The sequence below is a fragment of the Calliphora vicina genome, chromosome 5 (assembly GCF_958450345.1).
Source record: "Calliphora vicina chromosome 5, idCalVici1.1, whole genome shotgun sequence".
Taxonomy (NCBI): Eukaryota; Metazoa; Arthropoda; class Insecta; order Diptera; family Calliphoridae; genus Calliphora; species Calliphora vicina.
In genome coordinates this window covers 101,103,438-101,175,526 of record NC_088784.1, presented here as the reverse complement: position 1 = coordinate 101,175,526, position 72,089 = coordinate 101,103,438, and the positions used below count along the sequence as shown (strand labels likewise).

Genomic DNA, 72,089 nt, shown 5'->3' with positions numbered 1-72,089 from the left:
GATGAATGAATCGTGTATGTAGGTTATTTGGGGGCTTCGGAAAGTTGATTTCAACAGACAGACGGACATGGCTTAATCGACTCCGCTATCTATAAGGATCCAGAATTATATTGTGGAAATATACCCTTCTCACGAAGGTGAAGAGTAAAATTGTGCAACAGAACAAGTCTTGCTGTTAAAAAACTATCGCCTAATTTAATCGAAACCACATTAATCATCACAGGCAAATGTAAAGGGGAAGATGTGCTGATACCACGAATTCCTATTTCTGTTTGTAGACACTCCGTAATATATGTATATTTCTGTGTTTATCGTGCCTGCTGTCACAAATGATTGGTTACATATCTCAAAACTGCAAATGGCTTGTCACACAAGAAAGTTCTTGGGGAAGTTTGTTTGCTTTTTTTGTCCCGCATTGTCCTTGAACATCTTTTGTATATTATTAGTAATTTAGTTGTCTAACTAACAAACCATTCGGTCCAAAAGTACGCCCTTTTTAAAAAAAAAGCGGACCAATGTATGACCAAATTTTTAAATTTAAATTTTTAAATGCCTATAACTCGGATATTATAAGAGATAAATACTTAGCAGTCGCAAGCATGTTTTTTCAAGACCTAGTCGAGCTGTCGAAGGTACCCTACTTTGGAACTCCATAGCGCCGCCCCTGAATCATTTGTAGGGCACATTTACTCCTTGGCTATGCCAGATTTATTTGTCATTCTACATTATTCATTTGCGACCCTACAAAGTATGTATTCTAGATCGTTATAGATAGCGAAGTCGATATGGCCATGCCCGTATGTTGAAATCAACTTTCTGTAGCCCCAAATAACTTACAAATATGATTGATACATCAATATATTCCTATTGCTATTTAAAATTTTCTATAGAAAATTGTACTCATTAAATGAGAAATTTTCTATAGAAAATTGTACTCATTAAATGAGAAATTTTCTATAGAAAATTGTACTCATTAAATGAGAAATTTTCTATAGAAAATTGTACTCATTAAATGAGAAATTTTCTATAGAAAATTGTACTCATTACATGAGAAATTTTCTATAGAAAATTGTACTCATTAAATGAGAAATTTTCTATAGAAAATTGTACTCATTAAATGAGAAATTTTCTATAGAAAATTGTACTCATTAAATGAGAAATTTTCTATAGAAAATTGTACTCATTAAATGAGAAATTTTCTATAGAAAATTGTACTCATTAAATGAGAAATTTTCTATAGAAAATTGTACTCATTAAATGAGAAATTTTCTATAGAAAATTGTACTCATTAAATGAGAAATTTTCTATAGAAAATTGTACTCATTAAATGAGAAATTTTCTATAGAAAATTGTACTCATTAAATGAGAAATTTTCTATAGAAAATTGTACTCATTAAATGAGAAATTTTCTATAGAAAATTGTACTCATTAAATGAGAAATTTTCTATAGAAAATTGTACTCATTAAATGAGAAATTTTCTATAGAAAATTGTACTCATTAAATGAGAAATTTTCTATAGAAAATTGTACTCATTAAATGAGAAATTTTCTATAGAAAATTGTACTCATTAAATGAGAAATTTTCTATAGAAAATTGTACTCATTAAATGAGAAATTTTCTATAGAAAATTGTACTCATTAAATGAGAAATTTTCTATAGAAAATTGTACTCATTAAATGAGAAATTTTCTATAGAAAATTGTACTCATTAAATGAGAAATTTTCTATAGAAAATTGTACTCATTAAATGAGAAATTTTCTATAGAAAATTGTACTCATTAAATGAGAAATTTTCTATAGAAAATTGTACTCATTAAATGAGAAATTTTCTATAGAAAATTGTACTCATTACATGAGAAATTTTCTATAGAAAATTGTACTCATTACATGAGAAATATTCTATAGAAAAATGTACTCATTACATGAGAAATTTTCTATAGAAAATTGTACACATTTCATGAGAAATTTTCTATAGAAAATTGTACACATTTCATGAGAAATTTTCTATAGAAAATTGTACACATTTCATGAGAAATTTTCTATAGAAAATTGTACACATTTCATGAGAAATTTTCTATAGAAAATTGTACACATTTCATGAGAAATTTTCTATAGAAAATTGTACACATTTCATGAGAAATTTTCTATAGAAAATTGTACACATTTCATGAGAAATTTTCTATAGAAAATTGTACACATTTCATGAGAAATTTTCTATAGAAAATTGTACTCATTACATGAGAAATTTTCTATAGAAAATTGAACTCAGTTCATGAGAAATTTTCTATAGAAAATTGAACTCAGTTCATGAGAAATTTTCTATAGAATATTGTACTCAGTTCATGAGAAATTTTCTATAGAAAATTGTACTCATTTAAATGAGAAATTTTCTATAGAAAATTGTACTCATTTAAATGAGAAATTTTCTATGCCTCCATCTGTCTTCTGTTATACACCCTTGTTTAATTCTATCCCTCATATTTATTTGAATTTATATTGTATGTTGTATATCCGTTTATTTTGTGTAATTGGCACTGTTGTCGTTGAGAGTATCACGTGAAGGTGTTAAATTTATGAATTTATTTATTCATTAATTTTTGTTTACTTTAACCACATGAAATCAACCAAACAAACTTATGTTTTAATGTTGTTTTCAAATCTCGATACACATACCATATTTATGGTGACTTAAATGTATTTTTTGGGTTCTATCAAGTAGTTTTCAATTACACAATAGATTATTTTTTTATACGAATTTATAAATCATATATTGTTGTTTTTCGGGGGCCTTTCAATCTTGAATGTAGGTGTAGTGGATAGTTTTGTAAACTCGCTGTCGTTCAAATTGCTGTTATTCTTTTGAATTTTATTGTAGTAACATTTTTTTGTCAAGTGCTTTCAGTTTTTTTTTAAGTTTTGTTTAAGTTTTTTGAGTAGTTACAGCCTAAATTTTGTATACAGTTACATATACTTTGTTGTTGTGTGGTTTGTTTGATGGTGGTGGGTGGCATCTAAATTATTTGTTTCATTCATTTTGTGTGGCATCATATGCCTCCTTACTTCAAGAGGTTCTTACAAGGATTTAGTAGTCAAATGAACATTACAATCGTCCTTGTGGGCAAGTGGTTTTTAAAAATGAGGCGAATGCTTTTTTTTGTGCATTATTTTGAGTATTTCACTAAACAATGATATTTAGGCTTTTTTTTATCTTGTAGTACTTTAAAAATTGAAACTTATGAATGTCACAATTATAGATATATTTTTTCGTATTTTCTTGATGAGAAATTTTCTATAGAAAATTGTTGTCTTGTTGTTCTCTATTAAAGAGAAATTTTCTATAGAAAATTGTTCTCTATTAAAGAGAAATATTCTATAGAAAATTGTTCTCTATTAAAGAGAAATATTCTATAGAAAATTGTTCTCTAGTAAAGAGAAATTTTCTATAGAAAATTGTTCTCTAGTAAAGAGAAATTTTCTATAGAAAATTGTTCTCTAGTAAAGAGAAATTTTCTATAGAAAATTGTTCTCTAGTAAAGAGAAATTTTCTATAGAAAATTGTTCTCTAGTAAAGAGAAATTTTCTATAGAAAATTGTTCTCTAGTAAAGAGAAATTTTCTATAGAAAATTGTTCTCTAGTAAAGAGAAATTTTCTATAGAAAATTGTTCTCTAGTAAAGAGAAATTTTCTATAGAAAATTGTTCTCTAGTAAAGAGAAATTTTCTATAGAAAATTTTTCTCTAGTAAAGAGAAATTTTCTATAGAAAATTGTTCTCTAGTAAAGAGAAATTTTCTATAGAAAATTGTTCTCTAGTAAAGAGAAATTTTCTATAGAAAATTGTTCTCTAGTAAAGAGAAATTTTCTATAGAAAATTGTTCTCTAGTAAAGAGAAATTTTCTATAGAAAATTGTTCTCTAGTAAAGAGAAATTTTCTATAGAAAATTGTTCTCTAGTAAAGAGAAATTTTCTATAGAAAATTGTTCTCTAGTAAAGAGAAATTTTCTATAGAAAATTGTTCTCTAGTAAAGAGAAATTTTCTATAGAAAATTGTTCTCTAGTAAAGAGAAATTTTCTATAGAAAATTGTTCTCTAGTAAAGAGAAATTTTCTATAGAAAATTGTTCTCTAGTAAAGAGAAATTTTCTATAGAAAATTGTTCTCTAGTAAAGAGAAATTTTCTATAGAAAATTGTTCTCTAGTAAAGAGAAATTTTCTATAGAAAATTGTTCTCTAGTAAAGAGAAATTTTCTATAGAAAATTGTTCTCTAGTAAAGAGAAATTTTCTATAGAAAATTGTTCTCTAGTAAAGAGAAATTTTCTATAGAAAATTGTTCTCTAGTAAAGAGAAATTTTCTATAGAAAATTGTTCTCTAGTAAAGAGAAATTTTCTATAGAAAATTGTTCTCTAGTAAAGAGAAATTTTCTATAGAAAATTGTTCTCTAGTAAAGAGAAATTTTCTATAGAAAATTGTTCTCTAGTAAAGAGAAATTTTCTATAGAAAATTGTTCTCTATTAAAGAGAAATTTTCTATAGAAAATTGTTCTCTATTAAAGAGAAATTTTCTACTTTGGAACTCCATAGCGCCGCCCCTGAATCATTTGTAGGGCACATTTACTCCTTGGCTATGCCAGATTTATTTGTCATTCTACATTATTCATTTGCGACCCTACAAAGTATGTATTCTAGATCGTTATAGATAGCGAAGTCGATATGGCCATGCCCGTATGTTGAAATCAACTTTCTGTAGCCCCAAATAACTTACAAATATGATTGATACATCAATATATTCCTATTGCTATTTAAAATTTTCTATAGAAAATTGTACTCATTAAATGAGAAATTTTCTATAGAAAATTGTACTCATTACATGAGAAATTTTCTATAGAAAATTGTACTCATTAAATGAGAAATTTTCTATAGAAAATTGTACTCATTAAATGAGAAATTTTCTATAGAAAATTGTACTCATTACATGAGAAATTTTCTCATTAAATGAGAAATTTTCTATAGAAAATTGTACTCATTAAATGAGAAATTTTCTATAGAAAATTGTACTCATTAAATGAGAAATTTTCTATAGAAAATTGTACTCATTAAATGAGAAATTTTCTATAGAAAATTGTACTCATTAAATGAGAAATTTTCTATAGAAAATTGTACTCATTAAATGAGAAATTTTCTATAGAAAATTGTACTCATTAAATGAGAAATTTTCTATAGAAAATTGTACTCATTAAATGAGAAATTTTCTATAGAAAATTGTACTCATTAAATGAGAAATTTTCTATAGAAAATTGTACTCATTAAATGAGAAATTTTCTATAGAAAATTGTACTCATTAAATGAGAAATTTTCTATAGAAAATTGTACTCATTAAATGAGAAATTTTCTATAGAAAATTGTACTCATTAAATGAGAAATTTTCTATAGAAAATTGTACTCATTAAATGAGAAATTTTCTATAGAAAATTGTACTCATTAAATGAGAAATTTTCTATAGAAAATTGTACTCATTAAATGAGAAATTTTCTATAGAAAATTGTACTCATTAAATGAGAAATTTTCTATAGAAAATTGTACTCATTACATGAGAAATTTTCTATAGAAAATTGTACTCATTACATGAGAAATATTCTATAGAAAAATGTACTCATTACATGAGAAATTTTCTATAGAAAATTGTACACATTTCATGAGAAATTTTCTATAGAAAATTGTACACATTTCATGAGAAATTTTCTATAGAAAATTGTACACATTTCATGAGAAATTTTCTATAGAAAATTGTACACATTTCATGAGAAATTTTCTATAGAAAATTGTACACATTTCATGAGAAATTTTCTATAGAAAATTGTACACATTTCATGAGAAATTTTCTATAGAAAATTGTACACATTTCATGAGAAATTTTCTATAGAAAATTGTACTCATTACATGAGAAATTTTCTATAGAAAATTGAACTCAGTTCATGAGAAATTTTCTATAGAAAATTGAACTCAGTTCATGAGAAATTTTCTATAGAATATTGTACTCAGTTCATGAGAAATTTTCTATAGAATATTGTACTCAGTTCATGAGAAATTTTCTATAGAAAATTGTACTCATTTAAATGAGAAATTTTCTATAGAAAATTGTACTCATTTAAATGAGAAATTTTCTATGCCTCCATCTGTCTTCTGTTATACACCCTTGTTTAATTCTATCCCTCATATTTATTTGAATTTATATTGTATGTTGTATATCCGTTTATTTTGTGTAATTGGCACTGTTGTCGTTGAGAGTATCACGTGAAGGTGTTAAATTTATGAATTTATTTATTCATTAATTTTTGTTTACTTTAACCACATGAAATCAACCAAACAAACTTATGTTTTAATGTTGTTTTCAAATCTCGATACACATACCATATTTATGGTGACTTAAATGTATTTTTTGGGTTCTATCAAGTAGTTTTCAATTACACAATAGATTATTTTTTTATACGAATTTATAAATCATATATTGTTGTTTTTCGGGGGCCTTTCAATCTTGAATGTAGGTGTAGTGGATAGTTTTGTAAACTCGCTGTCGTTCAAATTGCTGTTATTCTTTTGAATTTTATTGTAGTAACATTTTTTTGTCAAGTGCTTTCAGTTTTTTTTTAAGTTTTGTTTAAGTTTTTTGAGTAGTTACAGCCTAAATTTTGTATACAGTTACATATACTTTGTTGTTGTGTGGTTTGTTTGATGGTGGTGGGTGGCATCTAAATTATTTGTTTCATTCATTTTGTGTGGCATCATATGCCTCCTTACTTCAAGAGGTTCTTACAAGGATTTAGTAGTCAAATGAACATTACAATCGTCCTTGTGGGCAAGTGGTTTTTAAAAATGAGGCGAATGCTTTTTTTTGTGCATTATTTTGAGTATTTCACTAAACAATGATATTTAGGCTTTTTTTTATCTTGTAGTACTTTAAAAATTGAAACTTATGAATGTCACAATTATAGATATATTTTTTCGTATTTTCTTGATGAGAAATTTTCTATAGAAAATTGTTGTCTTGTTGTTCTCTATTAAAGAGAAATTTTCTATAGAAAATTGTTCTCTATTAAAGAGAAATATTCTATAGAAAATTGTTCTCTATTAAAGAGAAATATTCTATAGAAAATTGTTCTCTAGTAAAGAGAAATTTTCTATAGAAAATTGTTCTCTAGTAAAGAGAAATTTTCTATAGAAAATTGTTCTCTAGTAAAGAGAAATTTTCTATAGAAAATTGTTCTCTAGTAAAGAGAAATTTTCTATAGAAAATTGTTCTCTAGTAAAGAGAAATTTTCTATAGAAAATTGTTCTCTAGTAAAGAGAAATTTTCTATAGAAAATTGTTCTCTAGTAAAGAGAAATTTTCTATAGAAAATTGTTCTCTAGTAAAGAGAAATTTTCTATAGAAAATTGTTCTCTAGTAAAGAGAAATTTTCTATAGAAAATTGTTCTCTAGTAAAGAGAAATTTTCTATAGAAAATTGTTCTCTAGTAAAGAGAAATTTTCTATAGAAAATTGTTCTCTAGTAAAGAGAAATTTTCTATAGAAAATTGTTCTCTAGTAAAGAGAAATTTTCTATAGAAAATTGTTCTCTAGTAAAGAGAAATTTTCTATAGAAAATTGTTCTCTAGTAAAGAGAAATTTTCTATAGAAAATTGTTCTCTAGTAAAGAGAAATTTTCTATAGAAAATTGTTCTCTAGTAAAGAGAAATTTTCTATAGAAAATTGTTCTCTAGTAAAGAGAAATTTTCTATAGAAAATTGTTCTCTAGTAAAGAGAAATTTTCTATAGAAAATTGTTCTCTAGTAAAGAGAAATTTTCTATAGAAAATTGTTCTCTAGTAAAGAGAAATTTTCTATAGAAAATTGTTCTCTAGTAAAGAGAAATTTTCTATAGAAAATTGTTCTCTAGTAAAGAGAAATTTTCTATAGAAAATTGTTCTCTAGTAAAGAGAAATTTTCTATAGAAAATTGTTCTCTAGTAAAGAGAAATTTTCTATAGAAAATTGTTCTCTAGTAAAGAGAAATTTTCTATAGAAAATTGTTCTCTATTAAAGAGAAATTTTCTATAGAAAATTGTTCTCTATTAAAGAGAAATTTTCTATAGAAAATTGTTCTCTATTAAAGAGAAATTTTCTATAGAAAATTGTTCTCTATTAAAGAGAAATTTTCTATAGAAAATTGTTCTCTATTAAAGAGAAATTTTCTATAGAAAATTGTTCTCTATTAAAGAGAAATTTTCTATAGAAAATTGTTCTCTATTAAAGAGAAATTTTCTATAGAAAATTGTTCTCTATTAAAGAGAAATTTTCTATAGAAAATTGTTCTCTATTAAAGAGAAATTTTCTATAGAAAATTGTTCTCTATTAAAGAGAAATTTTCTATAGAAAATTGTTCTCTATTAAAGAGAAATTTTCTATAGAAAATTGTTCTCTATTAAAGAGAAATTTTCTATAGAAAATTGTTCTCTATTAAAGAGAAATTTTCTATAGAAAATTGTTCTCTATTAAAGGGAAATTTTCTATAGAAAATTGTTCTCTATTAAAGAAAAATTTTCTATAGAAAATTGTTCTCTATTAAAGGGAAATTTTCTATAGAAAATTGTTCTCTATTAAAGGGAAATTTTCTATAGAAAATTGTTCTCTATTAAAGAGAAATTTTCTATAGAAAATTGTTCTCTATTAAAGAGAAATTTTCTATAGAAAATTGTTCTCTATTAAAGAGAAATTTTCTATAGAAAATTGTTCTCTATTAAAGAGAAATTTTCTATAGAAAATTGTTCTCTATTAAAGAGAAATTTTCTATAGAAAATTGTTCTCTATTAAAGAGAAATTTTCTATAGAAAATTGTTCTCTATTAAAGAGAAATTTTCTATAGAAAATTTTTCTCTTTTAAAGAGAAATTTTCTATAGAAAATTGTTCTCTTTTAAAGAGAAATTTTCTATAGAAAATTATTGTTCTCTTTTAAAGAGAAATTTTCTATAGAAAATTATTGTTCTCTTTTAAAGAGAAATTTTCTATAGAAAATTATTGTTCTCTTTTAAAGAGAAATTTTCTATAGAAAATTATTGTTCTCTTTTAAAGAGAAATTTTCTATAGAAAATTATTGTTCTCTTTTAAAGAGAAATTTTCTATAGAAAATTATTGTTCTCTTTTAAAGAGAAATTTTCTATAGAAAATTATTGTTGTCTTTTAAAGAGAAATTTTCTGTAGAAAATTATTGTTGTCTTTTAAAGAGAAATTTTCTGTAGAAAATTATTGTTGTCTTTTAAAGAGAAATTTTCTGTAGAAAATTATTGTTGTCTTTTAAAGAGAAATTTTCTGTAGAAAATTATTGTTGTCTTTTAAAGAGAAATTTTCTGTAGAAAATTGTTCTCTATTTAAGAGACATTTTCTGTAGAAAATTATTGTTCTCTTTTAAAGAGAAATTTTATATAGAAAATTATTGTTCTCTTTTAATTTTTTTTTTTAATTTTCTATAGAAAATGTTTCCCTATAGAAAATTTGTTGCTGAAAACTGTACAACCTATTATTATAATCATTTATGTAATTTTGTAGGTAGCATTATTGCAACATAGTGTTTTCTGTCAAATATCATCCATCAGTTTTTGAAATGAAACTGAAAACAAACCGCAAACATTATGATGCAATCTTTTATATACACATACAAATATATGTTTTAGGTGTTTCTTTTTTTATTGTTTTAATTCAGTAGAACATTTTTGATTTAATTTAACAATTATGAACAAATAAGAACCTTGAAATTCTACTATAATGACAACTAACCATCATCATCATCATCACCATCACATCACAAGCAAAAATACATGTTCAACATAAAAATAGACAAACTAATAATAACGAATGATATGAACAGCAATTATCACATTACAAAACGTTTAAGATCTCTATGATGATACTGGCTTGTCATATTAAAAAGTAAAAAGTTCAGCGACAAACAATAACGAATTACGTATGAAATCTAATAAAAAGTACTATGAACCAGTCAGTATAAAACTGCATGAATGAATGAATCTACACGGTTACTATGTTAAATTACCCAGCGAAATTTCTTTGTTTTAAAAGTTGAACTTGGGTCAAGCTTTTACGAGTAGTTTAATGAACTAAGAAGAATCATAACTTTTTTGCAAACATATAATAATAATTCATATTTAAAAAAAATACGCAAATACTAGCGAAATAATAAAAAATAGAACAAAGGTACCTATTCGAAACGGTTAAAAGGCAACGGTTACGGTATTTTAATGATAACGATAATTTCGTTCTGACTTAAATGATTAATAAAGTTTACAAAAATTAAAAAAAAGCTGTCATAGCTAATTTTTTATTTCAATAATTGAGTTTATTGAAATCAAAAATTTTAATTTAAAAAATCGCGGTAACGGTATTTAGAGGTAACGATATTTACGATTATATAGCTAACGGTAATTACAGTTATTTCGGTAATGGTAGCCAACCTTTATAAATAAAAAATATTACAAAAAACACTTCATTCTCATAATCAGGTCATGTGTCCATTTTAGTGCTAGAATCAGTAGTGCGAAATCGTTACGCTTTTTCAAACACTGCTAAAAAAACCTTTGGCTGGGTAAGAATAAACAATAGACAACGTCTGTCCATAACTATTTAATATGTACCGTGAGTACTCTACTCGTATTTTAAACCAGTCATTATTTCCTAAAGTCAACAAGTCATCATGCCCCGACAATACAAGACCAAAATACCAATAAAAAACAAACAAAAATACTACAGCTCATGAGTAGAAGACTCTTTTGTAACCATTTTTTATGATTTTTGCATTAAATTTTACAATTGAATTTGAATAGTACAAGTAGTAAATGGACAAATTGGTCGATTTTGTGTAAAGTGAAATTTTTTTTGCGCGACAATAAAAGTTTTACTACATTTTACTTTTATATTAGTTTTTTTTTTAGATTATTTTTGTTTAGAAAAATTACACAAAAGGTAAATTAAGTAAATAAATGAAAAATAATAAAAAAGCAATAATAACAACCATAAAAACGTGCCACATATAAATTAAAGTTTTGTGTGTCTGAATGCAAAAAAATGGCCAAAGTAGTAGCCCCAATATATTCATTCATATGTTAACTTGCTTTAATGAATACGAATACGAATTCGGTTGAAAATAAAATGTAATATATTAATGGCTAAACTTTAAAATTCTATTCCAACTAGAGAAGGATACGCCATCGATAAAAACCTAAACCTCCACTCCTGGTGAAGGGTCACAAGGAGTGCCAAGTTTGTCGTTCCGTTTATAATTTCCACATTTTTCATTTGCGACCCCATAAAGTATATACATGCTGGATCGTTATAGATAGCGGAGTCGATATATAGCCATATCCGTCAGTAGGTTGAAATCAACTTTCCGAAGCCCCCAATTAACTAACAAACATCAAAAAGTCGGGTATAGTCCAGAAATGTTTGAATCTAGCTTTTATTTTGAAACATTCTAATCAAGCCATTATTGGATACAGTGTTCCAAAGTGAAGCGTATCCCAGAGAGAGCGTTCTGCATAGATTGAAACAAATAGTAGGCGGACGGGAAAAAATCTGTACTATAAAGCGGGTGTGGCAAAACTTCCCAACCACATCATTCTAAATACTTTTTAACAGATATTACAAAATGGGGCCGAGCGTTGTCATGATGCATCATGATGGATTATTACAGTTTCATGTCTGGCCGAATATTCAGGGGGTCTTTCGGCCAATGCAAATCAAACGAATCAGTTGCGTTCGGTACTGGTTCTCTGTGATGGTCTGGTCAGATTTCATCAGCTCATAATAGTGTTACGAATTTGCATTAGCGATACGAATTTAACGGTATATATCGACTGCCTGAAACATTTATCATGTTTATAAACATGTCCATCAGTAGAAGCTTCTATATGTCAACAATGTTGATAGCACGCAGTTATTGTAATTGTTTGTAAGTTTGACAACACTAAATGTTTAAGCTGCTAACATTGAAAGCTCTAGAATTCAAATATTCTACACCATTTCCAATTATATTTCAGAACTTTCTAATTGTATTTCAGAAATTTCCATTTGTATTTCAGAATTATTAATTTATATTTAAAATGTTTCTAATTGTATTTCAGAATTTTCTATTTGTATTTCAGAAATATCCATTGGTATTGCTATTAGAATTTTCTGAAATACAAATGGATATTTCTGAAATACAATTGGAAAATTCTGAAATACAATTGGAAACTTTTTAAGTATAAAATAAAAATTCTGAAATACAAATGGAAATTTCTGAAATATAAATGGAAAATTCTGAAATATAATTAGAAATTTCTGAAATATAATTGGAAATTTCTGAAATACAATTAGAAATTTCTGAAATATAAATGGAAAATTCTGAAATATAATTAGAAAATTCTGAAATATAATTAGAAATTTCTGAAATATAATTGGAAATTTCTGAAATATAAATGGAAATTTCTGAAATTGAATTGGAATTTTCTGAAATATAATTAGAAATTTCTGAAATTCAATTGGAAATTTCTGAAATACAATTAGAAACTTCTGAAATACAATTGGAAATGGTGTAGTTTTGTCCGTTAAGATCATTGTAGAAATAGAGCTTTCAAGAACCATCTAAATGATAAAGCAATGTATATAAATTGGATGTGAGAATAGCAACGAGTCAGTCTAATTTGACGCATAGTAAAGAAAAGACAATTTAAGTGTGATGTATACAATTTGTAAACTACTAAATTGCTTTTATTTGCAATCAAAAGTATCCAGTTTATTTAAAGGAAATGAACCACCGTTTTTAAAAGGTAAAAACGAAACAATAAATAGGACCCTTTTGCATCGACCAAATTGAGAGAATTACCTTAGCGCTATGGAAATTTAACTTTGGTGTCGATTCGGTTGATTGGCCGGGCTTGAAATGTTTGACACCCTGTCACAGGGATAAATGTTATCCCTGTTAGAAATTGATTTATATCAGAGTTTTTATGAATCTTAAGTACAATTTTTGCACCTCCCTTTAATGGCAAAAATTCAGTTTTTTTATAAATCTCTAAAACTCTTTTCTAACGTATTTTTGTATACCCTTCATCATGAGTGGCATGGTATATATAGTATGTTTGTCAATCCGTTTGTAATTTCTACATTTTTCTTTTGCGACTCCACAAAGTATACATATACATATATTTTGGATCGTTATGGCGATATAGCCATGTCATTCAGTATGTTGAACTCAACTTCTGTAGTCCCCAAATAACTTACATACACGATTCGTACATCAATTTTCTCCCGGCTCAGTTGCTATTTAAAATAGAGACAATCGGCCTACAAATGGCTGAGATATAAAAAAAACCAGGACAACCTCAATTTTTGATCTACATATATCTGGATTACTAAGTCATTAATATAGACAATAAGGATATCTAACGATAGATATTTCAAAGACCTTTGCAACTTGGTGTACAAGGTCAAAGTAAGTCGAAATTTTGTTTCAACCAAAAAAAAATTGTTATACAATTATTTTCACTAATAAATTAAAAAAAAAATTAAAAATAAATTTAAAAAAAAAATTTGTTTGCTAAAAAATTTAAAAAAAAATTTTGAAATAAAATTAGCTTTGAATATAGCTCTCTTACTTGTTTATTTTAATATCTTTAAATACGTTTTAAATATAAATGTAACATTTTGTTTGGAACATCTGAAAAAATATTTAATTTTTCACTTTGAATAACCATTTATTTCAGAGCCTATTCAGAGCTCGGGTAAATATATAATAAAATTTTACACAAATTTTGAGTTTGAGCTTTTCCCCAAAATACATTTTCATAAAAAATATCTCTAAATTTGTTTGTTTTCCATTTAAATATTCTCGCAAATTAAACTCTACAGCATTATGTCACTCACATTAAATAGAACATATAAATGTCATTTTCCACCCATCGTTAAAGGGAAATCACAAAATTGGCTCTCAGCATATTTATTTTGGCATATGACCAAATATTAACAACAATAAAAACCACACAAAGCCCGTTTTTATATAATACTGGGCTTAAATAACAAAAAAATAAACAATTGTTAAAATAGTAATAATAAAAATTGTAGTTACAGCGACACTTTAAAACGACAACAATAAACTATAAAAAAAATAAACAAAAAAAAAATAAAAACAAATAGCAATGCTACGGTATGCAAAATTTATGCAGCAATATAATGTTTATGAATATTTATGTAGATAGTATCTACCAGATACATACATATCTATATGTATATTTATATGTATGTATGTATATTGTACTTATGTATATGAATGTATGATAAAAGTCCAAGTGTTTGTTTTTTTTGTTTATTCCGCACATTGTTGTCAAGCTTTTGTTGACTTTTGTTGTTGTAATTTACAAAGTTACTAGGTAGAATTAAAGCGAAAGTTAGTTGTACTTAAATGTACATAAATGCAGATTGCAAAACAGTGTTGGATAAAATAGTTGAATTATATCAGAAGAACAATTAAATTTAAACATACAAATGTTAACTGACAATATCCAATTATCATCATAATATTAATAGGCAAGTCGATTTCTTTAGACCCCTTTTACGCTCACATTATACATTCAATTTGGGCAAGAAATATACCGTTTTAAAGGGATTTATTCGCAGAAGTGCAGAATATATATTTTATTGAAATCGGTTCAGTTTTTTAAGAGTTATAAGCATTTAAAGATGTTACTAACACATATGCAAAAACGTGTACATGTGAACCTTAAGCTAAAATGTAAACAAAGCAATGTGTGTTTGTCCAATTTGTTGTTGTAAATAAATAAGAGAAACAATTAAACAGTATTGATTTCGCTCTGTTTTAAGTGAGAGTTGTTATAGAAAACAAAGAAGAAGACTTTAGTAATTCAAAGTCACTTAAAAAAACTATATTTTGAAGGTGTTTTTTTTTGTTGTTTTCTAACTCTATACATATGCGAGTATTTACCCCAATATGCATAAACAATTTTTAAATTTATCACAGGTTTATAAAACAAAATTTCCATTAAAAATTTGTTTTATAAACTTTTGACAAATTTAAAAACTGTTTATGCATATTGGGGTAAATACTTCATACGAATCAATTTCTTATCACGGCATGAAGTTTAATATAAAATGGTACGGGTCGGGACAAATGGTGAGTCACCTCCCATACAAATTAAATAGTTATTTCTAAATATTTTGTGAACTATAATTGCAAGATTCTTCAAACTTAGTCTAAATGGCTCATTTATAATTTTGCATAGTTTCGCTGAAATTGTTCGGGATTAGAATAGTGGGCGTGGCACACCCTATACAAAGTAAATAATGAATTTGGAATATCTGTAGAACTATAATTGTAAAATGTTTAAACTTTTTACGAATTAATTTCTTATTACTGTGCGGAGTTTAGCTGAATATAGACGGAATTAGATTAGAGGGCGTAGCACCTCCCATACAGAGTAAATATTGATTTCGAATATCTGGGGAACCAAAATGGGAGGAGTCGGAAAAGTAGGTGAGTCACCTTCCATACAAAGTAATAATTGCAAGGTTATTCATACTTTGTCCGCATAGCTCAATTACCATTTTACAGAGATTGTCTGAAAATGGTCGGGATTGCAGTAGTGGTTGTGGCACAATGTAAATAATTAATTTTGAATATCTCGAGAACAATAATTCTAAAAATATTTAAACTCTGTATCAATCAATTTATTACCATTCTACGAAGGTTAGCTAAAAACGAATTTATTCCTGATCCCTGTCCCTGACCTGTTAAGCTGAAAAGCTGGGTGAAGGGGCAATAGGCTGGATAATTGGAAGAGATGTTCAAACTCTCTGAGCCGAAACAAAATCGTTTAGATTTTGTACTCAGAATAATTTAAAAAACAATTGGGGGATTCAAGCGGTCTCCTATTAGGTCGTATTGTCATAATGTCGTAAAATATTTTTTTTGTTTAAATAAATTTTTGTTGGGTTTCAAACAAAAAAGTTATAAACTAATAATACTTTTAGAACTATGTTTATTGATTTGTCATAAAATAACACTTTTTTTTTGTTTGCAGCACAACAAGAATTTATTTAAACTAAAAAAATATTTTACGACATTATGACAATACGACCTAATAGGAGACCGTTTGAATCCCCCAAATATGAAACGAAAGGAAGGAATAAAACAAATGAATTAGGAATTTTCTAATTATTTATTAAATTATTTGGAAGGTTTGGATTCTTACCATAAGGAACAATAGATTAGGATAGCGAAGTGAACAGTTTAGAGTTAGATTTGTATCTCTAGCGAAAAGAAGTATTTACAACTCTTTACGATTGATTTAGAACTTAATGACAAGTGGAAGTATACTGCAACACATAGCATTCTGCATTAATATATATTGGGGAAAATAGGAATTGCAGGGGAAATGAGGAAATGGCTAAGTGTTGTTTTGGCGTAAACATCACATTTTACCAAATATAAATGTACATATATTTCTCCGGTGGATTCTATATTAAAATATAGGTTTTCTATTAAAATATAGTAAACAAGAATATATCGCTGGCTTAATTTTTTTTTGCGTAAACATTTTTGAATTCTGTAAACGCAATTTTTTTTGTATTTTTCTTTGTTTTCTATCTGCGTAAAAGCAAAATGATAAAATAAGTATCTGCCTAGATAAAAGCTTTTTTTGGACTTAGAGCTTTTTCTATTGCTTAGTTTATACTTTTTGATGGACTTAGGTCTTTTTCTTAGAACTTGTCTTTCATTTCTTATTTACTACAATGAAAGTATTGTACTTTTTATACCCTTTATTTATACTGTGTAAATGTTTCAAAATAAAAGCTAAAAATTTTAAAAAAATCCTGCATTTATACATAAGTCATACACCCAATATAATTTCTGAAGGCCTGTCTAATCACCAGATCTCAATCCCATTGAAAACCTATGGGAAATTGTAGATCGCAAAATATTTACTTAAAATGATATGACGAAGAAAGCTTTATCAGAAGCAAGTAAAAGGGGATGATAATAAATTTCGAAAGAGGCGATTAATTATTTAATTGGTTCAATGCATAGAAGCTGTAAAGCAGTAATAAAAAACCAAATACTGAGTCACTAAATGAGCCAGACAATTTATTTAAAAATTAAACCTAACCCCCTGTCTATACTTGACAAATATTTATCATAACAATTAATGACGTTTCTCAAGACAAAGTTGTCTGTGCAAAAGCACTAACAATTTTGTCATAACGAAGCAATAATATTAAAAAATGGAGACTATACCTGATAATTTTTTATCTTGACAACCATTTTGAAGTTTATAATGATACAAATTTATCAGGTATAGACAGGGGATAAGTTTCCATTGTTTTGTCAATTGCATAATAATGAGTAGTTTTTAGTTTTTTTCTATTTTCAGAATTTATTTCTATTATTATTTTTAATATAAGTAATATTAAAGAAATACTAAATATACAAATTACCTAGACATTTTTATGAATTTTAGGCTATTATTTGAATGTTTGGAAATGTTTCTATTGTATTGTCAACCACTGTATGTAGTTTCAGGAAGTTTTCTTATATTGCGCCCGTTTCTGTAAATGTAAATATGTATAAATACATACTAGAAAATGTATCTAAGAACGTACATTCATACATATGTATAAGTACTTCTCTCAACTGTAAAATAATGCATGCAAATAGACCAGGCCATTACGAATGGAGTGTAAAAAATGGGGAAAATAGTATGAATTAAAGAAAATAAATGAAAGAATAATAATAAAAAAATATATACAGACAGACACACATTACACCTTTTTCTAAATTGTATTAAATATTTTAGTTCTAGTAGATTCTACTCCATTTAATGTTCTTTAACAATGACTACCGTAGTAAATTCTACTCAAACGAATATTTAAGTTTACTGCATATTATTTACTGCTGCTACTAGTTAACATACTGAATAACACGAGTAGTAAGTAGGAAAGTCTTGTATCTAGCAGTCAGTAAGTATGTTTGCATTTGAATAAATAAGTATTCATCAGATTAAAAACGTGACTTTTGGGTTAACAAATGCCAACAACAGAGTTTAAACTAAGTACAAATGATTGTTGTTATTGTTGCTGTAGTTGTAAATGGAATTAAATTAAATAGAACTATTTATTGTTGTTTGTGTTTTGTGTCATGCTCATTCATACAAATAAAACTGGGTTAAAATTAGCACAATTTGTTTATACTTAAATAGAGAGATAGATGGATATATACAGACATACATATATTTCGATTATTACTGGCTTTAATAGAAATTTCATCTAATTTATGTATAATATTTTGTTAAAGAAATAAATCAATTTTCTAAATTTGTTTATACTCCATCATATCTCAGTCCACTTCAAAAAACACATACATATTTTATATTGATTTTATGTGTTTTGGGAGTTTTATTTTTTTTTAATAATAATTTGGGTGATAAAAGTTAGTGAATTACTTACCCCCCCCTTAACTAAATAAATTTAGCCTGCTATTAGCACGAACCAGAAGTATAATAAAGAAAATATTCTCTAAAAAATTTCACTGTAGCATTGCTGTCACTATTTTAGTTAAATTTAAACATATATTTTGAATGGTTAACTTTTAACTAAAGATTTTCTGAATTAAGATCTGTAATACCGAATCTTATACACCACCACTATAATACTGACACCGATTTTTGTACAAAATCAATTATTTTCATCAGATTTACCAAATTTAGTATGGATACCACGTTGCAAAGATCTTTGAAATATATTTTACTGAATATCCATATTATCTATATTAATGACTTAGTAATCCAGATATAGATACAAAATTAGTCAAAAATCGAGGTTGTCCTGGTTTTTTTGTTATATCTCAGCCATTTGTGGGCCGATTGTCTCGATTTTAAATAGCAACCTAGACTATTCCCGATTTTTTCCCGATATATTGATGTATGAATCCTGCATATAAGTTATTTGGGGGCTACGGAAAGTTGATTTCAACATACAGTCGGACATTGCTATATCGACTCCGCTATCTATAACGATGCAGAATATATATACTTTGTAGGATCGCAAATGAAAAATGTAGAAATGGACGGATTCATAACATTGCTATTTTATAATAGAAATATATATTTAAAGAAAATAGCAAAAAAGTTTTTAAAAATGTCAACTTTTTTTTGGATGTTGTCTTGAATCATTTTTCCCATTTTCTATATCAAACATTTCTGATCAACAATAGACGGTCTTAGAATTATTAAGGACCCAGAATATATTGTATATACTTTTGTGGGCCTACAATAAATATTTCAATGTGTTACAAACGGAATCAAAAAATATTGTATGTATACCACCCAACTTTTTGGTGGTAGGTATTAAGAATAGGCTCACAAATGACTGAGATATAAGCAAAAAACCACTACCTCGATTTGTTGACCAATTTTCTACCGATTTCTTCACTACTAAGTCATGTAACCTTTCCAGCGACGTATATAAATGGGTCAAAATCGGGAAACATTATTTTTAACCAATTTCTATGTGAGGTAAATTCTCAGCGAGTTGTTTAGTTTTCCCTAATTTATTTGACACGTAAAAAACATAAGGTAGACATGTTATATATCAATGGATAGAGGATTTTGTCTATTTTTCAAAAATGTATACAACTTTTGACAATTAAAAAATTCATGGAATACTTTTTTGAAAAATATGAGAAAAAATGTTTTTTATTGAATTTTGCATAGATACAAATTTTTCAAATTGAAATAAAATTTTTATTTATGAATATTTTTTAATAAAATTTTACAGTTATGTAGATTTTTCTATTTAAAATGGAAAAATGAAAACAAATTTTGAAATTTGTTATCAAGTATCCCGCAATTCCTAAAAAAATCTTGAAAAATCCCAAAAATGGGATTTTTTTTGTTTTTTGGCTATAATATCCATACCAGGGACGGGGTTATCGGAACCCTTTACAAAATAATTAAGAACTTATTGGGCCATCTAATATAGGTTACTATATTTTGATATCGAATATGCGATTTGAGAATTTTTGCACTAAAGTTGAATTTTACATAAAAAATAGGCATTTTTTGAATGGACCTGCTCCCGTCGGTATCAAAAATTATAAATGTTTTTTTCATTTAAAATATTTGGCGTAAAGTTAGCTTTTCAAAAAGTACAAATTCATTATACATCCTGTTAGAAATTTTTTAGATAACTTAAAAAGAATAAAAGTACTTTTTTCCCAAAAAAATTGCGAAAAATCGCCTTTTTTAATTTTTTTAAATTCAAATGAATATAACTTTGGACTCAGCCATGATTTTTAAACACTTTCTTTATTTGATATATAGATCTATTGTTAATCCTATAAAAAATGGATAAAATCGGGGAATATTTGAAACCGCGGTCACCAAAAAACTGGAGTAGGGTGGGTAAAAATGTTGAAAATTAAATTTTCAAATGCGAATATCTCCTAAGCTATATAATTGATAGCTACGAGGAGGTTTTATGTAGTGCTCGACGAGGAGATTCTATATGTGCATTTTTTTTTAAATCGTAACACAAACGAAGAAATAGAATCATTTTAAAAATTGAACATACCCGAGGTGTCCTACTTTGGGAATCACTGGTCCCTCTCCTGGTGGGCTTATGAGGTCCAAATTCAAAACTTAAACTCGACTACACTACCTCTTTGCGCATGTGAAATTTCATTCAAATCGGCGTAAGGGTTTAGAAGTTACAGATTTATTTCCCTCTTTTTTTATTCTCATACCACTGTGCGTTGGTGAAGTTATATTTTTTGTATAAAATAGTAAGTAAATTATCCAACAACAGATAAAATTGCATAATTCGATTCGAAAGAAAAGCTGGATTCTATGAATGAATAGAACTAGTTCTACAGAAACGATATATGAACGGTTCGAGAACTAGTTCTTCCATCATTGTTTTTATTCGAAATTGTCATGATTGTAACTACTTCAGGGAACCAGTAAAAATTCTTATCAATTCTTGGCTTGTTCCATTCGTTTTTTTAAATGTCCACGATGATCCTCATAAAAAATAGTTTGAAAAATAATCGATTTTTCTTCAAATATTTTTTTTTTTTTTAATTTAATTTTTTAATTATTCCATGATGTTCTTTTGGAACTAGTTTGTGTTCTATACAACTAGTCTAGAATCAATGTGTAACTAGTTCTTGATATCTACTTCCTATTAAACGCTATAGAAATTCATAAGAATCACAATATAGTTCTTCAGAAGGGATTCTAGAAGTAGTTACGATATCAATATTTCTATAGACGTTATAAAAGACTCTGAAGTGGTTCTGATTAAAGTCCTTCTAGAACTAGTGATCTTGGAACAAATTCTACAAAATTTGCCTGGGTATTTTTTTGAGTAAGCATTATAAACTTGACAGTTATTTCCTGGGGCCGAATTACCACATTCGATACCGAATAAAACTGAATCTAATTTTTTATTTTGAGCTTCGATATCGAGTATAATAATATTTCATTCCATTATTTGGAATATTTTGCAAGTCATAAGGTCTACACCATTTCCAATTGTATTTCAGAAGTTTCTTAACTGTATTTCAGAAATTTCCATTTATATTTCAGAATTTTTAATTGTATTTCAGAATTTACTAATTTTATTTCAAAATTTTCCAATTGTATTTCAGAAGTTTTAATTTATACTTAAAAAGTTTCTAATTGTATATAAGAAATACCTATTTGTATTTCAGAAATACAAATGGAAAATTCTGAAATATATTTGGAAATTTCTGAAATTCAAATGGAAAATTCTGAAATACAATTAGAAATTTCTGGAATACAATTGCAAATGGTGTAGAACATTTATATTTGTAACCATTTTATTGCTGTTAAATTATGTTATTCCTATTACTTACAATATTGTTGGTATTTATTTAAATTATAACTATTTAAACAATGAAATTAGGTCAATCAAAACTGAACGACCATGTCCACTATTGCCCTAAAAAGAGGTAATTTAACACCTCTTTTTAGATACATAGTAAACATAAGCGCGGCAATGGACGGAAACAATGATAGATTATGGTTTTTAAAATGTCATCCACTTCCACCATTAACCCAAATATAAACAAATTAAAACTAAAATGAAACAAAACAAATATGCTGTAGGTTTTATTTATTTATTAGTATGTATATATACATATTTAAATTGATTAAATTAATGATAAACATTATTAAAAATTCCTTTTTTATATCTTGATCGCCAATTTACTCAATATTCTTTTAGTTTGAAAACAAAAAACGCTGATGACGTTTTGCCATGTTGAATCTGTAAAATAAACACAAACATATAGTTTTAATTTAAATTTAAAAAAAAAATGGCGTGTTTAGAAGAGTTCTGCAATAAATGTTTAACAAAATATGAAACAACATAAAGCAAAATGCCTTGAAAATATTTAAGGTTTTTTTTTTAATTTCTATGGTAAATTGAGGTTACTTCTTTCGTTTACACCCACCCTGTAGTTATTTGTTATTAACAGGAAGGAAGCCCAACAAAATGCCACTTAGGAAAACGGATATTTAGAAACAGTGACTTTTTTACCTTAATGCTTAAGCATGTTAATACTAGGTATACAATAATTAGGTTTAATTCATACTGATATTAATTACTTTATTTTAGGCTAATTGACTCAAAATTATGGGTATCCTGTACCCTGTTTCTATAACTTGTGAGTAGTTTTCAAATCGAAAAAATCATTCAGCTTTTAACACGATGATTAAGATAATGTTCAAACTGAAATCTTTGGAAGTACAGACACAGTCAATTTTTTACTCTTACTCGTCCTGTGTTTAACAAAAGGTTTATATTGTAAATATTTATATCGAATGAAAATTATCTCACACACAATACAGAAACGAGATAGAAAATTAAATATCCAATCACGACTTTTACATTTTGAAAGAAAAGAAAAATTTTCAAAAATAGCAGGGGCCAAATTACAGCATTCGTGATCGAATGAGCGATCGTATCGAAAAAATATTTCGATATCGAAATTGTAATAAAATGTACTAAATTTATTGCTCCATAACGAATTCCATAATCTCAAATAAGAAATTTACGACAAATTTTACTCGATATCGAATGCGGTAATTCGGCCCAGCTTGGAATTAAGTGAAAACTTCTTGAGAATATGGAAATATTTCTGATATTTTTAATAAAAAATTTTATATTGAGCAAAAGTCTGCAATGTAAATGTGGTACTGTAGGGAAGCAGAGAAATTAGTATATTGAATTGTTTCGGAAAAGAACGAATATCTTTAGAACTTGTTACAAAATTACTAGTTCTAGAACGACGTCAATTTGAACCACTTTAGATTCTCTGATAACCTCTATAGAACTAATGATATCGCAACTACTTCTGAAGAACAATATTGTGATTCTTAAGAAATTCTATAGAAATTAATAGGAACTAGTTAAACATTGTTTTTAGACTAATTCCATAGAACACAACTAGTTCCGAAAGAACTTCATGAAACCATTGGAAAAACTTTAAACTTTGTTTTTTTTTTTTTTTGCTATATGACTTAAAAATACGGGAATTACAATAAATGGCGTGTCTTTTGTGAAAATGAGAGATTTCACTTAATTGTGAATAAATTCGAAAACAGTCCTTCGATTTTCATGATCAATATCTCATTTTGTTTCTATAACATCTGGCTTTGCGATAAAGCAATAAATCTAAACAATTTCTACCGTTTTTAATTTTTCATGATTTTTTTTAAAACAAAAAAAAAATAGATATTTTCACTTAAAAAATATATTTTTTGCATCAATTTGTTATTATAACTCCAAAACTACTGAACCGATTGAAATGCATTATATATGTGAAAATTTGTACATAGCATGGGGAAAATGTTTTCAAAATTCAATCAATCGAAAGAAGAACATTAACTATTCAATTTTATGTACATATATCAAACAAAAAAGTAAAATTTAGTGAAAATTTAATAAATTCTAAAAGAATCCATCAATTTATGTAATCGATATCTCATTTTGTTGTTATTATATGTGGCTTTGCGATAAAGCAATAAATCTGAACAATTTCTGCCGTTTTCTATTTCTTAAAAAAAAAACTTAAATTTGTTATTATAACTCCGAAACTACTGAGCCGATTAAAACGCAATATATAAACGGATTAAAGGTTATGTAAATCTAAACTTTTCTAAGTTTATTGTAATAATATCGGACTTACACTTTTACAATCATGACAATTTCGTATAAAAAACAATGATGGAAAAACTAGATCTAGAAGTGTTCTTAAGAAGTTGTATTAGTTATACATATGTAGCTTCCGTAGAACTAGTTCTGGGAGTGAAAATTTCAAACAAAAATCAATGATTAAAGAACTGGTTCTAGAATCATTCCATAGAACTTGTTCCGAAGGTGGCAATATCTAACAAAAACAAGTAAGGAAGTATGGTCGGTCAAGCCCGACCATATAATACCCTACACTAAGTAAAAGAGCAAAAACATTTTTCTTTTAAAATTTCAATAATTTATATTCGTGAGTGATTTTCGTAAGTGGGCCTTATATGTGACCTATGACCAATTATGGACTGATCACCATGAAATTAGTTCGTGTGATTTAAGTCTATATTAAAGTTAACTATGTTGAATTTTGTGAGAATACCAAAATTTTTAAGCCATTTATGCACGTTGAACTGATTTTCGGAAGCGGGTCTATATGGGAGCTATGACTAATTATGGACCGATCGTAACAAAATTTGGTGACATGCATTTTGTGTATATAAAACTTATATGGAGCGGAATTTGTGGAGATACATATATAAATTAAATATTTATGACCGATAAAGTCCAATTTCGGGAGGACATTTGTATGGGGGCTAGGTGAAATAATGGACCGATTTCAGCCAGTTTCAATATTATTGGTACTTGGCCCGAAAAAATAATATGTACCAAATTTGATGGAAATATCTTCAAAATTGCGACAAGTACTCTGCGCACAAGGTTTACATGGACAGTCAGCCAGCCGACCAGACGGACGGACGGACATCGCACAGTGGTATGAGAAAAAAAAATGGAAATAAATCTGTAACTTCTAAACCCTTAGTCCGATTTGAATGAAATTTAACATGCGCACAGACGAAGTGTTGTCGAGTTTAAGTTTTGAATTTTGACCGCACGGGCCCACCGGGGGGCCGTATGATATTTTCAATTTTTAAAACGATACTATTTCTTCGGCTGTGTTCCGATTTCAAAACGATCACATATATAGAATCTCCTCGTCGAGCACTACAAAAAACCTCGCCATAGCTATCAAATATCTCTTATAACTTAGGAGATATTCGCATTTGAAAATTAAATTTTCATCATTTTTACCCACCCTACTCCAGTTTTTTGATAACAGCGGATCCAAATATTTCCATTTTTCTTTTGTTCGACTAACAATAAATTTATGTATGAAATATAGAAAGAATTGTTTAAAAATCATGACTGAGTCCAAAGTTACATGCATTTGAGTTTTAAAAATTTTAAAAAGGCGATTTTTCGCTATTTTTTTGGGAAAAAAGTACTATTATTCTTTTTAAGTTATCTAAAAAATTTCTAAAAGGATGTATAAAGAATTTATACTTTTTAAAAAGCTAACTTTACATCGAATGTTTTAAATTAAAAAAAAATTTAAAATTTTTAATACCGAGGGGACCAGGTCCATTCAAAGAACGCCTATTTTTTATGTAAAATTCAACTTTAGTGCAGAAATTCTCAAATCGCATACTCGATATCAAAATATAGTAACCCATTTTACATGACCCAATATATTCTTAATTATTTTGTAAAGGGTTCCGATAACCCCGCCCCTGGTATGGATATTATAGCCTAAAAACTAAAAAATCCCATTTTTGGGATTTTTCAACACTTTTTTGGGAATTGCGGGATTCCTGATTACAAATTTAAAAATTGGTGTTCAGTTTTTCATTTTTAATCGAAAAATCTATATTACTGTAAAATTTTGTTAAAAAATATTCATAAATAAAAATTTTATTTCAAATTAAATTATTGGTATCTTTGCAAAAACTCAAAAAAAGCATTTTTGTCATATTTTTCAAAAAAGTATTCCATGATTTTTTTAGTTGTAAAAAGTTATATATATCTTTGAAAAGTAGACAAAATTCCCTATCCGTTGACATATAATATGTCTACATTGTCCTTTTTACGTGGCAAATTAATTAGGGAAAACTTAACAACTCGCAGAGAATTTACCTAACATAGAAATTCATAAAAAGTATGTTTGCCTGCAAATAACATTTTTATGAATGTAAACAACAGTGCTAGAACTAGTTGTGGAACTAATACAATTTTGAATAATTTTCGTATTATAAAAATTGGAAATAATTTCTAAATTTTTATTTACTTCCTACTTTGTTGTCTCTTTTTTCTCTTTACATTTCGTATTATCAATTTCCATCCGTTTAATAACATGCTTATCTTAACTTATCTTATCTTTGAAACAGTTTGTAACATGTCCTTGCTGCCAAAAATGCGTGTCGTGTCCTCTAACCAACCTAAAAGAAAATAAACCCGTTTAAACTAATCTCAGGGTTGATTTGATTACAGACAATAAAAATGTTGCATGTTAGTTTTTGCAAAAGTTATACATACTTGCAAAATAGACGGGACTTATGTACGATTTTTATGAGAATAAGTATTATGTTGTCATCATTTATCAAGCGGAAAAAAGTTAAAAATAAAAAAAAACACTTGATTGATTCAGTTGGTTGGTTGGTTACCTACACACTGCTTGATACAATGAATTTTTTTTTTACAAATACACTTAAAGAAATCTAGAAAATTCTCTATTTACGTTAAAGAAAAAAATAATGGCAACAACAAAAATACTGCTTAAAAGTTAATATTGCGTGTAAGATTGTACTTGAATTGTGGCGTGTTGAGTTTGAGTTTCAAAACGTTTTGAAATTAATGTTCATTCATACTTGTCGTATGTTGCACACCAACTAATAAACGACACAAGGTTAGTGATGATGGGGGCGGGGTGGATGGTGTCAACTGTACAAGAGAGAAGGGCGTGAAAATAATTTAACATAATAATTGGCTTTCAGAAACTACACGATTAAGATAAAATATTTGTTTTAATTTGTTTTTGCAAAACAATAAACCAACTAAACTACCCTCCTCAATGAATATTAATTTATTTTTTATGCTAGAAATTTGCTCATACATTGTTGTATATATTACGACTTAAAGGTCATCATCGTAAAACAATGTAATGTAATGTAATTTGAAATTTAATTTTATAATGATTTTGTTTTTTTATATGCCATTGCAGGCAGCTTTTGGTTTCGTTTATACCCTAAAAGACTGATTAGAAGAGAGCAGCAGAAAGCAACCACCAGCATTTAAATGTGTTACTAACAAGGACTTTTTGTATTCGTAACTAACCCACTTATATACATTGTAAAAAGTATCAAACTAAAAGGAAAAACACATCATCATCATCATGTTTTTGCCGGTTAAATCAAATCTGTAAGTATCGACAAATTTCACTTGAATAATTTGTTTTTAAAAGTGAAAATGAAACAAATTAATAGTTAATGCATACAAAAAAAAAAGAAAAATACATATAAAAACAAGTAAACCCGACCATATAATACCCTACACTAAGTAAAAGAGCTAAAACATTTTTCTTTTAAAATTTCAATAATTTATATTTTTGAGTGATTTTCGGAAGCGGGTCTATATGGGGGCTATGACCAATTATGGACCGATCACCATGAAATTAGGTCGTGTGATTTATGACTAAATTAAACATCGGCACAAACGCATAATACCCTCCCCACTATGGTGGTGTAGGGTATAATAATCACATTAGGGTGGATCTGACTTAATTGGGGGTTTTCATGAGGGGAAAGTTTGTAATTTGCTAATAACGTTTAAGTGGTAATTACATTTCCCACCCTATAAAGAGTATCAGCCCAATTATGAATAAAAATTCCCCGGGAGTTTTTTCCCTTTTCTCATTTTTCCTATTAAAATTCAATGGGAAAAAACTCCCGTTGAATAAACTCCCGCGGAATTTTTTATTCATAATTGGGCTGTATATATTCTGTATCGTTATAGATAGCGGAGATGTCTGTCTGTTTAAATCAATTTTAAGAAATCCCCAAACAACTTACGCACATGATTGATACATAAATATATCAGTTATAGTCTAACTTATGTTGCTATTTAAAATCGGTCAAGGCAACACAAAAGGAAAAAAATGACTTAGAAAACTTGTTTTTATAAAATTATTTTTATCACTAATCTTTTTACCAAAATTCTTTTCACTAATTTTTATTTTACAAAAATATTTTTTTTTTTTATTTTTATATTTGCAATTAAAATTGTTGTTTCTAAAATTATGGGGGAAAATATTTAAGAAATTGATAAAGAACATCTATATACGCGCCTGTCACACACACACTTTATTCGGAATGGTTTTAATTCCGTAGTTTTTATTCCAATCGTTTTAGGTTCATCTGATTCCGTGCAATTAGGTTATAACAGATAGGACCTTTTAGCTCTCACAAACTACAGATAATTATCTTAGCGCCATGGATATTTAGCTTTGGTGTCGATTCGGCTGGATGGCCGGGCTTCCCATACGATCTCATACACTTCGAGTTATTGTAATGGATCAATTTTTCATTGCAAGTGATGTTGCGGTACAAAAATGTTTTTATTTTGTCTCTCAAGGTCACTCGGCTTCAATTCGTATGTTGCTCAATTTGCCGGCTTTTGGATGTATTCAAGAGAGAGCGTTATGCATCGATCGAAATAAATGGTAGTCGGATGGAGCATGTTTTGGACTATAAATCGGGTGAGGCAAAACTTCTAAATAGTTTTTAATAGGTATTGCCACATGTGGCCGAGAGTTCTCACTTCAAATCAGTTGCGTTCGGTACAGATTCCATGTGCCGATCTGGCCAGATTTCAGCAGCTCGTAATAGATAGCAGCCTTTGGCTCCCACCAAATACAAAGCATTAGCTTTGTGCCATGGATATTTGGTTTTGGTGTCGATTCGGCTGGTTGACCGGGCTTTACGTACGATCTCTTACACTTCGGGGTATCGTAAAGGATCCATTTGTCATCGCAAGTAATAATTTTCTTTTAATGCATTCAAACCTCATTCGGACATGCAAAATCGTCTTTCAAGGTCTCTCAGCTTCTATTTGTATGGTATCCAATTTCCCTGTTTTTGAGTAGCTCCGAATGATTTAGAAAACTCTTTTTGAGTTTGAACTAAGTGAGAATAAACAAGTAAGAGAGCTATATTCGGCTGTGCCAAATCTTAATACTCTTCACCTAATTATACTTCAAAATAAAATACTTTATTTTTAGATTAACAAATTTTTTTTTTTTAATTTTTTGAAAAAAAAAATTCGAATTGTTTTTTTGGTTTTTTCAATTATTTTTTTTTAATATTTAGCGAAAAAAAAACTTTTGGTGAAAAAGTAATTCGGGTTCAAAAATATTTTTTCCGATTTTGACCCATATTATGTTATATAAATCGTTTGATTTCAAAAATATTTTTACGATTTTTTTTACCAATATTTTGCTGCAACATTTTTATAGTTTTAATATTTTGATTATGTTTTTCTTATAATTGTATTTCAATGAAATAATTAACAGAATTTAATATAATTTAAATGAATTGCAAATGTTTTTAAAAAAACTTTCTTAGCAACATGTTGCTTTAAAGACTTAAATTTCTTTAATTTATAAGATTTTGTCTAAGATTGGTTTATTTAGGGGTCTATTATGGATGGCAACCGTACTAAAGTTGCATTGTCAGTTTAGAAAATGTTATTACAGATGGCAACTGGCAGTTATCATTTTCTGTTACCAAATTGGCAATCACAAATTAATGGTTGCCGACTGACAACGCAACTGAAGTTCGATTCCCATACATAATCAACCTTTATTTTCTAGATGTTTAAAATTTATTAAAGAATGCTTTTTTCAATGCAACATGTTGCTACAACATTTTTATTTTTGGAAATTATTTTAATTTATTTTTTTGTAATTTAAAAAAAATTTCTTAGCAACATGTTGCTGCAACATTTTTAATTTTTTTGTATTTTTTTTAATAATTTTATTTTTATTTCACTTTGTAGGATTTTTTTCCTAGCAACATATAGCGGAAACATTTTAATTCTTTATTTCTGTTTATGAATTATTTTCAAGCATAAAGGACAATTGGCATAACCCTAATACATATTTAAAAACAAGTAAGAAAGTATGGTCGGTCAAGCCCGACCATATAATACCCTACACCTAGTAAATTAGTAAAAATATTTTTCTTTTAAAATTTCAATAGTTTATATTTTTGAGTGATTTTCGGAAGTGGGCCTTATATGGGGGCTATGACCAATTATGGACCGATCACCATAAAATTAGGTCGTGTGATTTATGTCTATATTAAAGTTAACTATGTTGAATTTTGTGTGTATACCAACATTTTTAAGCGATTTATGCACGTTAAAGTTATTTTCGGAAGCGGGTCTATATGGGAGCTATGACTAATTATGGACCGATCGTGACAAAATTTAGTGACATGAATTTTGTATATATAAAACTTATTTGGTGCGAAATTTGTGTAGATACATAGATAAATTAAACGATTATGACCGATAAAGTCCAATTTCGAGGGGACATTTGTATGGGGGCTAGGTGAAATAATGGACCAATTTCAGCCATTTTCAATAGGCTTGGTCCTTGGGCCGAAAAAGTAATATGTACCAAATTTGGTCGAAATATCTTCAAAATTGCGACCTGTACTCTGCGCACAAGGTTTACATGGACAGCCAGCCAGCCAGCCAGCCAGCCAGCCAACCAGACGGACGGACGGACGGACGGACGGACATCGTTTAATCGACTCAGAAAGTGATTCTAAGTCGATCGGTATACTTTAAGGTGGGTGTTAGACTAATATTTTTGGGCGTTACAAACATATGCACAAACGCATAATACCCTCCCCACTATGGTGGTGTAGGGTATAAAAAGTATTTTCACATTTTCTAAATAACAACCAACAAATTTAAATCCCCACTTATGTATATTTTTTATCATTTTAATTGACAATGTTTGTCGTCAATGTGTGCTAGCGCGTAATATGACAGTTTGTGTATCTGTTGTGTGTTGATAAAAATCCCCCCCAAAAGTTTTAAAGTATACCGATCGACTTAGAATCACTTTCTGAGTCGATTAAACGATGTCCGTCCGTCCGTCCGTCCGTCTGGTTGGCTGGCTGGCTGGCTGGCTGGCTGTCCATGTAAACCTTGTGCGCAGAGTACAGGTCGCAATTTTGAAGATATTTCGATCAAATTTGGTACATATTACTTTTTCGGCCCAAGGACCAAGCCTATTGAAACTGGCTGAAATCGGTCCATTATTTCACCTAGCCCCCATACAAATGTCCCCTCGATATTGGACTTTATCGGTCATAAATGTTTAATTTATCCATGTATCTACACAAATTTCGCTCCAAATAAGTTTTATATATACAAAATTCATGTCACCAAATTTTGTTACGATCGGTCCATAATTAGTCATAGCTCCCATATAGACCCGCTTCCGAAAATCACTTTAACGTGCATAAATCGCTTAAAAATGTTGGTATACACACAAAATTCAACATAGTTAACTTTAATATAGACATAAATCACACGACCTAATTTTATGGTGATCGGTCCATAATTGGTCATAGCTCCCATATAAGGCCCACTTCCGAAAATCACTCACGAATATAAATTATTGATATTTTAAAAGAAAAATATTTTTACTCATTTACTTGGTGTAGGGTATTATATGGTCGGGCTTGACCGACCATACTTTCTTACTTGTTTTATATCCTGTTTTTATAATCCACAAACAAGGGTTGGTTATGTCTGTCGGTTTTTGTTATTTGCTGTTGTTGTTATTGTACTATCATGTTGTGTTGTGGTTTACATTGTTGTTAACAAACATTTTACACACGCACGCACTTTCATTCACTCACTCACTCTCATACAATTTGAAAGAGAAAAAAACCAAAACATTGTAGTTGTTGTTCATTAAGTAGTTTGGGCCATTAACCATTAAGGAGGCAGTGGACTGAATATTTGTTCGACACTTTGGCGTCTTGATGTCATCATTAATTGAAATTGTAAACAAAAACCATCCACTCTATTCACTCAAATACTTATTTTTTCAGTTGTTAAAAAGGAAAACTTTTCTCAGAATTGTTGTTAATATTTTTAAGTTTAGTGTTGTGATTTTATTACAAATTTACTCCCGGTGGGGATTTAAATGATGGGGGATGAAGACGGAGAATTTTAAGCTGATCGAATTCAGTGGAGATTGATATTTGGGTTATTTGTAGTATAAAAATATTGAGAAATGAGGTTAACTGATACATACAAACATGGAAAAGTTATAAAACTTTTATCTCCTTTTTTAAAGCTAAAATGACATAATGAAAAAAAAAATAATGGAAAAGTTAAAGATATAATAACAACAAGAAAGCGGAAGTAAAAACGGAATAATATCAACAGTTTAAAGATTTTTAAAGAATTACAAAAAAAAATGATTTTAACAGATAAGAGAGTAATATTCCGCTGGATTAATGCAATAAACTATCTGTGATAAATCAGCAGTTTCCAAAATTAAAAAAAAAATTAATTGTGATTCGTAAATCTCAACATTTGAGAGAAAGACTTTGTAAAACTACTCCAATACAAGATAATTTAATAGCAAGAAAGTTTAAGAAATTTGCAAAACTTATTCCCCGGTTGATTATCAATAATAAAAAATTGGAAATTAGTTCTCGAACTGTTAGCTGCAGGGCAAATGAGGCTGGTATTGGTTGCTATCGCCCAGCGCACTGTGGTTCCAAATCAAAATCTAGGTGGACAAAATTATTTGGCGCTCTTTTTATATAGAATTGGTATCTTCGATTCCAAAAAAAAATTTTAAAAGATCTATATAAACTTTTTTTCAAGTTACAGTAGGTTCTAGATATACATCGGGAATCACAATGAATGGACTTAAAAATTCCAAAATATAAAAATATAGGTGCAAAATTTAAGTTTTATAGAGTTTATTGCGAAAAAAACAATGACAAGGAACAAGTACTCCAGTAAATTTAAAATTAAAGTTATTGAAGACTGGCTTATCACTACATGAATTTAGTAAAAAATATTCAATTAAAAGATCAGTTATTTCCAGGCTCGTTTCAAAATTTTTTAAGACTGGTCGATAATCTCCGGTGCATTCTGGAGGTCGTTCTCGAATAAAAACACGATATTATGATTTCTTGATCAAAAGAGCAATACAAAAAGATCCTACAGCATCAGCTATTCAAGTACTAACAAGTTTAAGATTATGCGTTAGCGAAAGAACAATCCGTAGAAGAGTAGTAGAAGCCCGTTTATTCAGCTGACGACCAGCAAAAAAAACATTTCTATCAGCTAAGAACAAGAAAGCTAGACTGCAATTTGCCAAAGCCCACATCAACTGAAGTGTCCAAAAATTAAAGACAGTACTGTTCCCTGCCGAATCCAAATACAAATTAAAAAGTTCCGCTGGAATAAGGCGTGTACGCTGACCAAAAGGAGGAAGACTGAATCCTAAGTATTGCAAAGGAACAATTAAACATGGAGGAGGCAATGTAATAGTCTGGGGTTGATTTTCTGGTCAAGAATTTGGGCCAAATCATAAAATTTATGGGATTATGGATCGGTTCATGTACCGTGATGTATTGAAAGCTGTAATGTTGCCTTATGCCAGTGAAGCTTCCAACAGGATAACGATCCTAAGCACCCCTCCAAAGTTTGTAAGACTTGGCTACACAGCAATAAGATTCTAGTTCTTCATTGGCCTGGTCAATCTCCCGATCTCAATCCTATTGAGAACTTGTGGCACATTGTTAATATGAAAATAAATCGTGAAAATTGTTGAAATAAGGATCGTAAATTTTCACGATTTATTTCATGCCGTTAAAATAGCCTGGGAAGAAATATCGAAAAACGCCATAAAAACATATTATCTTCTATGCCAAGAGATGTTCTTGTGCCATCCAAAACAAAGGATTTGCAACAAAAAATTAACTAAAATTAGTTTTGTACGTTTCATTTTCTACCTTAAAATATTTTTTGATTTTAAGTTACCTCTTATAGAAAGGTTAACTTTGAAAGTATTTGTTTATCAATACTAAACATATTAACAAATGAAAATAATACATAATAGATATTTAAAACTATGATTTTATACAAAACAAGTAAGAAAGTATGGTCGGTCAAGCCCGACCATATAATACCCTACACCAAGTAAATGAGTAAAAATATTTTTCTTTTAAAATTTCAATAGTTTATATTTTTGAGTGATTTTCGGAAGTGGGCCTTATATGGGAGCTATGACCAATTATGGACCGATCACCATAAAATTAGGTCGTGTGATTTATGTCTATATTGAAGTTAACTATGTTGAATTTTGTGTGTTTACCAACATTTTTAAGCGATTTATGCACGTTAAAGTGATTTTCGGAAGCGGGTCTATATGGGAGCTATGACTAATTATGGACCAATCGTAACAAAATTTGGTGACATGAATTTTGTATATATAAAACTTATTTGGAGCGAAATTTGAGTAGATACATAGATAAATTAAACATTTATGACCGATAAAGTCCAATTTCGAGGGGACATTTGTATGGGGGCTAGGTGAAATAATGGACCGATTTCAGCCACTTTCAATAGGCTTGGTCCTTGGGCCGAAAAAGTAATATGTACCAAATTTTATCGAAATATCTTCAAAATTGCGACCTGTACTCTGCGCACAAAGTTTACATGGACAGCCAGCCAGCCAGCCAGCCAGCCAGCCAGCCAACCAGACGGACGGACGGACGGACGGACATCGTTTAATCGACTCAGAAAGTGATTCTAAGTCGATCGGTATACTTTAAAGTGGGTGTTGGACTAATATTTTTGGGCGTTACAAACATCTGCACAAACGCATAATACCCTCCCCACTATGGTGGTGTAGGGTATAAAAATACCATATGAAAAAAATTCATTGAGGGGGTGCTTTAGTTATGGCCAATACTGTACATATACAAATCATTAATAAAAAATTAAAAAAAATACGTTTTCATGTGTTTCGGAAACTAAATTTTTAAAAAGATCTGTGTTTACTATATTTCAAGTTACAGTAGGGTCTAGATATATAAAAAAGCAATAATAAATAAAGAAATATTTCTAAAAATTCCATTCCGTAAAAATTAAAAAAAAAGAATTTCGGCGGGGGCTGGCGGCTACAATTTTTTTACAAAGACAGCAGTAAAATATTAAAAAAAAATTAACGAAAATAGGATTCAAAATTTGTTAAAATTTCTGGCGCTTCTGTCGAGAAAACGAAATGTCCAATTGAAAAATGCATTTGTATTGGAAGAGAGCAGATTGTCAGCTTCCGAAAAAACTTAGTTTTTCCAAATTCTGAAGATACCGATTTTCATAATTTTGTCCACCTAGATTTTGATTTGGAACCACATTGCAGCGCTCCGCTTTCTGCGGAGACACAAATAGAATACTGTTCCCTTTTTGGATGAATCCAAGTACTATTTAAGAGGCAGTGTGGGGAGAACATTTCTGAAATATCTAAAGGGAAAGAGATTGGTCCCCAAGTACACAGATAGCACAGTGGAGTTTGGTAATGGCAATCCAATTCAATCGGATACAGAACAATTTTGAAAGATGTTTTGTATCTATACGCTGAGGAAAATATGCCACTAGTTTAAAGTATCCTGAAGGACAATGAACCCAAACGTACCTCTAGGACTGTAACTGTGTGATTACAAGCCAATGAGGTATGTGTTTTGAAGTGCTCTGTCCAATTGCCAGATCTGAATAGCATAGAAAACCTATGGGAAATTGTAGCACGAAGGAAGCTTTATCAGAATGGCAAAAAGAGTCGGTGATTGTGTTTCATCGGGAGATGGTTTGTGCATTTCAGAAGTGGCGATTTTGAAACGGAAGACAAAGATAGCCCAGGCCAGTCAAAAAAGTTTAAAGACCAAGAATTGGTCGCATTACTCCATGAAGATTGTTGTAAATCTTAATAATATCTTGCAAAATCATTGGGAGCTACACAAGCAGCAATTTCAAAACGTTGGCTATACGTTGGATAACACGTTGGATAACATACGAATAGAAGCCGAGAGACCTTGAACGATGATTTTGTATATCTGAAATGATGCTTGAACGCTATAAAAGAAAATAATTTTTTGCCCCGGAAAATGGATCCTAAGCGTAAGAGATCGTATGTGAAGCCTAACCAACCAATATAATCGACACCAAAGCCAAATATCCATGCCGCTAAGGTAATGTTCTGTATTTGGTGGAATCAAGAGGGGCCTATATATTATGAACTGCTGGAATCTGGCCAGACCATCACATGGAACCTGTACCGAATGCAACTGATTCGTTTGAAGCAAAAACGCCCAGCATATGAGGCCAGATGTGAAACTGTAATATTTCCATGTGATAGGCAAGTTTTCCCTCACCCACTTCATAGTCCAGCCTTTGCTGCGTTCGACTACTATTTGTTTCGATCGAAGCAGAACGCTCTCTCTGAAGATGAGCAGTTCTTTTGGCTCGGAATATATTGCCAGAAAGAAAAGGTCATAGCGAACAATGATCAATACTTTGAATAAATTTATATAGTGCAAATGTTTCAAAATAAAAGCTGAAAATTTAAAAAACTCTCAGACAAAACTCAAATTGAGTTTAAAATAAAGGGTAGTTCATCGTGAGGTTTGTTTTTTAATATGCTCTTTTACAGATCACGCGTCAATCATATCAAACTGTTTTTTAATTTTTGTTCAGTATCATGGAAAGACTCACACCACAACAGCGTCTCCAAATTGTTCAGCTGTATTACGAAAATCAGCGTTCTGTGAGAAATGTTTTTCGTGCGAAGTTGTTTTCAGTGATGAATCACATTTCTGGCTCGATGGATACTGATGAGCAACCCGAAGAGTACCAAGAGCTATAATTACATCCATTATAAACAACGGTATGGTGTGGTTTATGGGCTGGTGGAATCATTGGTCCATATTTCTTAAAAAATTAGGAAATCAGAATGTTACCGTTAATTGTAACCGTTATCGCACCATGTTATTGGACTATATGCTTCCTGAAATTCAAGCGCATGGTCTCGGTGAGGTCTGGTTTCAACAAGACGGCGATACGAGCCCTACAGCGCAAGAAACAATGACCTTGTTGAGAAATCATTTTGGTGAGCACTTAATTTTACGTTTTGCTACGATAAATTGGGCACATAGCTCATGCGATATCACATCGTTGGACTATTTTATCTGGGGATATGTAAAGTTTGAGGTCTTCAGAAACAACCTTGACGCTCTTGAAGCCAACATTACTCGAACGAGTCGCCCAAAATTGGACCTTTCAAATGAACCATCTCAGACGTAGTCATGGCCGTTTAATTTTCAAACTGTAAATGCCAGAAATTGTTCTTTTAACCGATAATAAAAATTTTAGGTTCACTGAATCACCCATTATTATTATAGTTTTTATAGAAAACAGTGTGTCCTTATTATTTGATTGTAAACTTTTGCGAAACTCACGGTGAAAGAATTAGAAATCTGGCGGTTTTTTTTACAATTATCTTTTTAAATGAAATCAAAATAAGTATTTAACGTCTCCTCCATTCTATTGCAGTTCCACCGACAACACTGCCAACAGTGAAGATGTCACTACCACCAGCAACAATTCCACACAAACGCCCAGTGATCTTAGCCCACCGGGACCAAATGAAGAAATACTGCCGCAGGCCCACCATCAAAATCCTGGACATTGTGTGGCATCATTTGCAGCCATCAATCAAATGCGTACAAATTCGCAGGTAACTTAAACAACTTTATTTTTGTTTTCTTCTGTTCCCCAAAAATGTTTAAACACTTTTAAAGGCTCAAACAAACTGTAAGTTAATATTTCGTTTTGGCATTTAAGAATCCATAAAAATGCTTAAACACGAAAAAGAGAGGAGCAAAAAACCTATGTATATTTATTTGTAAGCTGTAACAAAACGGTTTATAAAAAAGTAATACTCGAACATTAAGTTTGAGACGTGCCAGACATAGTGACGCATGGGTGAAAACGAAAAAAACACTTGCTATTTTTTCAGTTGGTAGAAATATTTCTAAAAAAAAAAAATAAGAACCTCTTCGTAGTATCATCACGTCACATACAAACAACATTAAATTGTAGGGTTTATTGACTTGTATCATCATCATCCTCAACATCACATGGCACTTTGGTTTGGTGCATTGGAACCCCCAGTCATGTCTGCATGTAGTATATTGAAATTTATAGTAGGTACGAGTGATGAGACAGTTTATTTTTTTAAAAATTGAATTGAATTCAGCACCTACTAAACGTATGTATTGTGTATGGGGTATGTTTGTGCATGTGTAGAGATGTGGAAGTATAACATACCCAAACAGGAATAGAAGTGGCAAGAATAAAACATAATCCCATTAGAATAAGTCTAAAGGTAGACAGATTATGAGAAGAAGATTTTAACTTACTACATGCATTTGTACATGGTTATGGAAATGCGAGTATTCAGCTCGATTCGAGAAATTAAAACACCTTATAATGCGGTACAAAGGTTCAAATTGTTCTAATATTAGAGGACATAATCGTAACCAATATCAAATGTTCATTTAATCTTACATGATTTTTTTAAGAGTAATCGACATCGTAATTCTAAGTTAAATCTAGTTTAATATCTCTCACACGGTGTGCTATAAAGTCATATTGTCCTAAAGTAGTAAATAGTGTAAATATACATAACTCGAAACGGAAAAACGGATTCAAAATCGGAAAAATTAATTTTTAAACCGAAAAATTAAAAAAAAAATTGGAATAAAATTTTTTCCACTAAAAAATTACTTTTTTAAAAATTTTGAAATGAAAAATAAAAAAAAAAAATTGAATTTTGTTCATAATTTTTTTTTTCATTAATAAATAAAAAAAAATTGGCATAAAATTTTGAAATGAAAATTAAAAAAAAAAAAAAATTATTTTTTTTACCTAAAAATATTTAAAAATTTTATATAAAATTATAATTTGGTGAAGGGTACTTGTTAGTTGAATCAAATTTGAAATAGCAAACTAACTTATGAAAGTTGCTCATTATTACATGTTATTATTTTATGACATACAACTTTATGACTACCGTGTGAATACCCTAACCGTCTTAAATGTGTGTCGTAAAATGTGATCTTGTAATAGCATGTTCACATTTGCTGAGTTAATCATCTCAACAGTGATTAAGCTCTAATCACATCAAAATCGAGATGATTATCCATACATTTAAATGATTTGTTAATCACGGATTAAGGCCCCTATTATGAGTTGCATTCGACAAAAGTTATTCGTTGGCTATCGAATATCGACTAGCGAATGTAAAATTCGTATTATAAGTTGTCATCGCTGTCGAAAATTTCGTTTTGCATCGAATTTTTCAACGAACACAATTTTGCTTTCGACACTGCAAATAAAATTAAAAATATTGTTGAAAATGTAAGTATCTGTAATTTTATTTGTTTTTGGTGGATCAAATACCACTAACTGAAATATTTTCGTTAATTTTATGCTGGTCTAAGGTTGTAAGCAACGAATGTGCGCCATAATACCAAATGACAATTCGTTCGATCAGATATTTCGACTACAATCGAAAATTGAATTTAGTTCATAATAGGCACCTAAAACTTCATCATTTCATTAATCACAAAGAATCATCTGAACATACCTCAAACTGATTCTGATATAGCATCGACGACAATAAACGTACGTTGCCGGTGTTCTACCGATAATAAATGTTTACAGAAGGGTTTTTATTCATAAACAACATTTCGCTTTCTTCTATATGATTTTATTTCGTCCTTAAATAATCCATCAATTCTCTCAATTTCATCATTAATAAGTTCATTGTCATTTACATCGTAATGTATGTATACAAAAAAGTCGAAGTTGTTAGACCCAACCTATACTATAACTATGTTGGGACTAAGTCCCCATTTTTTACCAAACATCTTACGACAGGTGTAATAGGCAACCGTTTCAGTTTACATGATAGTTTAGAGTCCAGAATAATACCTTGATATTTCGCATTATTTGGAAGGGGATTTCGCAGTTTTTCAACCAAGGAAGTCTGAAGTCAGGAATCTTGGATTTTGTTGTGAAAAGTATAAGTTCTGAAAGCAGTGGACATTATATCACTAGTCACATCCGGAAACAATCCTGATACAAGTATCACCATATCGTCCACATAAGCAACAACTTTATCCCATTTTTGTCTAGTTCAATGAGAATCGGGTTAATAGCAATAAGCCCAAATTTCTTGGACTTTACGCTTTTACCAAGATAAGCTGTAACTATTCTTGATTTCAACATGAATATTAACCAGTCGCTGATATACTCTTCAACATCCAGGTTAATAAGAGCAAGATTAATTAGATTATTGAAAGCACCATTTATATCCAGGAAGGCTGCCATTGTGTATTGTCTAAATTCGAGGGATCTCTCTATAAATTTTGCGACCTCATGCTGAGCTATCTCTGTAGAGAAGGCCTTAAGGTAGACATGCTGACTGATTGAGAGCTGTATTCCTTGACCCAACCTAAGAGCGTAATATTCTGTGAAGCCAGGGGATGATATGCCTTTTTGCGCTTCGATCACATTTAAGACAGTATCATATTAAAGTATGTTTTTCACAACTTTAACATAGCAAGAGATCAATTTGTTATGTTTATGTGAGATACGGACGGCTCTGTTAAATTTTTCAAAAAACCATTCTACAAGTGGATTGGATTTTATTTGTGTTACTATCCCAAAAGTCGTACGTTAAGTCTTATCGTCTAAAGCAACCATAAAGCCACTTTTAGACGAACACATTTGGTTCAGTTTCATATTAATGTGTGTTTTTATCAGATTTCACATAGCATTGCTCTCTTGTTATGTTATGTTCTCATTATTTTATGTTTTCCAAAAACAAGCGAATTAGATTTTATTTGAGTTACTGTCGCAAAAGTGTGAAATGTGATCGTCTAAAGGGGCTTTGAGGCCTTTAGAATGTTTTAAAATCAATTAAAACTGGGTTTCCGCATACACCGTAATCGGCGCCGATAACGAAAACTGAAAAACGTTGGTGTTTGTCACCGTCTCGTTTCTGAATTGTTTTCGTTTCAGTTGGAACGAAATTATTTTTTAATTTTGGATGTCGCACATTAAATAGAATTTCATTATTTTTGACAAAATCTGTTATTTTTTTTCTCTTCCAATAAAGAAAATTTATTTTTTTATTCATTTTGATTTTCTTTAAATTTGAAATAAAAAAATAATTTCGTTCCTACAGCACCGAAAACAACCTACTTGAAGTTGTTTTCGTTCCGGCCTCAAATGACAGGTTTTTCGTTACTGATCGGTGCCGTTTCGTTCCCAATTTTCGTTGCCGATTTCTGAAACGAACTTTTTTCGGTGCAAATGTATGGAATTTCGTTTTCGGTGCCGATTACGGTGTATGCGGAAACGTAGCTTAAGTACACGTTCAAACCTACTTTATCAGTGTGTTGGTATGATACGATATGAAAATATTCTAAAAGTGAGTACAGGAATAGACCTGGTGTGCATTTGTTTTAGGGCGAACAAAAAGTCAAACACATTTTAAAGCCTCAAGCGGATTTTGTTACTTCATTCATATATTCCTTTGAAGAATTTCAATGTTGAAACGAATTAATGTTTTAAAATAAAAAGTACTTTTTTTTAGATAGAATGCAGTAAATGTTCCTCTATGTATTTACTAAAAATTTCTTTGGAATTTTGGGGTTATAGTAATAGAAATATGTACTGAATTCCGAATTTCAAGCTCGACTTCTAAGTGATTTATATACAATGAAGGGGTCGGCGGTAATGTTGATAACAAAAGGGTCCCCAGACTAATTGCTATTGATGAATATAACTTCCCATATAAAATACATAAAAAATCCCCAATGACAATCATAAAATTTAAAATCGAACCTATCATCCCTTATAAAAGTAATGTAGTAAAATAAAGTGTATAAAATTAATCAAGATTATATTTCACGTATGAATGTATGTTGTATATATTTTGTGTCTCTTTATTTTTAGTTGTGTGATGTGACTTTGGAGGTGGGTGGCGAAACCCTACATGCCCACAAGGTAGTTTTAGCTTCAGTATCACCCTATTTCTATGCCATGTTCAATGGTAAGTATCATCTTCCTTCTACTTCTACAAATTATTATGTTTGTTTTATCTTTAGCAAAACATTCGCCATGAGGACAACGACATGTATTTAATAAAATATGACTTCCTCTTTTTGTTTTCTCATTTTCCTTTTAATCGTATATAGATGACATGTTAGAACGTACTCAGGGTATTGTTCGTCTACATGATATTGATGTTATTGCCGTTAGAGATCTAATTGACTACATATACACTGGTGAAATAACTATAACGGAACAAAATGTTCAAGTGTTATTGCCGGCATCAAGTCTTCTGCAAATGCATTCAGTGCGAGAGGCTTGTTGTAAATTTTTACTGCGTCAATTGCATCCTTCAAATTGTCTGGGCATTAGGAGTTTTGCTGGTAAGTTTTGAATGAAGGGAATCGATTTGAACAATTTTAATAAAATTAAAATTCTTATCATCCTTTTTAATAGATGCCCATTCTTGCAAAGAATTACATACTAGATCCCATAAGTATGCTTTACAAAATTTTCAACAAGTTGTTGGTACCGAAGAATTTTTATTACTTCCATTTGAAGAGGTAAGATATGATAACTTATACAAACTATTTCAGCCAAAACTTATCCTTGTTCCTACAAATTATTATTTATTTTTTATCACGTTAGCTTTTATAAATATTCACCCCTATCGGCAATAACATGTGAAATTTATGTTCCAATGAAAAATATCCATTTCCCTCAAAGGGAAAATTGCTATCGTGATATTCGCATGAACTTTTCATTCACAATAGTTGATTTTGATCGTAACAGCTGTTTATTGTTTACAAAATTCCATCTAAAAATTTCACAAAATGGGGAAAGAGTCGTAATTCAGCTCTGGGTGGAGAAAGAGCTCGCGCGTCATTGTCATTATCGCTTAAGGGCAATCAGGCCGTCCCTTTTTAGCTGCCTTCGAGAGTTTTGCGGCTCACTCTCGCATTGGATAATGTTTGGCGTCGTCTAACTGTACCGCGTTACAGTTTCTCGAAGTTTGCATTGTCCACATGCAATCGTTTTTGGTTTTCATAACCTAACTTTTTAATAAATGATTTAAAGTTCCAGCTTCCTATATGAAGATATAGGTCGACTGGGAACTAAAATCAACGTGGGATAACCTGGCAATTTGAGAGTTTTTCAACTCCGCCAACCAAATTTAAAATTCTAAAAAAAAAAAAATGGGGAAAGAGTCGTAATTCAGCTCTGGGTGGAGAAAGAGCTCGTGCGTCATTGTCATTATCGCTTAAGGGCAATCAGGCCGTCCCTTTTTCGCTGCCTTCGAGAGTTTTGCGGCTCACTCTCGCATTGGATAATGTTTGGCGTCGTCTAACTGTACCGCGTTACAGTTTCTCGAAGTTTGCATTGTCCACATGCAATCGTTTTTGGTTTTCATAACCTAACTTTTTTATAAATGATTTAAAGTTCCAGCTTCCTATATGAAGATATAGGTCGACTGGGAACTAAAATCAACGTGGGATAACCTGGCAATTTGAGAGTTTTTCAACTCCGCCAACCAAATTTAAAATTATAAAAAAAAAATGGGGAAAGATAAATGGGAAAAGGGAACATATTTCATGTGAAATATTGATTCGGGTGTTTGTGTCTTGAAATTTTGTATGTAGATCCGATATGTAGATCCACTAAGAAGGGATTTTTGGAAATTCAAATATCAAGAGGGTAAAAACGGAATCTCGACGTCTCCGGAACTAATAAAGCTAGCACCAAAAATCCAACTTAAACTGAATTTATGCCAAAAAATTAATGGACAGGTGTGTGGTATTTTTTAATTTAATACTTTTAAGGGGATGAAACACGTGAAAACCGAGTTATTGTACTTTTTTTTATTTCATATCCCAGAAATTTAATTTATTTGAATTTATAGTCCTTCCAAAAAAAAAATTTCAAAACTTTTTGGTTAATTTTTATAAAAACAGTAGGGCGGGTCAATAAGTCCGTGACTTTTTGAATGAAACACAGGTTTTTGAGCTCACTTTGTTCAACGTTTCTCAAATTATATCATCAAAATCTTTCCGCCGATCCATGTCCTCAGGTTTGGAAACACTCGGAGTTAAATGCAGTGAATAGGGCGGATGAAGGAGAAATTCGTAGCATACTTCATGGATTTTTGCCATGGAAACTGCACGATTGAGTTTGTGATCGATTATGAGCAAACGCACCCATCTTGCAGAAAGCTTTCTCATGCCCAAGTGATCATTCAAAATTGAAACTAAATGCCTATGGCTTCAACAATCTCTCTCACTTTCAATTGTTTCGGCATCTTCGGAACTGAATTTGATTATGAGCAAACGCACCCATCTTGCGAATACCAATGAGCAATGTTAGATACATATGCCCATGGTTTTTTCTACTAATACATTCTCACCACTTAGGATTCTGACAACTGAGTTAGGTCTTTGACATGAGAGTTTCCGCTCTAGGTCTATTCTCTATGCCTCAACTGGTAGTCAAGAACGTTCGGCATCTTCCGAAGTGAATTTCGGCCACAAAGAAATTCAATAAATCATTTTTTTACAATTGAGATTGATGGTGCAGAGTTCCCATAGTATTTATAAAGCTTAGGTTGGGTTTTTCCGCATGGCTGTCAAACACAAATGACGCAGCTTGTTCAAGTTTTGTCTGGAGTCAACTGACAGTAGAAAGTCAAAATTTGGTTACAAAATTTCAAGGTCCTGTAACATACAATCTTGGAACACTATACTGAACATAACTTTAGACACAATCTGGATTTCGAAATCTCTTTATTATGATAAAATTAACAAATTTTAACTATTTCCATCCCTTCTCTTTTCGTTTGCAGGTCAGAGATTTAATATCAAATAATCTCCTCAACATTTGCTCCGAGGAGAAGGTATTCCATGCTGTTTTGAATTGGATTAAACATGATTTGGCTGAGAGACAAATTCACATTGCCGAGCTAATGAGTCACGTACGATTGCCGCTAGTTAGTCGTGACTTCTTAATGACCATCGTGGAAACGGAGACATTGATAAGAGATGACTCGCAATGTAAAGAACTGCTACTTGAAGCTATGAAATATCATTTGCTGCCGGAGCAAAGAAGTTTGATGAGTAGCCAACGTACTATGGAGAGGAGACCGGACGGCATGAAACCCTATGTATTTGCAGTGGGCGGCGGTAGTCTCTTCGCCATACACAATGAGTGTGAGGTGTATAATACCAGATCAAATATCTGGTCTAGTATAGCGCCCATGTTATGGAGACGCTCCAGATCGGGTGTGACTGCTTTACACAAGTCCCTTTATGTGGTGGGTGGTTATGATGGCGTTAATGATTTGGCAACAGCCGAGTGTTACAACCCATCGAATAATAAATGGTCTTATATAACGCCCATGGGTACAAAGCGTTCCTGTTTGGGAATTTGTGCCTTTGATGGTTTGCTTTATGTGTGTGGTGGTTATGATGGTGCTTCTTGTTTGAGCAGCACGGAACGTTACGATCCGTTGACATCGGTGTGGAGTTCATGCCCAGCTATGAGCACCCGCCGACGTTATTGCCGCTTGGCTGTGTTGGAAAATTGCATTTATTCGTTGGGTGGATTTGACTCGACCAACTATCAATCGAGTGTTGAACGTTTTGATCCCAGAGTAGGCAGGTGGTATCCTGTGCCCAGTATGACGGCTAGACGTAGCAGCTGTGGCGTGGCCTCTTGCGAGGGTTATCTCTATTGTATTGGTGGCAATGATGGTACCATGTGTATGTCCAGTGGAGAACGTTTCAATATAAGACGCAATAGCTGGGAACCCATAGCTGCCATGCACTCACGCAGATCCACTCATGAAGTAGTGGAAGTAGAAGGCGCTCTATATGCTTTAGGAGGCAATGATGGTTCTTCTTCCCTTAACTCGGTGGAACGTTACGATATACGTCTCAATAAGTGGACCATTGTAAATTCAATGGTTGCCAGACGTAGTTCAGTGGGTGCAGCTGTATTGGATTGCTTCAACTTGGAGCGCGGTTTGGTACAGACTACGAACTTATGACCTCCACTAACTGCCATTGCTGAATCATTTGTTAATGCTGCCAATGCTACGACATCAAAAAATTCTTCACCCACTGCCGCAACAGTTTCAGCCACCAATGGAGTGACTTCAACAACATCAAATTCGACCTCTTCATCTTCATCGGTATCATCAACGACTTCTTCGAATAATCCCGTTTTGCCGGGTAGAGCTGTAAATGGCCGCAGTATGATGGCTGGCGATTTGCTAAATGTAGTCTTGCCTTCTAATTATACATTAAGCACATCGGCGCCATCCTCATCAAACTCTACTCTAAGGCGTTATCGTGATCGTAATCCAGCACCCGAAACCAGTCCACGAACTGATAGACCCTCTTCAAGTGATGACAGTAAACCAACCACTGCCTGATATTTATATTATAGATAAATCGGTTACAATCTCATGCGAAAAAACTGCCTCTCCCTTTAGAGAACAAAGCTATTTCATTAAAACTCTTCTTTTTTTTCCATTTTAAAAGCAAAACTTACTGGTATTCAATTAGGGAATTAAATTTTTCAGACATTCTTAATTATAAGACCACATACACACACACTATTTTTATGGAATTGAATTAATAATTGCATACACGATAAATTTAAAATAAAATAAAAAAGACCTTATTTATGTGTTATACATTAATGGCAAATAACGTTTATAAAAAAAAACCTACATATATTTCAACGACCAATTCGAGCTCCTTAAAATAATATACAAATAAATTAATTAAATAAAAAAAACACCTTTAAAAAATTAACCGAATCTACCCACTTAATTATAGTATAAATTTATGCTCTTATGAACTTTTTACAGTATTTTTAAATTACACATCTTAAATAATTATATACATGCAAGATAAATTTGCATTTTATAGATTAAGTATAATCTTTAATCAATAATTTATTAAAATATTTGAATAAATCCAAACAAAACAAATGTGTTTGAAAGTTTTAATCCGTGTGATTTTTATTTAATGTCTGTTGAGATTTATTGGATGAAAAATGTGATTAATACGAATGAATTTCGGTAGAAATTTAAAAGTTTGAAGACCAAGATTTGAAGGTATTAATCCATGAAGATTGTTGTAAAACTCGACAAGAGGTTGCAAAATCATTAGGAGCAACTCAATCAGTAATTTTAAATTGGGAAATTGGGTATCATACCATAATTGAAGCCGAGAGACCTTACATGTCCGAAATTATGCTTGAACGCTTTAAGAGAAAATAATTTTTGCACCGAATCAATACCGAAAAATTACAATAACCTAAAGTCCTATCTATTATGAGCTGCTGAAATCTGATCAGACCATCACAGGAAACCTGTACCGAACGCAACTGATTCGTTCGAAGTGAGCATTGACCGAAAAACACCCAGAATATGAGGACAGACATGATACCGTAATATTCCAAAACTTTTTTTTAATTCATACATCCAATACATTAACGAAAACTGATTTCGAATCCATATTCGTTTCTACGACAAGGTTTCATAACTCGAAAATTATACATAGTTTGGAGTAAAACATGGTTTTAAATTTTTGAAATAATTTTGTTATTCAAACTTTGATACATTTCACTTGATTGACAATATACAATGGAAACTTTTCAATGTATTCAATTAATCACAATCCAAAAAAAAAGTCTTAAGAAATTTGTATTTTTATAGTATTTCATTAAAATAATTTGATTTACTCATATTAACAACCAACAAGTAAGAGAGCTATATTACGCTGTTATGAATCTTATATACCCTTCACCAAAGTATACTTTAAGATAAAGATTGAAAACAATTTTTTTGAAACAAATTTGTTGGTGAAAAAAATAATAATTTGGGTGAAAAAAATAATTTTTTCCGCTATTTATTACGATCAAGAATATACATACATATGTATATGATTTATGGGGTCGCAAATGAAAAATGTAGCAATTATAAACGGAATGACAAACTTATAGTGAAGGGTATATTTATGCCGGCGATATTATTTTTTTTGGAAATTTTCGGCAAATTTCGGGAATTTCTTTATAAGTTAAGTTACAGTATTATTTCCGCACAGATATAATAGATTCGTTGTGATTTGCTCCCAATCGAATGTTGACACAGAAGAATTACGATTAAAATTACCTAATTTTTGACACCCCAACTAAAATTTTTCTGCCACAACAGGGAAGTTCGCTTATTTACGCTGAATTAGAGTGGTCAAACCGGTTTTCGAATTATTCGGTTCCGGTTTTTACAAAAGAACGGGTTTCGAGTTATTTGACAAACCGGTTTTTTTGTCTCGAATATTTTTTTTATTTATTTTAAGATTCTGCGATTACTTTTAATAATTAGCGATTACTTTAAACAACACTTTTCTTCTAAATGTGTGTTATGATTTCATGTTGAATGCCATTAACAAGTTATACATCAAGGACTAGGCGCAGTCGAGCGTCATTGTCATTATTTCTGGCTCATTTTTGTTTTTACCTTCGAAAATTTTGCGTATCGTTCTGGCGCGTGTTTGATTTAGCTTCGTATAAAGGATTCTGTTCTACGTAGTTTATACCAACCGCGTGTCTTTTAAATTGGTGGATATCATAAAAAGTCATTGATACTGCCATTGTCACTACTGCTTTTAATAACATGGTTTTATCGTTTCAGCTTCCTATACGTAGATATAGGTTTAGAATATATTGAATGTGACTCGCAAAATTTAGAAGCTCAGCTGAGTTTAACAATAAAAGCAACAACTAGCGATTTAAAACCAGATTTTAATTACTTGGACAAATTTTCAAAAAGTTAAAATAAAGTAAATCTTTTATACAATGCAATATCAACTATAAATGAACGTGTTATTTCTGTTACTTTTTTAATCAAAAATAAATTAAGGAATCGTGTGTCCTCAAATCATTTAAATTGTATTCTCTTCTTGAAATATTATTTTAAAAAATACAACTAACTATTAGTATGTGTTAATATTATATTAATATACATATATCATTTCTTTTTGTATAAAAAAAGTTTATACAAAACAGCATAGACTAACATAGATCCGAATCAGCTGTTTTTAGCAATATGGCGGAAGCAAACAAAAAAAATTAACAAAAGAAAATGTATAATAAACCACGGTAGATTTAAAAGAGGGACAAACATTTATTATTCCATATCTGGAGTACAATTACAGCGGGAGTCTATGGCTATGGCAGAACAACGTTTGCCGGGACAGCTAGTTAATCACAGATACCCAGATAAGAAACCATTGACAGCTGTCAATGCCGCCGCCGATCATTTTAATTCGGCTTGGTTCTCTGCAAGGCAGCGCTAAATTTAAAGAATTGTAGAATAAGTCAAATTTACAGTGAATGTCACTTAAAATCGTACACCATCGTAGTCACATTTTATTCATTAGTTTTAGAAAGTTGATGTTTTGGAAATATTTTAAAATGCTATTTTTATATTGTGTATGCTATTACCTATCAGAATAGTGGGTATAATTTTAATTGCACTTATCCACAAATAAAAAAATTGGGTAAGACTGTCAGTGCCCAGAATATCAACGCTTCATTTAAAATCGTAAAGGCACTAAAAAATAGCAAATGATACCCTACAAAGTATTAGGATTATTTAATATTAATTTTTTTTTTAATTTTTAAGGTTTTAATTATAATTTAATATAATTGTACGAATTTAAGTGAAATATGAATTTTGTGATGTTCTTTAATTTTCATCAATATTTCTTTAACGAATTGAGGTTTTGTTAACTTTTTTGTTGAAATACATATTTTTTGTTCCAATTAATAAAATTACTTTTAATTTTTTATATAATCACCTATTATTGCCTGTATAATTTCATAATATTTAAAAAAAAAAATATGTTGTACGATTTTGAGTGACACTCACTGTATTTAATAATAAAGAAATAAATTCGCCTTGTTGTAGAACAACTAACGGTGACCCAAATATTGAGCAAAAGCTGTCTGCATACGAAGAAGCCATTTACAATTTGATTGGTATGATGGAGTCTGTGGAAGGTGTGGCCAATACATTTGGATTAGGAACATCGTCTAATAAAAAACAAACTCCAGAGAGCGCTCAACATGCCCTGCTGGAATTATTAGTTGAAGACGATGTGGTATTGGAAAGCAGTGTTCACGACAGTGATATGCAAAATGATCTAGACAAACACGTCGCTTCTAGCGATGTCGTTGCTGAGCAGATCTGCATTCAGAAGAAGATGCTGAAAGAGATGAAGGAACAGCGGATAAACACCGAAAAGGTATACCGTTCGATTGACCGCTTTTACGACTTAAAAAAAGCTGAATTAGAAGAGCAAAATCGGCATAATTTGGCGATGGAGAAATTACAGGAAATCGAAGATAAAATTGACAAAAACCGCCGACTGCTGCAGCATGTTGAAAATTAACCATGAATAGAAAATCGATGCATTTGATAACTATATAATTGGACCTGAAATAATAGTTATTTTTGTTTAAGTTTTGTAATTTTTTGTTTATTTCTGTAAAACATAACAATAATTTTGAATTTACTAAACATGTTTCCCTTTTTTAAAATTTTTTATTTCTATAAACTTTTTGCGTTCGTAGTTTCTTTATTTTTAAAGATTTACCCAAAACAAGATAGCTAACGAAAAACAGGGCGGTTACTGCGTAACTCAATCCGAAAATGTGTGCTAAATACATTGTAATTCGAAAAGATTTCCTTTCGAATCGAATTAGGGAGTAACCCCCTAGCTGATTTCGAACATTCGAATTCTCTCTTCCCAAACTGTTTAGAATAGGAGGATTTTATTCTTGGGAATAAAGTTAACTGGGAATATCTAGAATTTGGCTGAATATCTTTTATGATATTAATTGGATTCATATCATGACCTGAAAAACAACCACTGCCAAACATTACTGTCTTATTTGTGTACTTGTGGTACAGTCGTTTTACTTTCGGCCGTCTAATAAATGTTCTACCATCACTGCCTCTTAATTATGTTTGGATTCATCCGAAAAGATAACAGTATTCCATTTCTGTATCGACTATTGTATACACAAATTGTATAAGACCCTACGCGGTTGGTTTTAGAAATAAGAGGTTTTTTTGTGTGCAAACAAGACAACGACTCATACAAAAATTAAAAATAATTGCGATTAGAGAAATTATAAAAATTAAAATCTACAATGGGAAGCAATGTGGAAATGTAATGGCAGAACTTAGAGGTGCAATTTCAAATAATTTTAAACATGTTTGGGATGAAATCAGGCTTTTCAAATCACTTTAAAAAAATATGGGTAAGTTATAATTATGTCAGTCTTACTTTAACATTTACAATGTTATCAAGATTTGCAGCAAATTTTAAGAAAATTCAATAAGTTCCTTTTCGTTCTTTGGTCTAGCTAATCAACGATTAATTCCAGGACAAAGAATTTGAACCAAACATTCATTCTAAGTGGTAACCAGCTTTCCCATTAGCATTTACATTTATTGAGAACAAACATTAATTCATTTCGATTAATTTATAGGAGAAATAAGAATAGAAAAAAACTGACAATTTAAATTCAACACTTACTTTGTATATTATTTGCACTTGTGGGTAGGATCGATGATTTATTGCAGTTTACAAAATTGTAAATTTGTGTGTATGTTACGTTAAAAAAAAAACTTAAGTCTTGACTCTTGAAGCGTTTGAAAGAAATGCAACGTTTCTTGAAACTTTAAAGGCACATGGAAATTAAACCAAACGATTGGCGGTGTGATGGGCAAGATCCCCTATAGATTTTTCCGAAGATTTCTTGCTGTGTGCTAAAGTATTTGTAGAACCACCATACCAATTCTCGCCAACTGTAAAATGTTGGAGAAATAATAAAGTTTTTTTATGAGAAACAAACAAAAAAATTAAAACGAAATTCTTTAAACAGAAATATTTTATTTAGTTTAAACAACAAAAATAATATTTTGTTTGATCCTAAGGATTTTTTTGTTTGTTCAAATTTAACAAAACAACCATTAAAGATGAATTTCAATAATGGAACACAAATTTATATTTTGAATATAAAATAAAAACTATTCAATTATTTATAAAGTAGTGTAACCATTTAAAAGCATCTTCAAGTGTTATAGCTATAAATGTGATTTCTTTCAATTGTATGCTTAAAATCTAAAACAAAAATTTACATCCATAATGGAGAATTACTTAAGTATGGATAAATGAACAATAAAGTAAAAAAAGTAGTAAAATTAACAAAGAAAAAGAAAATGAAATGGTCTTAAAAAGCATTTGAAATTTTCTGAAAATTCTGTTTAATATTGTATTTGAAAATTATCCACATCGGCAGCTAAATATTGGGGACAATTTTTAAGAAGAGAAAAATAACAGAGAAATTACAAAGAGAAAATAAGAAAATATTTTCAATTTATCAAATGTTTGCTTAAAATATTTCGCTTAAATGTATAAAAAAAAGGAAAATATTTTTGCATACAACAAAATGCTAATAAAAGCCAATTTTCAATTATATATGGTTTTCTGAGTGGGTAATTTTCCAAGACATTTTCTTTTGTTAATTTTGTAACACATGGTGTTGTTATTATTGTTTGTTTGTTTGGTAGGTTATCTTAGAGATGTTAAAAAAGTTTATTTACTTTTGTAGACTTTTTCAGTCATATCATCGAAGGCGGAATCTTGAATGTTCAACATCAAGCTATCGGCCGACAGGTAGACCTTGTTCTGTGAGGTAGCAATCTATTTGGGGGGAGAAGTAATTAAAATAGAATATTAATTACGGATAAATTAAAAATCAGATAAAGCAAACTTACGGTTCTGGCTATGCTTTGAGCAGCGCGCAATTTACGCAATTTCAAGTAAGCTGGATTCTGTTTGACTGCAAGACCTAAGTAAACATATCAGTTATGGAAAAACCATGATGGAATTTATGGGAAATTTATGTTTTTTTTTTTTTGTCATATAGAAATATAGCTGGAACATTTTTAAATGAAAAAGTATGGAATTTGATAGGATGTGGAAAACAAAAAATTAAAACTTTTGCAGTATTTTTTAGAAATCCCGGAATTTTTAAATTGAAAATTAAAAAAAAAAAAATCTTAAATTTTTTTCCAAAAAATACAAAACGAGACATCAATATTTCATGTATTAGAGAATTAAACATAGAGACGAGACACTCCGATTTGAAATACAAGAAATCATATGTCTGATGCAACAACAAAATACATTGAATAGCAAGTGTTAGGTTTTTGAGGTCTTTAAAAATGTCATTAATTGTGGATCAATCTTCATAAAAAGATTTTCGGAGCAATTTGAAAAATGTTCCGGCTCTATTTTCTACATAAAACTTATTTCTTTGGCAAACAATTTCTGTAAGATAAAATTTCTGTTAAAGAAATTCTCTCTAGTGGTTTTTTTAAAAAAGGATATCATTTTAGCTGCCTCAGCTTCACCCTCAGCTTGGACAATCTTCTGTTGTTTCTCTTGTTTGGCACGTTCAACAAAGAACACAGCACGTTGAGCTTCTTGTTGAGCAACCTGTTTGGCTTCAACAGCAGCAGTATATTCCTTGCCGAAACTCAATTCAGTTAAAGAAACATCATCCAAAATAATGTTGAAATCACGGGCACGTTCAACCAATTCTTTGCGGATCAACAGGGAAACCTTAATTATAAAAACAAATAAAAATAATTAAAAATTTCCTTAAAAATGCTAACTATTTTAGACTATAACTTACTTGAGCACGCTGGGTAATCAATTGAGAGGCATTGAATTTGGCTACAACACTCTTAAGAACTTCATTGCAAATGGAGGGCAATACTTTCTCATCATAATCCAAACCCAAGTTACGATGTACCGAGGGCAAACGCATAGAGTCAGGACGAGACAAGACACGCAATGAAATGTTGATCATTTGTAAATCCTTAGAACCAGTGGGTGAGGAAATTTTGCGGGGACGAGAACGAATGTCATAGATGATGGGATATTGGAACCATGGGAAACGGAAATGCAAACCTTCAGAGTAAATATCGCTTTGGATGCCACCGAGTCTGCTAAAGATAATAGCACGATGACCACCATCAACTAAAAATGTTTTTATCAAGATGAAAAAAATTAAAATACAATTGATACGAATGCTCTAATTGAAGTAGCAACAACAATACAACAATATAAAGTGCGGCATGGATGATTAAGGTTATGCAACCCTCTATGGAAATCAGACATTTAAGAAACTCAAAGAAATTATTAACTTTAGAAAGAAAACTGTAGAAATTCTAGTAAATCTATAGTATTACTTAAATATTTACAAATAAACCATTAACACTGACATGTAACATCACGTTTTTATTATGAAATTCGCCGGACAATGATGAAAATCTCAATTATTTTCTAAATTGAGGTTAGGTTTTTATCAGTTTCTATGTTTTTCATTCTAATTCTTTTTAAAAACTTTAGAATCTACTGCAAAACTTACCGGTATACAAAGATTGGTTTACACCGTAGGCGAGAGCACCCAAACCAGCCAAAACTTTCAAGCCAGTGGTCAAACCGGGTGGACCACCCTTGCCGAGTTTACCAGCCAAATCGTTAAATTTACTTTGAGCCATTTCTAGAACAATATAAAATGCACACTTTTAAAACACAATTTCTTGTAATTTACGTTGTATTTAAAAATTACTTTCTACAAATAAATGCTTTTAAATTCTTTATTAAATAACTATTTTACACCAATTACAAAAAAAATACGAAAATTATCCCGGTGTATGAAATCTATTGTCCAATAACCCACCATACGATTAGTGATGTGAAAGTATTGAGTAATTGCGCATTAACTACTAAATACCAACTTAATTTTCTAAGTAATCGATACTCACAAGTACCTACTCAATACATTCAGAGTTGCATTTGTATTAAACATATTTTTAATTTTATCATTGGTTTATAAAACAAGATATCCATTAAAAATCGTTTTAATAATAATCTTTGATAAAATTAAAATTATTGTATATTATAAATAAAGTAAATCTGTGAATAACTGTATAACTGTTACCCCCATTAACACGAAATCTGGTTATGCCTTAACTAAAAGATATATTGTCGGTTAAAATTATTTTTGTATGAAAACTGTCAGTATAACTATTAGCTAAAACATAACCAGAATTCGTGTTACTGGGGGTTAGTCTGATTTTATCATTTTTGATATTATATTAAAGGTAATGAATCTTAGTTTTACCCCCTAAACTTTCTAGATTCCAAAATTCCCACCCACAGTTATAATTTTATGATTCTAGCTTCAGTCGTTTGGGCTGTGCGATTATGAATCAGTCAGTCAATAACGTTTCTCTTTTGTGCAGATAGATTTTATAAATTTAAATCTAAATATTATAAACAAAAGTGATGATATTGTTTAATACCTTATCGACCTGATACTTTTAATTCTTATAGCCAATCATTGAAAAATGCGCATCAATAAATGTAGAAGCCATGCATTTCTATACTAAATTAGAGTAAAAATTCGAAAATAGTCGATTTAAATAAAAAGTCTACTTTTCATAATTACCAAATGTGGAATTGACGATTATTCAAATATTTAAAAAACGTCGAAAGTTCGAAAAACGAAAAGGTCGAAAAGTCGACTTTTTCTTTCAACTATAGAACCCTAGAAAAAAGTATTGCCAGCAAAGAATAATATGTGCAAATGAAAATTTTGCAATAGTGAGCAAATTCAAGTGAAAATTAAGTGTTTAATATGTTATTTAAAAATAATATAATAAAACAAATTCAAATGACTTATCAATTATAATACAACTTGCTAATTATGTTTCTTGTTATTTGAAATGTGTCAAAAAGAAAGAAAAAAGTAAATAAAAAAATCAAATGGTAGCACCAACATATAAAAAATAAAATATGTTGATTCACAATAGGGTAAATGACCAGCACTAACAACAGGGTGAAGCAAAAAAATATAATAATTATAACAAATTACTGTTAATTTTGAAAATGCAAAATTCTTCATTATTTTAATTAAGCTCCATTCATTATTATTTACAAAGATTAACGATATTGGAAAAAACATAATATTCCTATTATGTATGTATATAAATTTATATTTTAAAATGTACTGATTTTGTAATAGGTTATGTATGGATCTGTATTTATATCTGTTGTCGTAGAATTTGCTTGTTTTCAAATTTATTTATTTTTTATCTGCTGCTGCGAAATAATAATATGCCAATTTTTTAACAAATTCAGGAAAATTCAAATTTGTTTACAGTTTTTGGTACTTTGTAAATACAACGATTTTAGCCAAAATTAGCTCAATCTGTGATCACTCATATTTCATACCAAAAATCGATTTTAAGTATAAAAATCTCAAATATCTTAAATCGTTAATAACTTTGGAAATACTGAGATTTTAGCCAAAATTAGCTCAATCAGTGATCACTCATATTTCATACCAAAAATCAATTTTCAATATAAAAAAACTCAAATATCTTAAATCGTTAATAACTTTTGAAATACTGCGATTTTAGCCAAAATAAGCTCAATCTGTGATCACTCATATTTCATAACAAAAATCGATTTTTAATATAAAAAAACTCAAATATCTTAAATCGTTAATAACTTTGGAAATACTGCGATTTTAGCCAAAATAAGCTCAATCTGTGATCACTCATATTTCATAACAAAAATCGATTTTTGGTATAAAAAACTCAAATATCTTAAATCGTTAATAACTATGGAAATACTGCGATTTTAGCCAAAACTAGCTCAATCTGTGATCATATTTCATACCAAAAATAAATTTTTAATATAAAAAACTCAAATATCTTAAATCGTTAATAACTTTGGAAATACTGCGATTTTAGCCAAAATTAGCTCAATCTGTGATCACTCATATTTCATATCAAAAATCGATTTCTAGTATAAAAAACTCAAATATCTTAAATCGTTAATATCTTTAGAAATACTGCGATTTTAACTAAAATTAGTTCAATCTGTGATCACTCATATTTCATACCAAAAATCGATTTTCAGTATAAAAAACTCAAATATCTTAAATCGTTAATAACTTTGTAAATACTGCGAATTTAGCCAAAATTAGATCAATCTGTGATCACTCATATTTCATAACAAAAATCGATTTTTAGTATAAAAAACTCAAATGTCTTAAATCGTTAATAACTTTGGAAATACTGCGATTTTAGCCAAAATTAACTCAATCTGTGATCACTCATGTTTCATACCAATCGATTTTTAGTATAAAAAACTCAAATATCTTAAATCGTTAATAACTTTGTAAATACTGCGATTTTAGACAAAATTAGATCAATCTGTGATCACTCATATTTCATAACAAAAATCGATTTTTAGTATAAAAAACTCAAATATCAAAATCGTTAATAACTTTGGAAATACCGCGATTTTAGCCAAAATTAGCTCAATCTGTGATCAGTCATATTTCATATAAAAAATCGATTTTTAATATAAAAAACTCAAATATCTTAAATCGTTAATAACTTTGGAAATACTGAGATTTTAGCAAAAATTAGCTCAATCTGTGATCACTCATATTTCATACCAAAAATCGATCACTCATATTTCATAACAAAAATCTATTTTTAGTATAAAAAACTCAAATATCTTAAATCGTTAATATCTTTGGAAATACTGCGATTTTAGCCAAAATTAGCTCAATCTGTGATCACTCATATTTCATACCAAAAATCGATTTTTAATATAAAAAACTCAAATATCTTAAATCGTTAATAACTTTGTAAATACTTCGATTTTATCCAACATTAGTTCAATCTGTGATCACTCATATTTCATACCAAAAATCGATCACTCATATTTCATAACAAAAATCTATTTTTAGTATAAAAAACTCAAATATCTTAAATCGTTAATAACTCTGGAAATACTGCGATTTTAGCCAAAATTAGCTCAATCTGTGATCACTCATATTTCATAACAAAAATCTATTTTTAGTATAAAAAACTCAAATATCTTAAATCGTTAATAACTTTGGAAATACTGCGATTTTAGCCAAAATTATCACTCATATTTCATAGCAAAAATCGATTTTTGGTATGAAAAACTCAATTATCTTAAATCTTTAATAACTTTGTAAATACTGCGATTTTAGCCAAAATAAGCTCAGTCTGTGATCACTCATATTTCATACCAAAAATCAATTTTCAATATAAAAAAACTCAATCTTAAATCTTTAATAACTTTGTAAATATTGCGATTTTATCCAAAATTAGCTCAATCTGTGATCACTCATATTTCATACCAAAAATAAATTTTAAGTATAAAAAACTCAAATATCTTAAATCGTTAATAACTTTGGAAATACCGCGATTTTAGCCAAAATTAGCTCAATCTGTGATCACTCATATTTCATACCAAAAATAAATTTTAAGTATAAAAAACTCAAATATCTTAAATCGTTAATAACTTTGGAAATACCGCGATTTTAGCCAAAATTAGCTCAATTTGTGATCACTCATATTTCATAGCAAAAATCGATTTTTGGTATGAAAAACTCAATTATCTTAAATCTTTAATAACTTTGTAAATACTGCGATTTTAGCCAAAATAGCTCAGTCTGTGATCACTCATATTTCATACCAAAAATCAATTTTCAATATAAAAAAACTCAATTATCTTAAATCTTTAATAACTTTGTAAATACTGCGATTTTAGCCAAAATTAGCTCAATCTATGATCACTCATATTTCATAACAAAAATCGATTTTTAATATATAAAACTCAAATATCTTAAATCGTTAATAACTTTGGAAATATTGCGATTTTAGCCAAAATAAGCTCAATCTGTGATCACTCATATTTCATAACAAAAATCGATTTTCAGTATAAAAAACTCAAATATCTTAAATCGTTAATAACTCTGGAAATACTGCGATTTTAGCCAAAATTAGCTCAATCTGTGATCACTCATATTTCATACCAAAAATCGATTTTTAGTATAAAAAACTCAAATATCTTAAATCGTTAATAACTTTGTAAATACTGCGAATTTAGCCAAAATTAGATCAATCTGTGATCACTCATATTTCATAACAAAAATCGATTTTTAGTATAAAAAACTCAAATGTCTTAAATCGTTAATAACTTTGGAAATACTGCGATTTTAGCCAAAATTAACTCAATCTGTGATCACTCATGTTTCATACCAATCGATTTTTAGTATAAAAAACTCAAATATCTTAAATCGTTAATAACTTTGTAAATACTGCGATTTTAGCCAAAATTAGATCAATCTGTGATCACTCATATTTCATAACAAAAATCGATTTTTAGTATAAAAAACTCAAATGTCTTAAATCGTTAATAACTATGGAAATACTGCGATTTTAGCCAAAACTAGCTCAATCTGTGATCATATTTCATACCAAAAATAAATTTTTAATATAAAAAACTCAAATATCTTAAATCGTTAATAACTTTGTAAATACTGCGATTTTAGCCAAAATTAGATCAATCTGTGATCACTCATATTTCATAACAAAAATCGATTTTTAGTATAAAAAACTCAAATGTCTTAAATCGTTAATAACTATGGAAATACTGCGATTTTAGCCAAAATTAGCTCAATCTGTGATCACTCATATTTCATATCAAAAATCGATTTTTAGTATAAAAAACTCAAATATCTTAAATCGTTAATAACTTTGTAAATACTTCGATTTTATCCAACATTAGTTCAATCTGTGATCACTCATATTTCATACCAAAAATCGATCACTCATATTTCATAACAAAAATCTATTTTTAGTATAAAAAACTCAAATATCTTAAATCGTTAATAACTTTGGAAATACTGCGATTTTAGCCAAAATTATCACTCATATTTCATAGCAAAAATCGATTTTTGGTATGAAAAACTCAATTATCTTAAATCTTTAATAACTTTGTAAATAATGCGATTTTAGCCAAAATAAGCTCAGTCTGTGATCACTCATATTTCATACCAAAAATCAATTTTCAATATAAAAAAACTCAATCTTAAATCTTTAATAACTTTGTAAATATTGCGATTTTATCCAAAATTAGCTCAATCTGTGATCACTCATATTTCATACCAAAAATCGATTTTTAGTATAAAAAACTCAAATATCTTAAATCGTTAATAACTTTGGAAATACTGTGATTTTAGTCAAAATTATCTCAATCTGTGATCACTGATATTTCATACACAAAATCGATTTTCAGTATAAAAAACTCAAATATCTTAAATCATTAATATCTTTGGAAATACTGCGATTTTAGCTAGAATTAGCTCAATCTGTGATCACTCATATTTCATACCAAAAATCAATTTTTAATATAAAAAACTCAAATATCTTAAATCGTTAATAACTTTGGAAATACTGCGAATTTAGCCAAAATTAGCTCAATTTGTGATCACTCATATTTTATACCAAAAATCGATTTTCAGTATAAAAAACTCAAATATCTTAAATCGTTAATAACTTTGGAAATACTGCGATTTTAGCCAAAATTAGCTCAATCTGTGATTACTAAAATTTCATACCAAAAATCTATTTCTAGTATAAAAACTCAAATATCTTAAATCGTTAATATCTTTGGAAATACTACTAAAATTAGCTCAATTTGTGATCACTAATTTTTCATACCAATCGATTTTAGTATAAAAAACTCAAATATCTTAAATCGTTAATAACTTTGGAAATACTGCGATTTTAGCCAAAATTAGCTCAATCTGTGATCACTCATATTTCATAGCAAAAATCGATTTTCAGTATAAAAAACTCAAATATCTTAAATAGTTAATAACTTTGGAAATACTGCGATTTTGGCCAAAATTTGTTCAATCTGTGATCACTCATATTTCATAACAAAAATCGATTTTTAGTATAAAAAACTCAAATATCTTAAATCGTTAATAACTTTGGAAATACTGCGATTTTAGCCAAAATTAGCTCAATCTGTGATCACTCATATTTCATACCAAAAATCAATTTTTAATATAAAAAACTCAAATATCTTAAATCGTTAATAACTTTGGAAATACTGCGATTTTAGCCAAAATTAGCTCAATCTGTGATCACTCATATTTTATACGAAAAACCGATTTTTAGTATAAAAAACTCAAATATTTTAAATCTTTAATATCTTTGGAAATACTGCGATTTTAGCCAAAATTAGCTCAATCTGTGATCACTCATATTTCATACCAAAAATCGGTTTTTAATATAAAAAACTCAAATATCTTAAATCGTTAATAACTTTGGAAATACTGCGATTTTAGCCAAAATAAGCTCAATCTGTGATCACTCATATTTCATAACAAAAATCGATTTTCAGTATAAAAAACTCAAATATTTTAAATCGTTAATAACTTTGGAATTACTGCGATTTTAGCCAAAATTAGCTCAATCTGTGATCACTTATATTTCATACCAAAACTCGATTTTTAATATAAAAAACTAAAATATTTTAAATCGTTAATAACTTTGTAAATACTGCGATTTTAGCCAAAATTAGCTCAATCTGTGATCACTCATATTTCATAACAAAAATCGATTTTCAGTATAAAAAACTCAAATATCTTAAATCGTTAATAACTTTGAAAATACTGCGATTTTAGCCAAAATTAGCTCAATCTATGATCACTCATATTTCATACCAAAAATTTTTTTTCAGTTTAAAAAACTCAAATAATCGTTAATAACTATGGAAAGACACCGATTTTAGGGAAAATTAGCTCAATCATATTTCATACCAAAATCCCGATATTAAGTAAAAAAAACTCAAATATCTTAAATCGTTAATAACTTTGGAAATACTGCGATTTCATCCAAAATTAGCTCAATCTGTGATCACTCATATTTCATGCAAAAAGTCGGTTTATAGTATACACCGATCCTCATATATAACTACATAGATTTAATTATTTGAAATGATTTTATCCGTATGTAAAAATTGCTTGTTATATAAAATAGTAAACTGCTCGCAGCATACGATCAGTTTAGTTCGTTACAGTGAACAAACAAATGACAACCTGATCCATTGACAATGATCACAGTATAGGCCACAACTGATCAATTTATTTAAAATTTCAAATGACAATAAAAAATAACATGCATACATTTTTAAATTCTGGTATGAGTGGCTAAATAATACCTTACTGTTTCTATGATAATATTTATCCATTTATGACCCTAATGAGCTGAAATTTAAAATATAAATAGTCCTTGATAAGGTCTATAAATAATTGCTTACATGTGTTACATTGTGATTATCACTTTAAGTTCAGGATATATTGTTTGGGTTTATTTATTTATTTTTTTAATTTTAAACCAGGATTAACCACATTCCTTCTTTTTGTGCCATATCCTCATAAATAGACTTTAATATAAAACCATTCAGATTCCAATGTTGCAAATATGTGGGTGCATGCTACAAACATTAGCTATAACCGACTATACATTATAATATGATGTAGGGCATAACAAAAAATGCAGCAATCAAATGGCATGCGTATGAATGTTTAATTTTTACGCTGTACAACACCTAGAAGAGGTGTGTGTGCTAATGGAGCTGGAGCTGGCCAAAATTGACTGGATATAGTCAGTCAGTCAGTCAGCCAGCAGTGGCTACTTTAACATTTTGTTACATTTAAATATTGTGTTGAATTAATGTTTTAGTTTCATTTACTAATAAAAATTATGAAAATTCACAATACGAATTTAAATACTGAACAAAAAAAAGTAGAGAAAAATATTATCAAAAACATGTTTGTGTTTAAGATTAAAAATGTGTAAATGTGGACTTGCAGTCGATATTAAGACTAAGATACACAAATGCATAAACTCAGTTACATTCTTACCGAAACGACAGCAACAAAGTCTGGACGCCATAGGTGACATACAACCCACATAATACAAGTATGTAGTCGTCGTATTAAATTAGGTGGTCACCAACATATACAGCCAGAAAGACAGAGAGACAGACAGACAGACAGTCCTACATAGATATTTGTACCTAATACCATGACACACAGTCATACTTACTACTACTGACAATGACTTGAAATGAAAATTTTTGAAATTGTTTTACAAGATTCCGGTTCGATAATATTTATAACAACTGCAACTATAATAAAAACAAAAAGAACAACAACAACAAAAACCACAACTGCAACAACATCAAATGAACATTGAACAACAAATAAATAAATGTTTAATAAACAGTTTATTAATGAATGACTTCATTTGGGATTAAGTTATAAAATTAATGCCAACTACAGGTTCTTGATGGTGGCTGATTCACCAAATTACAGTGAGAACGAGAGATAAATTATATGTTTTGAATATAGATAGATCTATTATATTTCATTCAGATTTACTTAAAGTACCATCATATCGTATTTTTACAATGACTTAAAATTGCGGTATTTGCAATAGATATTGTATCTTTTGTTTTTAATAACAATAATTATTTTTTTTTTGCTTTGAAAATGTAGAATTTTGTGCCAACAAAGCATCATATGTGGGAAGTTATGCTTTACTTCTTCAATTTAAAAAAGTGCCGCTGAAGCACTCCGATCTATTATAATCTGCTGAAATCAATCCAGACCCTCACAGGGAACCTGTACCGATGGCAACTGATTCGCTTGGAGCGAGCATGAAACCGTAATATTCCATCATGTATCGCTCGGCCACATAGAATAAACGCATAGAGCGGAAGGAGAGAGTAAAATATGACTCTCTTTTCACACATATGGGTGATACAAAAACAAAATACATGCAATATATTTCATGAATTAGATTTCTGACAACAGACTTAGGTTTTTGGCTCTCAGTTACCTATCTAGTTGTTGTCTATGCTCGGCCACATGTTGCAATACCTGTTAAAAAGTATTTAGAATAATCCTCTCTGAGAGATCAGTGTCGCCACAATTGGCAGTGTTGGAATGCTTGTTGCCATTTCCAACTCCATGTTGAAGATTCTTGAGAGTTTTCCGAGCAGTGAAAACTATCCAATGTTCACAACTCCTCTTGGTTTCGCCACTCTGGCCACACGACTAGAGAAGGCTGATATGTTGACCTATTCGCTGCGCACAACCACCTTGCGCTATTAGAGTGAATAACACTCTTGACATTTTTCTCACCTCACACCCTGAAAAGTATGAAGTGCATGTTCTTGCACCTCTCGGTAATTCGGATCATAGTACAGAAATGTTTCCTTTTCGCTCTCGGAACTTCGTAATGTTTCACAAACAGCCACGAAACGTTAAATTCTTTTACCTACGAAAAGGTTCGTTGGACTGAGCTCAACGATTTCTTTCGACATTTTAATCAGAAACATTGTTTCTTGGACAAGAAAGTCAATGCCATGTCGAAAATTGTTGGAAAAGTAATCATGTTGGGAATGAAGACTTTCATTCCTTCAACGAAATCTTCGTTTAGACCTAGACAAAAATCTTGGTTTAATCAGATGTGCAAAATAGCAATCAGACCCAGAGAGGAAGTATTCAGAACTTGGCGCAATAACCGAAACGCAGAAACTGATTCGCTACGCAAAATGGCAAAATCATCGTGTGTCAAGGTAATAAGACGCGTAAAAGCTCTATACGAGCAACGCTGTGGTACTAAAGTTATTTCTGCTCCTAGGCGTAGCTTTTGGTCATTTGTTCAAAGAGTAAAGGATAAGGCTAGTTCTTCAATATCGACTCTTTTAAAGGATGACCAAACATTCACTGACTCGGTTGATAAAGCTAACCTTTTAGCTGAACTTGCCGGAAAGTGATACACCACTGCCCGAACACATGTGCCTATGCCAAGGGTTTTATCGGTTCTCAACGTAAATAAGTCTCCTGGGCCAGATGGTATACAAGCACTGGTCTTGAATAAGTGTTCTTCGACGCTAGCTCGTCCATTAGCTAACCTTATTAGCACTTTATACCATGCCGTCAAATTTCCTGTACATTTGAAGGTTGCTAATGTAACGCCAATTCCTGAAAATTGTCGCCCAATTTGTTCTGCACTTTCCAAAGTTATGGAGAGTATGGTTAACCATCTTCTGAAATATTTAGAGTCCAACAATCTACTCAGCGACCGGCAGTATGGCTTTCGTAGAGGACGCTCTACCAGAGATTCCATTCACTATTTTCGCGAAAGTAAAGTTGTGCCTCTAGATATTTTCAAGGATTTCTATAGATTGTGGCATGTTGTATCTCATCAAACGTGTTCAAAATAAATGCAGGGGTACCGCAAGCCCCATTCAGAGATTGTGGTTTGCCTCATTGCCCCAATCTCCGACAGGCTTGGTCTATAACTGAAAATAATAGATAGGGTTGGAAGTTTGACATAGAAGATCCTTTAGAAAAATAAGAAATAGAATAGGAGAGACTACTCTATTTCTTATTTTTCTAAAAGATCTTCTATGTCAAACTTCCAACCCTATCTATTCATTCAGTTATAGACCAAGCCTGTCGGAGATTGGGGCAATGAGGCAAACCACAATCTCTGAATGGGGTCGTGCGACTAGGATCGCTTTCATAGCTAGCAAGACTCAGTGTTGCCTGTTGACACAAAAACGAATGATAGACTATGTTGCTCCATCTATATTTACGGATGTAAATATTGTGGAATCGGACGCTTTTGTTGTTCTGGGCATGAGAATACAATGTGATGTCCGCTGGTCTAAACATAGTTTTAAAGTATCTAAAGAAGCATTTAAGTGTCTCGGTTTCCTGAAATGGTGTAGGAATTACTTCACTCCATCTGATCTCTTCACTATTTACATCACCTGGAATACAACTCCCTTGTGTGAGCCGGTGCTTCAAAGTCTATTTTTGAGCTTCTCGAACGCGTACAGGAGATGGTGAAGGTGATTATTGGTGGCAGTAGGGTATCCAACTCTATTGTTATGCTGGAGCGTTTCACAGTTATTTCGGTACTACAATGGAATGTGTTCTGATGAAATTAGGGAACATGTTCCTGATACCCGCAGTTTTTTACGTAATACATCAAGAAAACATCACGTTGTGGTCGATTGGCCAGTGGACCGCACAACACACTACAGGGAAAAATCGTTCTTTAGCCGTACTGACCGTATGTGGAACAAATTTCCCACTGAAGTCTTTCCTGTCATTTTCAATGTCGGAAAGTTCAAATCGAATGTCCACAAACACTACTTCCTCTTTCAACTCTTCCATAACCTATTTTCATAGTTCCAAAACAATGCTTTGATGGGTAGGGGTCTTTCTAGGATATGCTTCACTTTGGAACAGAGTTCCCGTATTGGATTGATTCGTTCTGGGCCTCAAAATATGAACTGTTCATTTGTCTCGGAATCCATATGATGCCAAAAACATGGGATAATGTCATACAATGGCCAATTCTTTAAATAAATTTGTATTACAAATGATTCCAATTGGAAAAATTTGGAAAAAAAATAAAATTTTTAAATAATACAAATGTCTTAAGATTTTTATTGGTTTGTGAACTTTTAATTGAATATTTGGAAAAGTTTCCATTGTATTGTCAAACACTGTATATATTTGCTATTTAATTACCGTATGAATAAATTCCTTCAAGACTCTGTTCCCTCCGCTACACAAAACACCTAAATACAATTCGTAGGGGTATTTATATGTGTGAATGGATGGATGGTTGAATTGTTTGGATGCTTGTTTAAAGTAATTAACAATAATAAATAAAATAAAAAACAAATCTAAACCCGTACTAAATAAGTATGCTCCACAATCTTGTAGAATGTGCTCTCTGAAGTGCAGCTAATATTGACCTAATGTTATGATCAACTTCCAACTGCCATCATCATTTATCCATGGATGGCAGGGTGTTCATTGCCACCGTTGGTAGAGGCCATATGCGGTAGAAAGAACGTAAGTAAGTAAATATGTAGTAGTTGGCAGTGATGGTGGACACAGCAGACACAAACTTAAATTGACTTTTTGAACTTGAGCTTCTTTGTTTTTTACTGTTTCTTCTTTAAAGCTTCCTTTGTTTTTATTACAACCTGGTTTATTATTTTTATTTATGTTTTGCTTAATAACAAGGATGTCCAATGGCCTCTTGATGTGTGGCCTAGAATATTGTATTTCTTCCAGTTGCCTTTTTTCATAAGGATGTGAAAATTGATATTGTGCCAATATACATTTAATTTTTGCATTTTTTTCTGTTCACTGTTTCAATTTTGTCAATATGTTGAACTAATTTTATTGTAAAAAGTTAACGGTAAGTGTATTTTTATAAACATTTTCTTGTATATAAATATAAATAATAAATAAGTAAATGAATGCACGTTATAAAAGTATTTACTACTTGCTAAGCTCAGTACCCAGCAGTTAAGCAAGTAGTCAACCACTTGGCTGACTCCAATTTATAAATTTTTGGATCATTTGCTGCGTATGAGCTCTTTGTAGTACAGAGAGAAGTCAATTGGTTACTTTATACAACCCATGTAATTTAGCGTGAAGTCAATTGTCACTTTAGGTCTGTAAGTAATCTAGAGTGTAGTCACTTTAAACTTTTATTTTGTACTGCTCTTTCGGTAATTGGACTGTCTATGGTATGTCTTCTTAACTGACTATTTGAGGACAATTAGTACCCGTACATGTTAAAATAACTATTGATGGAGTTGATCAAATAATCATTTAGGTAGATAGTAAGGTAACTGTTTCTATGTAACCGGTAAGTGAATCAAATTTCTTGACTACTTTGGACCTTCTATCAGACAGTCCCATTGTAATCCAAAAGGGTCAATTGAGCCCCTGGTTAGGACTCGCACGTGTTAAAATAGCTAATTATGTAACCAGTTGTCATCCTAAATAATATGTAGGTAAAATCACTAGTTCGGGATTGTCACCATGAACTGCTGGGATACGTTATAAAGGAATTTACTACTTGCTACGGTCAGTATATATATGTATGTATTTATTTAGTAGCATATGGCAAGTACACTTCGTTTTTTTTGGAAAAATTCCACAAATATTTTTTTTATTTATTTTCTGTTATTTTTGTTGTGACATAAAAAAGGTTGTTGCACTAAAAAATATGACAGAAGTGGAATTTTTTTATGTTTTGTTTTCAAGAATTTTTAAACTTAAATTTAAATCTTTTTTTACCCAAAAAATACTTTAATATAAGTAGCTTGAAATGGATAAACGTTATAACGGGTGTGTTTTTCGATGTGTATTAATTACACAATGCTACGAACAATATTTAATATGCTACATACTAAGTTACTAGTTCTGGAAAAAACTATCACTCAAACCAAGGTTAAGCTAAATAAATACTATGGGAACTCTGCACCATCAATTTCAATGGTAAAAAGTGGTTTACTGAATTTCGTTGTGTCCGCACAAACACGGAAAATGCCTAAAGCCGTGTGTCTACTAGCAAGTCACTTGCGGAAGAACTTCTGCAAGTATTTGAGGAAGTATTTTTGTCATGTGGCGAAATAAGATTGGCAGCTGCTATCGCAGCATATTTGATTAAAAAGAAAAAAATAATTAAAGAAGAAATTGGGTATCGCAGCGCATAGTTTTAAGTTTAAATAATACATTACTTGAAGAATTGTGGACCGAAGATTACATGCAGCTGAACAATTTCCTAAGAAAATCTAATGATTTCATTTCATTATAAAACTCCCACTTGCTAACATATTGTTACGAAATTGTACTTGAATTCAAATATAACGATAGCATAATGCTTTCAAATAACAGTGCTGTAATAGCAAACTGTAACATATCTGTGGGCATTATTAAATAAAAGCATTCAGTTGACCATTGATCGTAAGTTGGCAACGCTATTTGCTGCGACCGTATATTCGAATTCGAATATTCAGTTAAAGAACATTGTATTAGTAAGATCTAGAATATTCGAACTTTGACAGTTAAAGAGCAATCTAGAGTGCAGATGGCAGTGTTATAAATAGTGGCAGAGGTTGCAGTCGTTAGTCAGTTTATCAGAGACGCTATTTGAATAAACATCAACTGAGTGCCTTAAAGTGTGCTGTATTTTTCAAGTGAATTCGTATACATTATAAAATGTCTGTATTTCTGAGAATTTATAAACCTGTATAAAAAAACATTGAGTGACTATTTAATTCTGCGGTTGTTGTACATTTTAAATAAATAAAGAGTTGTTACAATTTTCAAACTACTAAACGGCTTTTATTTGCAATCAAAAGTATCCAGTTTATTTAAAGGAAATAAACCAAACGTTTTGAAAAGGTTAAAACGTAACAATATACTACATCTTCAGCACATTGGTCACTTTTTTCCATTCTTTGTTTACTTCTTGACCAAACTGCATTCGGGAATTGGACAATTTTCTTTTGACCTCTTCTTCGGGCGCGTCCATATCATTTGATATTTCCTTTAAAGCGTTTTGTTTTTTAATTTTATTCTTATAGTCTTTTGGCTACATGTGCATTAATTCAGGATAAATTTCTTGCAAGTCTTTAAAACACTTGCAGTTGGCAGCAAGTTGTTCAAGTTACTTTCAGTAAGCTACGAACACGTGTTTGCTGCATTGCTGCAAGTAACATCTGCATGCCGTGACTTCTGGAAGTCGACTTATAGTACGTGTTTACACGACAAAAACTTCATTTCTCGAAGCAACTTCCGCAAGAAAACTTGGTAGTGGACACACGGCTTAACGTTCTGGATGCCCAGTTGAGGTCTCTACACCCGATCGGAGATTGAAAGTACGAGAGATTGTGGAAGCCATAGGCATCTCACATGACAAAGTGCTTTCAATTTTGAATGATCACTTGGGTATTAGATTGCTTTCTGCAAGATTGCTAGCGGCTTTACTCACAATCGACCACAAAAGCAATCGTGGGACAACTTCGCAGGAGTAGTTTGCATTGTTCAACCGCTATATGGACGAGTTTTTGCGCCGTTTAGTAACTATGGACGAAACGTGGATCAAAACAGTGGCTTTCTCTTGGTGAATCGTCGCGACACGGGGCCAAAGAAGGCCAAGGTGGGTTTGTCAGCCAATACAGTTATGGCGACAGTTTTTTGGGATGCACGTGGTATAATTCACATTGATTAACATCAAAAGGGTAAACCATTGGTAGGCAAAAAGAGGCATTTAATTTGTGTGCTCTTTTGGGTAAAAAATAAAATATCCACAACAACATCAAGAAACTGAATGAATTGTGTGTATTTTTACGCTCTATTACGCTCTTTTGTTCACATTCGGGTTGTTTGACGAAAATCATCGTAACCTGAACAATATGAACGCCTACTATGGAGGTAAACAAATCAATGGCGAAAATTATAACACCTTATTGGCTCAATTTAATGAGGATTTGAAAAAACTGTACCGAAAGGGTGCAAAGATGTGCACAGTTTTTATGGAAAAACTCCATGATTTAGCCCGGAGTGACTATTTCTTACTTCCAAAACTGAAGAAATGGCTCAGAGGAAAGGGATTTGAATCCAACGATTAAATCATTTCACAAACAAATACCTATTTTGATGACCTGGACAAATCTTGTTTTTTGGAAGCGACTAAAAATTGGAGAAACGTTGGACAAAGTGTTTAGAGCTCAAAGGAGACAATGTTGAAAAATTATCGGATTTCAACGTAAATAAGTCTCCTCGGCTACATGGTATACCAGCACTTTTGAGCACTTTATAGAGTGCCCGACAATTTCCTTTATATTGGAAGGTTGCTAATGTAATGCACAATAGAAATTTGTGCTGCACTTTTCAAAGATATGGAGAATATGGTTAATTACCATCTTGTGAAATATTTAGAGTCCAACATTCTACTCAGCGACCGGCAGTTGGGCTTTCGTAGAGGATGCTCTATGAGAGACTTGCTAGTCTTCCTATCGGAAAAATGGTATCTTAAGTAAATTTATGGATTTGGATATTCCCAAGGCATTCGATAGAGTGCGACATGGTGCACTTTTATCAAAACTTATTGCTCGTGGTGTCGGTAATAACTTCTCTCGAATTACATCGAGCTTTCTCAGAGATCACACTATATGAGTTGTTATAGATTGGATCTAATCAAACTAGTTAAAGATAAATTTAGGGGTAAATAAGGCTGCGTTCTTTCTCCTACTCTGTTTGTTATTTTTCTAAACAACCTTCCAACTTTCAACACAATATATTTTATTTGCAGATGACAGCAACATTTACCATTCAAATACAGACCAAGCCTGTTGGTGAATGGGGGAATGAGGCAAAACATGAATGATTCCCTTAATCGGGACCTTGTGACTATCTCTGAATGGGGCTTGCATGTTGACATAAAAACGAACGACAGACTATGTTGCTTCATCTGTATTGATGGATGCTGTAAAGCTTGTGGAATCAGACGCTCTTGATGTTCAGGGCATGAGATAACAATATGATGTCCGCTGGTCTAAACACATTTTTCAAGTGTCGAAAGAAGCATTCAAGTATCTCGGTTTTCTGAAACGGTGTAGGAATTACTTCACTCCATCTGATCTCTTCACTATTTACACCACCTATATCCGACCGAAAATGGAATACAACTCCCATGTATGGGCCAAAGTCCATTTTGGAACTTCTCGATCGCGTACAGGAGAGGGCGAAGGTGATTATTTGTGACAGTAGTGT

At 30.4% G+C, this 72,089-nt stretch overlaps 2 protein-coding genes across 2 annotated transcripts; one reads left to right on the top strand and one right to left on the bottom strand.

Moving 5' to 3' along the window:
- The first annotated feature begins 27,423 nt into the window (after positions 1-27,423).
- LOC135961877 (kelch-like protein 17) lies at positions 27,424-47,102 on the top strand. Its single transcript, XM_065513515.1, is given in 6 exon segments — positions 27,424-27,614; positions 37,848-38,031; positions 42,324-42,420; positions 42,566-42,802; positions 42,876-42,982; positions 45,256-47,102. Coding segments are annotated over 6 exon segments (2,241 nt in total). The 5' UTR covers positions 27,424-27,588; the 3' UTR covers positions 46,846-47,102.
- Positions 47,103-52,009: 4,907 nt separating this feature from the next.
- Positions 52,010-55,275, bottom strand: Phb2 (prohibitin 2). The gene is made up of 7 exons (XM_065511714.1): positions 55,137-55,275; positions 54,933-55,067; positions 54,195-54,541; positions 53,888-54,121; positions 53,272-53,349; positions 53,098-53,197; positions 52,010-52,299 (listed from the first exon to the last, which is right to left on the bottom strand). Exons 2-7 carry the CDS (start codon positions 55,063-55,065, stop codon positions 52,190-52,192), a joined length of 1,002 nt encoding a protein of 333 aa, XP_065367786.1. The 5' UTR covers positions 55,066-55,067; positions 55,137-55,275; the 3' UTR covers positions 52,010-52,189.
- Positions 55,276-72,089: the final 16,814 nt, after the last annotated feature.

Coding starts and splice junctions, on each gene's coding strand:
- Phb2 (XM_065511714.1), bottom strand. CDS start 55,065: ATGGCTCAAAGTAAATTTAACGATTTGGCTGGTAAACTCGGCAAGGGT. Junction 54,122..54,194: donor TGATTACCCAGCGTGCTCAA/GTAAGTTATAGT, acceptor TTTATAATTAAG/GTTTCCCTGTTGATCCGCAA. Junction 53,198..53,271: donor CTCAAAGCATAGCCAGAACC/GTAAGTTTGCTT, acceptor CCCCCCAAATAG/ATTGCTACCTCACAGAACAA.